General features: G+C 43.7%; 2 protein-coding genes across 4 annotated transcripts; both read left to right on the top strand.

Annotated features, from left to right (window-relative positions):
* The first annotated feature begins 14,688 nt into the window (after positions 1-14,688).
* LOC147452258 (S-adenosyl-L-methionine-dependent methyltransferases superfamily protein) lies at positions 14,689-58,619 on the top strand. 3 transcript variants are annotated; one of them, XR_015188885.1, is made up of 13 exons: positions 14,689-14,830; positions 14,956-15,049; positions 48,991-49,040; positions 49,116-49,165; positions 49,467-49,572; positions 54,944-55,004; positions 55,265-55,317; positions 55,433-55,525; positions 56,590-56,653; positions 56,878-56,979; positions 57,063-57,289; positions 57,935-57,977; positions 58,190-58,619. XR_015188885.1 is itself a non-coding variant. In XM_086518021.1 (12 exons), exons 1-11 carry the CDS (start codon positions 14,804-14,806, stop codon positions 57,269-57,271), a joined length of 909 nt encoding a protein of 302 aa, XP_086374147.1. In that variant the 5' UTR covers positions 14,690-14,803; the 3' UTR covers positions 57,272-57,289; positions 58,190-58,619. The 3 variants fall into 3 exon arrangements, 1 of the variants encoding a protein (XP_086374147.1); XR_015188884.1 differs by lacking the exon at positions 57,935-57,977 and adding an exon at positions 57,565-57,653; XM_086518021.1 differs by lacking the exon at positions 57,935-57,977 and having other exon boundaries at positions 14,690-14,830.
* On the top strand, positions 38,516-48,977 carry LOC147452259 (uncharacterized). Its single transcript, XM_086518020.1, has 2 exons — positions 38,516-48,538; positions 48,604-48,977. The coding sequence occupies exon 1, from the start codon at positions 38,537-38,539 to the stop codon at positions 39,692-39,694; it is 1,158 nt and encodes a 385-aa protein (XP_086374146.1). The 5' UTR covers positions 38,516-38,536; the 3' UTR covers positions 39,695-48,538; positions 48,604-48,977.
* Positions 58,620-71,936: the final 13,317 nt, after the last annotated feature.

Below are 71,936 nucleotides of genomic sequence, written 5' to 3'. Positions count from 1 at the left end.
ACATGTAAGACAAACTTTTACACTTAAAATCTTCTATGTTATGATAGGGCTATCCGCATCAAATCTTCTAGATAAAGTTTTAATCCTAGTTGAAATTTGCATTATGTTCATTGAGTTATAATCCCTTAATTCCCATTTCTTTTGAGTGTCTACTCAAACAAGACCTTAAGAAAACAACGAATCTCTTGGGAGTTTAAGGTTTTGTCTCGACGTAAGTTTTAAGTTAGCCCCATCTTAGACGAATCCCCCTTGTTTCATTGGATCATTTTTTATCCATGGGGCATCTCCATGGAAGCCATGGGAGTTTTATGGTAAAGCAACACGATCCTCACTTATGTGAAGCTATCCCCTTACTCCCCCCTTCTTCATAATTGCAAAACAAACTTAAAAGTAGACAAACTTGAAATGAAAAATGCATATGCTTGCTTTGGTGTTATGAGTTGTGCGAACAATACTTTAGAATGCATAAACTTGTAATCTTAAGAAAAATAACCTTAAAACTTCCTTTGATTGATTATGCAAGATTAGATGATTGTTTATGCAAGTGTAGAATCCTTCGATCAATGGTAGTGTAAGAGTAAAATGGGAAATTCCTAAGAGTGGACATACTAGTGTCCTGTAAAATGCTCATGCAATGGATTATGAATGATTAAAATTTTTTCTTTAAGATGGGATTAGGCTTAGCACTATTTTCGTGGAGAAGATTTATCTTATAGCTAGGTCACATATCTTGATACCTTATCTTTCTTATTGATAAGTTCGTTTTACTAATTTTGATAAATTATCCTCCTTTTCAAAACTTCTTGAACAAGTTACTTATTCAACAAGTGGTTTATTCAACAAGCTACTTATTCAACAATTGGCCTATTTAACAAGCTACTTATTCAACAAATGGTGTATTCGACAAGCTACTTAGTCATCAAGTGGCTTGTTCAATAAGCTACTTATTCACCTTATCCTTATCTTATCTTTAGTTTTTTCTTATGTTAATTTTTCTTGAGATAAAACTAATTTCTCATGCATTGGTTATGTCCATGTTTCCATGGTGTAAACTGAAAGTGTCTCGTGAGTAAATTTTGGTGCTTGGATCTAGCTCGAATTTACGCAATTTTTATAAAAAAAATGTCGATGGCTTAGATGCATTGGTCAAGAGTAAGGGCTAGAAGAAGGCCCTTACAAACTCCCGAACAAAAAGAAACTCAGCTCGGAACAATAAAGGAAGGGGATAAATCTGCAACCAAAAGTTACATCGTTAAGTTCTACGTTATGCTAATTTAATCTTCTTAGTTTTGCTCATCTATATAAGACACAATCTATCCTCATCTTTCACAGTAATCTTAGAGCCATCTTTCTCTTTCCTTTCCATCATCTTACCAAGAGATTCTTAGGATTACGTCTTTTAATCCTTTGGGGTGTCTCTCTGCTGATTACCTTACTTTATGGACAAGTGACAGGAGCTGGGTTTATCAGTGGCCATTCTGCATCTTCAACAAGCAAGTGAATCAGTAAAAATAAATTTTGTGGAGTGTTATGAGCGTCTACTCTTCCCTCACTTTGGAACTTCAGTTACACAAACCAAATGAAGGACGTTTTGATGCATAACAAGAGTGACACTTTGGGGTCGGGATCACTTTGGCAACAATGTTCTTTTGGCTATGGTTATCAAGGCTGTGGGTTTGGGTCCTCGACATTACTTTGTGCTAAGGTCAATGCATCATGGGTTCTCTGAGCGAGTCTTTTTGCTTGCATAATTCCTTGTTTCTTTGATTTCTCTCGACATATACGATTAAATTTTTTCTTGTTTTCTATATTTGATATTTTGTAGAAGAATTACAGACATCACTAGATTTATTTATTGATTTTGTAATTTCATAACAACCCGAGTTATAAGTTTTAAAGGATAACATAATCTTGCTCATTTTTTGAAAGGTCACTCATGAGATGGTTAAAGGTGGTAGGGGTGTTGCCCGTGTGCCAAAAGGCATGACTATGAATTCATAATACCAAAACCTTGTATTGGAAGCTATTTTAGGGGTATCTTCTTTTGATCCCAACTTGGTAGTAGCCTAATATGAGATTGATTTTACAGAAATATCTGACATTCTCTTCTTCTAGTTGAGTAGACACACTATTGCCAATGCGTAAAAATGGACGTGGTTGCACATATTTGAGTAGGATCTTAAGATTCTTGTCACATCCAAAATCCTCCATGAGTGCTGCAACAAGAAAAATCTAATTTGATACAGGGACAACTTGAGGTGTTGGTATTGGTGGTGCTCGTGCATCAAGAAACACTTGATTTGAAGTGTTAGCTATGGACGAGTCCCGAGTAGCTCTATCTCTTGGGAGTTTACGTGGCACATTTTATGTATGTGGCAAGAAAAACCACTTTCTCTTAGAGATAAGTTTGTAAATCTTACAAATAAGTAAGGATAGACTTAAACTCTTTAAAAGATAGACATTTCAAAAGATGGATTCTCTTATCTTGTCCAAAATTTACATTTGGGAAATAATTAGCAATCAAGGGAAGCATTCTTTAGCATTTTGTAAATACTAAGTTCTTCAATTTCACGTTTTCGAGAGGATTTCCCTTAAATCCCTAGGGCTAAAGGGCTAATAAGTATGCAAAATACAATATTATAGGCTTGGATAAAAATTGACTTGAAAGCCCAATTACAATGCCACCTTTTTCCAAAGGATATTTCAACAAGCGTCGAACAAGCATGTCCATTTGCGGCTAGATAAACAATTTCTCCTAAGAAAGATTGGTAATTAATAATTGAAGCTTTCTTCTATAGGTTGGGTCATAAGACTTGACAATACAATAGTACTTTGGAGCTTACTTCCAGTATTTCTATCACCATTTTTAGACGAAATTTATCCAACTCATAGTCATGGCCCCTAAGGCGATATTCAAGATATATTGTACTAGGTCTCCCATATTTATAGATTCCCAATTCTCCCTTTGGTAGAAAAGATAAGGTAGACAAAGTTCTTCATCATCTCCTATTTCTTTTCTTCTTTCTTTCTACAGTTTCTATCTCCATTTGTTCTTGCACAAACCGGAGAACTTCTTCTTCTTAATAGTCCCATGCCATCTTTTGTCAATACCTCACTCTCTTCTTGCAAAAGTTCATACTAAAAATCGTTATATGACCACTTGTGAGGGCCATGCCAGGGACCACCAGCTACACCATACCTAAATAGGTACACCACGATTCCTGACATCCCTCCCACGATACCGACACCAAGACAAGACTCCTCGTGCTCTTCGGTGCCAACTCAAGGGGGTCATAACATTCACTTTTTTCCTTCACGGATCCGTTAACCCCGAAACATATTTCCTTATTGCTTCAACTAAAAACCACTTGTATGGGCCATGCCAGGGACCACCAGCTGCACCATACCTAAATAGATACACCATGATTCCTGACATCCCTCCCATGAGACCGACACCAAGACAAGACTCCTCATGCTCGGTGCCAACTCAAGGGGGTGATAACATTCACCTTTTTCCTTCATGGATCCGTTAACCCCGAAACATATTTTCTTATTGCTTCAACTTCCAAGGTCACACAACCTTCCAAAGTCAACTGTGGAAGTTCCTTGGTTCAAGATAATTGAAGCTTTTTTCTCGGTTATGAATGAGCACATCCGTCAGCGCGTTCCCCTAAGATAAGTGTATCTACTAACTACACGAATCCCTCGTTTCCAAGTTACATCCCCGCTCCATAGATCGGAGTCCCTTTCCCGTTTAATGACTTGACTTACTGGAGAAATAAAATTGGGTTCAACTTTTCGACCAACAAATTTACCCTCCGGAATCCACTCTCCCAACGAACCGTTTGGCAAATGCACATTCCCAAGGTAGTACTATGATACTAGGAAAACAAGATTCCAATCAAGTCAACCAGAGAATACATTTCAAGCATTTGAAAGCAGCATGAAAATTGCTGCATACCATTGTAAGTGTGCATTTATGAGGCCATTACCACCTTTTTTACCTTTTTAGAATACTTTAATTCCTCTTTCTTTTAGTATTAATAAATTTATCTATTTATCTTTCAAGCAATCATATATACTTCTCTAGGAATATCCCTATCCTCATCCCAAGACTAGGGTATCATGTCTCTTCTGCCAAGTGTGGAGGCGACACCTTTACACAATTTTCAATTCTTATTTTTCTTTATCTTATTTGGGAAAGGCTTACAAAAATAATCTACCTTAAGTTTATTTTAGATAAATATTCCAAGAAACAGAGCAAAGGTCTAGCTGATGAGGACAATTTTGGGATAGCCCATTTAAATTCCTAACCTTTCCAAGGATCTTTTTTACCAAACAATTAGAAGATTTCCTTGATTAAATCACATCTTCCTCCCTTATCCAGTCTCTTCTTGGATCCATTTTCCTTCTTTCTTTTTTCATCGGCATTAGATCTACCCAGACTAGGGCGATTTCTAGATGTATCCGCGGGTCCTTCCACCCAGCTGGGACACACTCCCATCCAATCCCAATTCCAGAGCATGGAATGAACCTTAGCTCAAAATATATAGACCAACGGTCATTAGTCCTAGCCAAAAAGGACCATCCCCCATTGCATCTCACAGGTAAACACCTACGTCGGCCTTTTTCCAAACATGTAAGACAAATTTTTACACTTAAATTTTCTATTTTATGCTAGGGATATCCACATCAAATCTTCTTGGTAAAGTTTTAATCCTAGTTGAAATTTGCATTAGGTTCATTGAGTTATAGTCCCTTAATTCTTATTTCCTTTTAATGTCTACTCAAACAAGACCTTAAGAAAACAACGAGTCTCTTTGGAGTTTAAGGTTTTGTCTTGACGTAAGTTTCAAGTTAGCTCCATCTTAGGCGAATCCCCTTTGTTTCATTTGCATCATTTTCTATCCATGGGGTATCTACATGGAAGCCATGGGAGTTTTATGTTCAAGTAACACGGTCCTCACTTCTGTGAAGCTATCCCCTTACTCCCCCCTTATTCATAATTGCAAAACAAACTTGAAAGTAAACAAACTTAAAATGAACAATGCATATGCTTGCTTTGGTGTTAACTATGAGTTGTGAGAGAACAATACCTTAAAATGCATCAACTTGTAATCTTAAGGCAAATAATCTTAAAACATCCTTTGATTGATTATGCAAGGTTAGATAATTGTTTAAGTGTAGAATCCTTTAATGAATGGTAGTGTAAGAGTAAAATGCAAAATTCCTAAGAGTGAACATACTAGTGTCCTGCAAAATGCTCATGCAATGGATTATAAATGATTAACAATTTCTTCTTTAAGGTGGGATTTAGGCTGACCACTATTTTAATGGAGAAGATTTATCTCATAACTAGGAGAGGTTTAAAAAATTGGGAATTTTTGATTGATAAAAGTGGAGATAACCTTACTTGGAGTAGAAATCCTCCTGGTGTATGTATGGTAGAATCTTCTCCTCGCTTTGGGAGATTATTGAAGAAGCGTGTTGACATAGTCGGCTCTCTCCCTCTTCACTTTCACTTGGAGACCACCAATTGTGCTACTTGGAATGCGAGAATGGGAGGGAGATAATGGAGAGTCAAGCTATGGAAAGCTTGAGGGTTAGGAGGGGAGAGGGAGAGTATAAAGAGAACAAGAAGATCAAGTTATGGCAAGCTTGAATATGGTTTTGGCCATGGATTCTCCGGGAGAGGGAGTGTGCGTAGGAGGTGTGTGTGAAAGAGGCTTAGCTATGGCTTTCTAAGATTTCTCTACAATTTACTCTCTAATTTGCATCTTAAAAATGAAGGAGAGAAGTGTAAAATGAGAAGAGATTCCCTCTTTTTATGCTTATTTTTCATAATTTCCTTCACTTATCTTGATAGCTTATCTTTCTTATTGATAAGTCATTTTTACTTATCTTGATAACTTATCCTCCTTTTCAAAACTTATTCAACAAGCTACTTAGTGAACAAACTGCTTATTTAATAAGCTACTAATTCAACAAACTACTTATTCACCTTATCCTTATCCTTATCCTTATCTTTTTTTTTTCTTTGCTAATTTTTATTGAGATAAAACTAATTTCTCATGCGGTGGTTATGTCTATGTTCCCAAGGTGTAAACTTACAGTGTTTCGTGAGTAAAATTTATGCTTGGGTTTAGCCCAAATTTATGCGTTCTTTTTTTGAAATAAGATTGATGGCTTAGATGCATTGGTCAAGAGTAAGGGCTGCGAGGAGGCCCTTACATTTTCCCTATGTGTACCATTTGGTGATGCACATATTATATGGTGTATGTTCTTTGTTTTATGTTGTTTGCATGCTACATAGTAGCACTTTGTGCTATATAACAAGTAGCTAAGGCATTGTGGTGTTGATTTTCTATGTGCATGTCTTTCCTAGAAGTGTTATATAGTAAGTGTTCTAGCTATATAGCTTAGTCATTGTTTTACGTAGTTCATAGTATATACTATAAGTGTCAAGTTGCAACACACTAACTCGTGTCTTTTTTATAGACTGTGTATTTTTAAGGCTTAGAAATAATTATCAAGAGGTGCAGATTAGCCAAAGATCCCTTCAGAAGCTGAAACCACGTTTGTGAGAAAGCTTAAAGATCAAAACACCTATTGTGTGTGCATTGTGTACCACATTCACTTTTGTTTTTCAAGGATTCTTTCAAAAAAAAGCGCTTTGATGATGATGGATTGCATGGAATCGAGGACAAATCAACTTTTTAACCAATGCAAATTTCTTATGGGCCAATGCAAAAATGCAATGCCAAAAAGATCAAGTTTTGTCACCTTGAACGTCCAAAGACAACAAAGACGATCTCAGCTCAAGCATTTTAAGATATCACTATGCATAATATACATGGCTCGATAGGCAACAGAAAGTGTTGTTCCTCATAAAAGAGGATGTTGGTGAGTTCACAAAGATGCTGGAAGAGCACACCAATATCTTCATCAAGCACAACCTTACCTTTAGGTGTTAGGTTGATCGATATTGAGAGTGCTTAAAGGCATTTCCCTGGGATACCATCATATCAATTGTTAATTTTGTAGAGAATTAATCATTTCAAGAGTGAAATAAGATACAATCAATGCATTATTGCTGTAAAAATTAGTGTATGATTGTGGGTCACATCTCTTAGCATCAAAATAGCAAGGATGAGAACATAAACAAAGAGATGTCTATTGTTCAAATGATAAGTAGCATGATACCCTTTTGTCCAGCATTGTGTTCTCTTCCCCATAATTAGTGGCTCAAAGATCGAGGTTTGAAATATGAAAAGCACTGGATATGGTATGATGGAGGAGTAACACATCTCAAACTTGCCAATCCATTCTATTTTGTTAGCAGATTTTATAAAATAGCAAGCTTGGAGATCATATGGAACTGTTTTGGGTTAGGCCATGGAAAGGGTGAACACGACAACACTTGTGTTGGGGTGAAGAGCACACTAAAACATGAGCAACTAAAGAGTGATGGTGTGATTCTCTTATGCACTATAGATTTGTGGAGTTCTTAAGAAGCACAATGTTACAGGGTACATCTTTTATGGAAAGCCAACATAAGAAACAACATACATAAAAAGGAAAATTTGGATGGTAAATATTGTGCATGTGGATAGGTCAAAGACATGGGGTTGGCAAAGGGGTCTCCATCATTGCATAGTATATGTGGGTGTTTTGGTTAGGCCTCTACTTATCTGAAGACTAGGATGCTATCATGCTTTTGTAGTGCTTGCATTGGAGGTCACTTGAGAGCTTGTTGTAAAGTCATGTGTATGGTAGTGGGAACATAAGGTGCCTTATCAGACTACTGATGATGAGATACTTGTGGAAGAGATTGATGATGAAATTGTTATACTTGAGGGTCTAAGAACATGCTAATTGACTTACTTGTTGAGGTTGAAAACTATGGTGTGAACACAAACAATGCTGAAGGTGTGGACTTTTATGTTTTGAAACGTATGACGACAAGGTGGTTGACAAGCAAAGCTCTCAAAGATGCATAGAAATAATTGTTCTATAGGATGCACTAGTATAGAGAAGAAAGAGAGACCCCCAATGCTACGCTCTGCTCCATAGCATGGGTGTTAACTACATGTACTCTCACCTCGTTAGGACAATCAATCTCAACATGCCTTTTTATGATGTTGCAATCAATACAAACTACTTTCCCCTAGAGATCTAAGAGTTCAAATGCCATGATATGCCCTATTAGGAAGCTTGATGGCCTCTATTTCTTACTTGAGTCACATTTTGCCTATGTAATTATGCTCTCACCATTTCTAGCTTTTCTGTGGTCTATTTAGCAACATAATTTATTTCCCTTTTCTGATGGCTTCAATATTTGACTTTTTGTAGCTTACAATTGACTACAATAGTGCTCGTTTGTTTCGCATCATGGCTAATCGAGTTGGTCTCTTTCCCTTGTTATTTGAAATAAAAAGTAACACTACACTTCAAAAAATTGTAGCAGATAAAGTTTGAGTCTAATTAGTAATAACGTGTGTGTGTGTGTGTGTGTGAGAGAGAGAGAGAGAGAGAGAGAGAGAGAGAGAGAGAGAGAGAGAGAGAGAGAGAGAGAGAGAGAGAGAGAGAGAGAGAGAGAGAGAGAGAGAGAGAGAGAGAGAGAGATGTATCAATGTTTCGAAAGGGGGGGAGGGGGGTTACATCAAAGGGAACATTGTTAGGTGAGCACCCAATACAATACTTTAGTCACCTAACAAACACTCATGAAGCTCCTAGTAAATATACTCACATAAGTATTTTATTTGTTGTGCAAGAGGGTTAGTCTCCTCGCTCTCTTCCTTGGCTAGCTAGTTGCCCATTGGAGGTCAAGATCAATTCCATAATCCGTTCCATCTTTAAGACATAGTTCCTTTGTGAAGTACTCATGCATGTTATTTGGTTGGGCTTTAAGATACGACAAGATCACCAACTTGGCTCCTTGGCCTTCCCGGTTGGGTCCTCGTTGTCTTTGCCTTCAATGGTGGTACCCTCTCCAACCCCGTCTTTCTTTCGTCCTCCTCTCTCTCACTGACCCCTTCCTTTGTTACATCGCTCTTACTAGGGGTGAACTAGGGGTGGGCAAACTACGTTGAATTGACATGGTTACTGGTGCGAGCTAGCGTGGTGGTAGGGCTTTTGTGTGGCAACCAAGAGGTATCAGGTTCAACCCGCGCCCTACGAGGTCAATGAACTAAGGGGTGAACTCGGGGTGGGTGAACTAGGGGCATCATTTTTGCCCCTAGTCACCTTGGCAATCAGACGACAGAGATCAAAGCTGCATGTTCCCCCTCAATGTTGGCCCTAGATGTAACCCCTCGTGAGATGGCGACATACACTAACGTGCAGACGGCGGCACTGCTTGCTATTAGAGAGAGAGAGAGAGAGAGAGAGAGAGAGAGAGAGAGAGAGAGAGAGAGAGAGAGAGAGAGAGAGAGAGAGAGAGAGAGAGAGAGAGAGAGAGAGAGAGAGAGAGAGAGAGAGGGAGCTCTTGACTCCTTGGTAGAGCAAATGTGTGTGAGAGAGAGAGAGAGCTTTGAACGACAACGCAAATGAGAGAGAGAGAAAGATCGACAAAGCCTCTTTTATGCAAGCTATTTTAATTACGAAGCAGCCTAGAAAATAACATAAAAGAAAGCCTAAAGAATGTGTGCAAGATTTGATAGGCATCACGCCTACATCACTAGCCAAATAGAATTGGCACTCTCAGTCTCTCACATGCTTGTTCTAGGGTAGAGGAGCCAGTAGGGGGATGGGTAACTTGGGAGGGAATTTTATTCAATGAATCAGTTGAATTTTTGAGTGGGGAGGTACTGGCCAGCTCAGCAAGGTCTGCTGGAGCACGTGGCAGTGGAATGATACCATTTGAAGTAGCTCAGGTCAGATTTTAAAGAGATATACTATTTTGTGTGTATCAAAAAGAGCATCCAATGAGAAAACCTATCTACCCCAAAACGTGTCATCAACAACAGGTTTGCTGGTGAGGTACTGGGTATCCAATGATTGGACGACCACTCACCTAAAGTTAATGCTAAGGTAACCCATGCGATGCCATACGCAGTCCATCACGTGGACTCCCAAGCCTCCACATTTTAACTGCACCAGGCAGGGCAAGCGACCTCGCATCAGCTTCAACACTCGCATCATGAAGCCTCCACCCACAGTCGCGAGCTGCTCTGCAGGGCGCATTCTCCCAACCCCTTTCTGCTCTACACGGGTTCATGCTCCCAACCCCATTCTGCTCAAGGGCTGAGCCACTGCATCCGACCATCTTGTTGCTGAAAAACGCTATCACATGCCCTTGAACAACAAGACAGTCCCGCTTATTGAGCAGGAGATTTGCATGCCCGGTGGATAGCAGAAGGCACTGTGTTTCGAGAGGAGGGCAGCTCCACCTCCATCTCCCTATGCAGCTATGATCCTTGCGGAGCGTACAAACACTTCTGCTCCTTCTTGACTGCACCAATTCTTTGCCCTGCACTCAGCCCCCGTCTGGCTCTGGATTGTGGCAATGCCCTCGTCAGAGAACAAGCTAGGAGATAGGCATGATATCGAAGGAGGTCACACACCTAGCTGCGGCAAGAGGGAGAACTCAGAATGAGTTGAACACCAGCGATGGAGCTTTTGGCTTCGAGGATGTTCTTGAAGAGAGGCCCGCAACGAAGGGAGGAGTTGGTGTATCACCTATTCAGGTGCGAAATGGAAGGGTTTTTAAGTATGCAAACTTCTGGCCTTGTTTACTGCATGCTGATGAGTTTGTTTGGTGTGAATTTGGTAGCAGGCAGCAGTCAGAGATCAAGGTCTCCTGCGACATGTAGATATGCCATGGACATTGGTGAGCTTCCAAGCTCACTCAGTAGTCATGATAGGGGCAAATAGAGGTGTCTTCGTGATGCATATTGCATATTGGAAGGGTTGTCGACATTCTACGATAGTGCTTGTGTTGAATTTATATGTCAATTGATAAAAACATAGGATTAATTTCAGTGCAGTTTGTATAATTCAATGGTTGCTTACCTTCTATGTTAGGGGTTGTGTGGACTTCTATGTTACTTGTGAATAATGTACTTGATCGATTGTGTCGTTAATAACAGGCAGTAAAGAATAATTGAAATGCACAAAGACAAAAATCCTGAGTGTCCAAAATAGATTAAAGGCTTATGGATTAAGACATAAAAGGTAAGATTGGTGTAGATTGGGGAGTATAGTTGGTAAGTTTGGGGAGACTGTCGACAAAACCTTAGTACAACGCCGCCTAAACGATAAATATGAGGAAAGAAATGCTTGTCGAAATGAGGGATGTACAAGGGACAAAACATTTACCAAACATGATAAATTGCTATGAATGGAAGTGACCCACAAAGCTACGCTATCAAGAAAGAAGAGCTTGTCATGTTCTTCGTAACTTATCCATCCGCTGCCTTCGTGCATAGGCATGATATGGTGTATCTAGATGCAATGGCATGAGAATTAACCCTTGTGTAGAACCTTGCTCCCAAATAATTGAGTGTAGATTGTTCTCAAAGAGTTGTTGTTGTTGTGCCTCCCAATTCTTCCTTGAAGCCTTTGCTTGTTGCGTATGATGTTTTTGTTGTCTGGCCGCCTCTTTCTCAGCTTGTATTTGTAACCGCCTGTTGTCTTTAGCCACCTTCTTCTCCTCTCTTGCCTTTGCTATTTCATCCTTTTTTGCTGTTTTGGCTTTCATGCTCTCAATATACTGATTGGAAGTAAGAATTAAACTGTTGGTATAATCTACAAAGGGCTCTCTATTTACTTGCCGTATAGAAACTTCCATCATTGGCACACGTAGAATGTTGACCAGGCTGGCAGGCTGAACTGAATTGCTTTGCTGGTTGATGTTGAGATTTGTGTGCTCATTTCCAAATATGTCTCGTTGCAAGTTGAGGGTAGAGTTGCCAATCTGATTTGTGTTCTCATTGTTGTTGTTTCTCACAATGGGTTGCAAGAGAGATATGTTTGCTTCTCTTCTTGGCAAAGTGTGGCAGTGGTTGGTTGTTGAAAGGGATGGAGGAAGAGAGTCACATGCTGGGTTAAAAGATGTTCCTTGCTGTTCAGGATTGTCAAAAAATTTGCATGTGTCATCATCTTCTTCCATCAGCCGCGTGTATGTGACCCCATTGACTATAGGTGTATTTTCAAGAAGTGTATCTTCGTTTAAGAGTTGCTTGCCCATCATGCTGCGTGTATGAATGGCTTCATCCTCTCCACTTGGTGGTAAAGGTGTGCTTGGTACCTGTGACAATTCTTCTTCTTCGGCTGCTGCATCCTCCACAACGCTGATATGATTACATGGCATGTTGTGAGATTTTACTGCATCAGGGTTAAATGGCCAAATTCCGGCTGCTTGGAAACCCGCTTTAATATTGTCCTCTGTTAAAGCGGAGTGAATGGCTTTTGCTGCAATTGTGGCCAGCTCTAACTTGCTTGCCTGCCTTGAAAGAGTCCGCAGATGCCAAGTGTCCCGCTCTTTGTGAAAGTGAGTCTTCAAGGATTTGAATACGGATACATCCAAAGGTTGAAGCTTGTGTGATGTGTGTGCTGGTAGGGTAATAATATCTATACTTGAATCACGAGCCTTTTCAACAACCTCGAGGGACACATGACTACCATGGCCATCCAAAATTAGAAGATGCCGATTTTCCTTACCAACAAGCTCCGTGATAGCTTTGTCGAACTGCTCGATCCATGCTTGAAACAACTCACTCGTCATCCATGCCTTCTTTTGCATTGCCATTGCTGCTCCCTGTTCACAATTTTGAATGTAGTTTCCCAAAATTCGGCTACCTTTGAATATGTAATATGATGGAATAGCATGCCCAGCGGCGTTCACACAACATAAAACCGTCATCCACTCACGTGAATCACATGTAACATTATACACAGATTTAGTCCCCTTTCTTGCTAGAATCTTCATACCTTTGTCTCTTGATCCTTGGAATCCGGTTTCATCTGCATTCCATATGTTAGAAGGTGGATACTTGTGCTTTTGATATGATGAGCGAAGGTTGTCATGAAAAGACTTTACAATGTCGGGTCGAAAGCGGGTTGCCCTTGACTGATCCAAGCTCTGTCCAACACAGAAAACTAGACATGGATGCCGCTTTCGAAAGCCGGCCCACCAACTTTTGCCAGGGATTCCATTGGAAAAGAGTGTATACCTTGTTTGAAATTTTTTTGCCACTTTCAACTTAACATCCAACACTGAGACGCCATGACCTTAATCGCACTTCGCAAATATCCACTGAAGTAAAGCAGCCTCCTCTTCCACCGTCAAAATTGTTTGTGGTCCTTTTCTCTTCTTGAGAGTTCTTCCTTCTTCCCAATTTGCAATTGCCGTTTTGCTTATCCCAAATTGCATGGAGCACTTGACTAAGGAGAGGCCATTCTCCCGTGCTTGAAGGGCTTTAGCCATGTCTTCTTCTGTCCACGTACGCTAAAAGAGAGATTTTGTTGTTGCTGGTGGAAACTCTTCACAAGTGTTGTGATCTGGAGGGTCCATAACAATTGGTGAAGTCCTAGGTTTAGGGAATGTTGGTTTGGCTACCACTGCAAGTGGAGGACTTCTGGTTGTAGACTTGTTGTTCGCTTCATTTTGTTGATGGGATGAGATGGTGTCTTCGTGCATATACCTTGTGGAGTGGACCTTGATGGCTTGTCTGCTGCACCTCTATTAGCTTGTGCTCTACCTCTTCTCTTTGCCATGCTGTTCTTGAAATGAAAAAGCCATTAGATGTATGGTATTTGTAGCAAACAGTCACAGAATATGCTAATGCATTGAAAGAAAGTGGTGCAGCAAGTGATTTGATGCAAAGAACTCTTACAATTGAAGATTTTAGTCCTTGAAGCTTTCGAGGAGATGGGAATATTCTTTGACTGAAAACTTCTTCTTGTGTGCGGGTTGAATGGACTTCTCCGGGCTAGGCAATCGCTTTTGTAATAATGTGGAAGTTTGGGGAGTGAATATGGAAGGAGCTTTGGGATTTATGAAGGAAGCTTTCTTTTTGGGTATTTTGCAAGTGAAAACAGGCAGGACGTGTACCTTGCCACAACAGCAAACCCTTCCACCATTTTTATGAAGAAGGAGACTTGTGCATAGCAACCCTCTAGTTGTGGGTGTCTTTCGATTAGGCAGGCCTTGCACTCGCAAGGGGCATTGCTCGCCATTTCTGAGAAATAACATCTGGTTGTCCTGTTTTGACACGTCAGGTTGTTTTTGGTTTACTGCAGCATGGTGTTTCTCTTGCACCTTTAAGGAGGCTTTCTGTTGTTGAAGTAAAGCGTGGGCATTGGCTTGTTGTGCTGCATCAGTTGTGGATTGGTGTGGAAAGAGGCTTGTTGTGTGAAGAGATGAGTGGGTGTATTTCAGGGAAACCTTTCTGTTTTTGCTGGTTATGCATGTTGTTATAATGGGTTGTTCATAGCCAGGGCCGCATGCTAGTTAATTTTCACGCTTCTGTTTGCCTAGTCATGAGTGCTGAGGTTTATGGTGTGTTATCATGTGCAGGTCACGCTCGCAATGAAGGAAGATTGTGTACCAGAAGAGGAACAATAAACATGCCGGAGTGCTCTGGGATTTCGCAAGTGGAGGTGTAGCTGGGGTCCAGTTAGGGTCCAGGCAAGCGTGTGTTGAATTCATCATGCCACGTCGTAAACTGCACCTTTAATAATGCAAGCTATTACCTTTGAATGGTCCTAACTTTTGTCCATCTTCTGGACCCCGTTCCCCTACTGGCTCCTCTACCCTATTAATTACCTTCTCTCTCGATTCTGGGTGGCAAGGGCGAGCATGGGCAAGGCCTCCAAAGACAAGCGGGTGGGTGCGCGCGCGCGCGCGCGCGAGAGAGAGAGAGAGAGAGAGAGAGAGAGAGAGAGAGAGAGAGAGGACTGCCAGAGTTGTTTTAAATTGTGTGCGTGCACGCATTCGATCATTGTGAGCAGGATATTTACTATCGCAAGGCAAAGGAGGAGGGTTGGAGAGCTCGTAGTGCATTCAAGCTTCTACAGATTGATGAGGAATTCAACATCTTTGAAGGCCAGCTTCTTTCCCCTTCTATTATTCATGTCATTTATGATTGTGCAAATTGTCCAGCCTGCCAGGTCTGCCTTCCAGTTCAAGGCTACTTTTTGTAGGATGATGTGCGTATTTTTGCTTAGCTTGTTACTACTGCCTAGCTTTAGGCCATAATTACTTGAAAGCTATAACAAGCTCAAGGACAGCGAAAGGATCAAGCCTCTTGCATTTATCGAGCTGTCACAGGTATGAATGCATACTTGTAAAATCAGGTGCATGGCCTCGATGTTCATGTCCCATGATGGAAACTTGCAGCTTTTTCATGTCTAAGATGCAATGGCATGATTTTCAAGGTCAAAGGGAAACGGCTAGATGCTGTGAGATGACCACATATAGCCTAGGATAAAAATATGTTTAGATGGTATTGGAATGCGAAAGAGGCAATGGAAAGAGAGCAGGGTTAGATGAAACATAATCATCAGATCTAAGTGCATCCCTCGTTCTCAACTGGTTACTGTAGATTCTTCGGATCCGCTTTAGTGACATGTAGGGATCGACAATACAGTGTAATGTGCTGTCAATACTTCATTTGGTCCAGAATCATGAAGCAATCAGCCCATTTTCCACATCCCTAACCAAGAGGGTCCGAGCCATGAGTAACAACAACAATACTCCCCCCGTAAATAACCACGAGGGTCCGGACCATGAGTAACAACAACAATATTCCCCCCTTAAATAACCACAAGGGTCCAGGCCATGAGTATGAACAAGCATTCTCAAACATAATTTCTCAATACTCCACCCGGGAGTAAAATCACTAATCGTTGAAATCAATATTAAAACCAGAGTCGAACAATGCAAATTGGCACCAAGGCAGGTTGAAAACAGATACCATCCATTTCAAACAAATTCCAAACAGGATCACGAAACAAGTTCTCAAACAGAACTCAAACTTAAAAAGAAATCTCGACATCAGTCAAGCTCGAAAAGTAGATTGACTTTCCATCCAGAAACTTGTACCAAAATTAGAGTTAGGTTCCTTCCATAAGATTGTAGCCGACCACAACATGGCCCATCAGCTCTTGGACGGACAATGTTCCTCTAGCGGCGATGGTAGTCCCAAGACATAACAATCTCACTGGACCTCAAGGTTATCAGCTCGAGAAGAGACCTATTGAGAGATGTCGATAAATTTTAAGTTTTAATGTGCTAGGGTTTCCATGGCAAGCATTTCAGGATACCCCACTCTGCCAGAAGGTGCAATCCGAAGGAAGATGTCTGAAAGCATGTAACTTTGGGCAAAGTTTTTCTTGAAAGCTTGCCAAGTCCTTGGAGTACCGGCATTGTACCGAGTTCATGTAATATAAAGAAATACCGAAAGGGGTGCCAAGGTTTGCGGCCAGTACTCTCTGGGGTGGAATTCTACGACTCCGTGTCGTGCGTGCTCTCTTTCAGTTCAGTTGTTATTGAAGTGCTAACAGTGTGTTCAATCTGTTCTTTTCTGAACATCCACCTCTGCATGGCTGTGCCATTGAGAAAAACAACGGCTTCAAGATTCTTCTTTGCAAGTGATCTTTATGGCTTATGCCGTGTAAGACAGAGCGATGAAGACGCGAGCACCAGAGTTACCAGGGAACGGGTAAAACCATGCCTGGAACGCCGGAACGGTGTTCCGGCCGGTCGGCAATGCTTGGAGCGTCTCGGATCGGCAGTCCGTTCCGACAGGCGGACTCAAACCGGAATGGTCGACCGGAACGGGCTCGGAACGGATTCGGAACGCCCGAACGGAAAAAACGGGTAGATTTTTCAAACGTTCAAAAACGGGCAGTAAGCCCTCAAAAACTATATAATGTGCCAAGCTCTCACCCTTTTCCTTCACAAGCTCTCAAGCTCTCTTGCTCTCAAGCTCTCAAGCTCTATTGCTCTCAAGCTCTCAAGGCTCAAGCTTCAATCTCTCAAGCTCTCAAGCTACCAACTTTCAAGCTCTCAAGCTACCAAGCTCTCAAGCTCTCAACTTCTATCTTGCTCTCAAGCTCTCAAGCATCAAGCTTTCAAAGTTCAAGGCTCTCAACTTTCAAGCTCTCTCTTGCTCTTGAGTCTCAAGGCTTTAAGCCTCAAACTCTCTCGAGTCTCATTCCAATTTCCATCATCTAGATTCCATGGCCTCTTCTTCTCGTACAACCCCCTCCGTTCATGCAGGCAACACTCAAAAGGCGAAGGAACGGTCGTGGTGGGATGAAGTGACCTCGGAGGGCACCTTGTCGGCGGCGGGAGGTTCTCGTGCATGGGCATGCAAGCTATGCTCTTACACGCGGAAAGGGGGGCATGACAAAGTGAGAGCACACTTTCTTCGAGTGCCGGGACATGAGGGGAGATTTTGCACTACCTAACCATCGAGAAGAGAAAGGAGCTCGAGGAAAGGGATCGGCAATTCAACCACAAAGCCAAGCCCGCACACAAAGGTATTGATCTAAAGACCCTCATTTTCCCTTCTTCCTCTCTACCTGGTGTAGGTGTTGGTGCATCTTCACAAGGTCCAAAACGTCGCCAAAGGACCCTTGCCACCTCTTGGGACCCAAAGAAGAAGGAAGAGGTGTATGCGGCCGTGGCTCAATTCTTCTATCACGACCATATCCCATTTGTCGCGGCGAGGTATGTTCATTGTTTTATGATTTATCAATCTTCTCTCTCATTTCTTCCATTATCGTCGGTTCCACCTTTTTGATACTAACCTCTTCTATGTTTAATCGAAATAGGTCGGAGTATTGGAAAGTCATGGTACAACGGATAGGAGAGTATGGCACCGGCTATGTGCCGCCATCTTCAAAGGCTCTCCGAACCACTTTGCTCGATCTAGAGAAGGCTATCGTGGAGCAAGCAACCCTCAATATTCAGTGTCTTTAGGCAAAACATGGCGTTTCCCTCATTGCTGACGGGTGGAGCGATACAAGGAAGAGATCTATCCATGGTCTCGTTGCACATTCGAGTGGAGAGATGTACTTTGTGCACTCTCATGATGCCACCGAGAGTGGCAAGTCCGCCGAGGTCCTCTTTGCAGAGTGGACATCGGCCATAGAAACCATCGGTGAGCAACACGTGGTGGCCTTTGTCACAAATGGGGAGGCATCAAATAGGGCAGCAACAACTATTATTGAGGGCCACTATCCGCATGTGACAGTGTGCTTTTGCATGGCACACTGCTTGAACAACCTTCTAAAAGACATCGGCAAGCTAGACTAGATCGCTCCAGTCATTGCTGATGCAGTGAAGATTGTTACTTTCATCAACAATCACAACTTGGTTCGGAGTGAGTACCTCAAGAGGTCGGGCGGCAAAGTGCTTCTAAAGTATTCAGACACCCGCTTCGCATTCAACTTTCTTCTTGTGCGCAGGCTGTCTGAATGTCAAAATGCGGTCCGACAAGTCTTTATCAGTGATGAGTTCACCACCTCCCCTTATGCAAAGACAGTTGCAGGGATTTTGTGCAAGGATAAGGCAGAGGATCTTGAGTTCTGGAAGGAGCTTAAGAGTCTAGACGCACAGGTAAAACCGGTGGTTCATTTGCTTCGAGTTCTAGATGGCATGGATCCTTGCATTGGCAAGATTTATGAGGCAATGGACCGCATGATTGAGCAGCTTGTACAGCTTGAGCTGAACGCAGAGTGATATGAGGAGATCCATGCGCTTTGCAGCTCAAGGTGGAATTCATATGTCTCTCCTTTACACGGGGCAGCGTACATGGTAAATCTAGATGTTTCAAGGTGCAGGGCAAGAGACAGATAGGGAAGTCATGAACCAATTTACAGAGATCTTAAACAAGATGGTTCTAGACAGAGATGGGCGACGCATTGTCAGAGATCAGTTGAGACAGTACAGAGAGATGCGGGGGTCATTTGGCAGTCCAGATGCTTAGATTGATCGCAAAGAAGATAGGTTCAGTGCTATGGTGGGAGGATGTCACAAAGTGATGACGTGGCGGACAGCAGAAACCCTAATTTCTGCCAGAAACCCTAAAATTCCTGCAAACCCTAATTTTTGCCAAAAACCCTAAATTCCGGAAATCGCGGAGGCGGATTATTATTATTATTATTATTATTATTTTTGGAAAATGATGAGCGACGCGAATTTTGCTTTTGCTTTTTTTTTATAAAAAAAAGAGAAAAGACTCTCTAAGAGAGAGAGAGAACTGATGCTTTTGATTTTAAAAGCTTTTGGGGCTTTGCTTTTGGGCATTCCTTGTAACCTTTAAATTAGTGGTGAGGGCCTCACTTCTCAGAGCATCTGGACGCAGAGTCTGAGAGTGAAACCCTAACCGCTCTCTTGTACTTTGATGATTGATTAATACAAAAAGAAATACCGAAAGGGGCGCCAGTCTTTGGGGCCAATATCTCTAGGCACGGAACTCCGCCGGGCCAGTGCAAATCTATTGTGATCTGTGAATTGTTTTGAAGTGGTTATTTGGTGCTGTCGCGGTTGATTCTTGACTTGGAGTGTCCAAGTTTGTTACAGTGGTATCAGAGCACGGCCGATTTCTCTTCTACGGGAAATCCGATCCCCGATTTTTTTTTTTTTCGCGGCACCTATGGCTTCAGGCAATGATCAGTCGACTCCCTCTGCATCTGGAGATGCGGGCTGGGATCACAACGAAGATTCAGACAGAGTATGGCCCGCCTCGGCCTACTCAAGCGGAGCAAACAGAGATGGAGTGTCGTCAATTGATTGGCAATGCAACAAAGATGATGCTCAATTTTGCCAAGGACCCGAAGATGGCAAAATATATGAACCAGACCTCTTTGGAAGAGGTACAGATGGAGTGGCAGAGAACCACAACACCACTCCCGAAACCCGCTCTCAAGAAACCTTCTGCCTCCAAGAAAATATACGGAGCAGGAACTGGAGAACATGGTTGATGCACGGATTGCTCAGCTTTTCGACGTGCAAAAGAAAGACAAAAAGCACGGCAAAAAGCAGAAGAAAGGCACTGACTTCCCAGGATATTTGGGTCGTCGGTTGACATTTGACAAGGCAAAGAAACGGAAGAAGCGTGTTCGATTTGAAGGAGTACCCAGTTCTTCTTCTTCTTCTTCTGACAGTTCTTCTAGCTCCTCGGATTAGAGCGAAGAAGACAGAAAAAGCAAAAAGCGAAGCAAGACACAAAGCTTCGGAAAGGGCAAGAAAAAGGCAAAGAAGGCTACATCTCGCCCAGAGACTGACAGTTCTACTGAGGACTCGTCTACAGACAGCTCAGATTCTGATGACGGAAAGTTTTATGCGAACAAGAAGAATTTTTACAAAGCCAACCAGTATGACTTTCTCGAAGATAAAAGCAAGAAAGTCCGAGAGTTTAAGGAAGGTGGCCACTCGATCAAGTTTGATACTTTTCAGGATACTCAGATGCTTCGAAGGCTTTGTCTTTTATACAGTAGTTTGACATCGCTTTCGCGGGAGGACGCTATTCAGAGCACTCCAAGATTCGGAGAGCTGCCTCTTACTTTAAGGGGAATGCTCGTACTTGGTGGTCCACGCTTCTATTAAGCAAGACTGTGCCAGTTACATGGCTGAAATTCAAGAGGCTTTTTATTTCTTCTTGGTTGACTCAAGAGTTTGAGCGAGATATACGAGCTGCTTGGAACCATTTCCGGATGACCAAGAGCGATACAGTGAATTCTTATTGTGAAAGATTCTGGAGCTCTTTTCTACCCACCTCTTCATTCAAGAAGATCTCGTTCAGAGAGCAGATTGAGCGGTTTACCTTGGGTCTACCTACAGAGATCCGAGATCACTGCTTGGAACAGAAGTCAGCTTCTATTCAGGAGTTGATGAGTCATGCGAAGCGGGGCTTTGCCATTCACTTTGGCAGTCTGACCTACCCCACAGATGAGGCCATGACACAACGAGCCGAACAGACTTTTGGGAATGAAAGTAGAATGAAAAAGAGCAACCCAGAGAAAAAAAAAAGGATGCACGACCCAAGCTTACTCCTGAGGAGAGAGCTCGCTTCATCAGAGAGGGGAAGTGCTTTGGATGCGGGGAACATGGACATATTTCCGCGAAGTGCCCTGATAAGGCACAGAAAGAACAGAATGATAAAGACGACGACAGGTCTGAGAGTTCGAGAGCAGCTGAGGAATGTGGCAGAAAAGGCAGATAGAAAAGCAGAACTGGTACCACATGGCGTGGGACCTGCACCGAATCTAATGAATGAAAGTACAAACTTTGCCGCTTTCGGGGCAAAGTGAAGGATCAGGAAGCTCTTTTGAAGGAGCCAAGGCCAACTTCTTTTCACTTGGAATTGGCGGCTCGATTTGGAACTACGCCCGACAGACTGACGCCACAGGCGGAGGTAGTTCGACTGGCACCCGGATGGGATGTTTCCATTACACCGAGCATTGGCAAACTTCGTTTGCAATGACAGGGGTGTTCAGGGCACGCGAGTGACGTTCTACTCGGGATCCCTTGGTACCACAAGAACTACGCCGTGGTTGACTACCGGGCCGAGAAAGCGACTTTGATAAATGAAGGGCTTAGAGATTGTACTTGATGAACTTCAGTTTTCTTACTCATTCTTTTGGGAGAACTGAACGATGGATAAATGTTGAATATGTTTTGACCTGAAGAAAAGAACGCCAAGATTTTTTTTTCTCCACGCTCATGCCGATTGCTTTTGAGAGGGCCTGAAGATCATACCATTGATCTGATATTTGGAAGCACGCCACCGAATCGGCCACCTTATCGTGTGAGCCGAGTACAGAATGAAGAGATTATGAACCAAGTGAAAGACCTCTTGGAAAAGGGTCTTGTCCAGCCTAGTACTTCACCGTATTGCTCTCCAGTGTTGTTGGTTTTGAAGAAAGAGGGATCTTGGAGAATGTGCATCGATTATAGCACTCTCAACGAAATCACCATCAAGAACAGATTTCCGATTCCTAGGATCGATGATATACTCAACAGGTTACAGGGATCCTCGTGCTTTAGCAGGATTGACTTGAAGAGTGGATATCATCAGATCAGGATAGCGCCAGGAGATGTCTACAAGACAGCTTTTCGGACGACTTTTGGGTTATTTGAGTTTTTGGTGATGCCTTTTGGCTTAACCAATGCTCCTGCGACATTTAACCGGATGATGAACAGGATTTTTCGAGAGTACAGGCTATTTGTTGGCACTTTCTTTGACGACATCATTGTTTTCTCCAAGAATGAGGCAGAACACAGAGATCATCTGCTTCAAGTCTTTCAGGCATTACGAGATCACACATCAGTGATTAATGCTAAGAAAAGTGAATTTTTCCTACCAGAGATACACTTTTTGGGACACATTGTGTCAGCAGCACAGCAGGAGTGCAAATGGACCCGGCCAAGATAGAGACTATCCGTGATTGGCCCGATTTGAGGAATGTCCATGAAGTTAGAAGCTTCTTGGGACTGTGTTCGTACTACAGGCGGTTCATACGAAAGTTTGCAGAGGTTGCTTTCCCTTTGCATACCTTGACACAGAAAGGAGTACCTTTTTCGTGGGGACCCACAGAGGTGACTGCCTTTCAGACATTGAAAGAGAAATTGACTACAGGACCATATTTGACTTTACCGGACTTGCAAAAGTCATTTGAAGTATTTTTGTGATGCTTGTGGTCGTAGTCTGGGTGCGGTCTTGATGCAAGAAGGCCATGTCATAGCTTACGAGAGCCGTTTGTTCTCTAGGCCGGAGATGACAGCACAGATCTATGGGAAAGAGCTTTTGGCGGTTATCCACGCTCTTACTCAGTGGCGGCATTACCTACTCGGAGCGGATTTTACTGTCTTTACAGACCATCAGAGTTTTGCGCTACTTCTTGTCACAGAAGCAGCTTTCGGAAAAGCAGATGCGGTGGGTGAACATCTTGTCAGAGTTCCACTTCCAGATTGTCCATGTGCAGGGACAGAAGAATGTGGTGGCAGATGCTTTGTCTCGGAAACCGTTGGTTCTGGCTATTTCCGCGATACATCATAGGAGCTTCGAGGATATGGTCGATCAGTGTGCCACAGATACAGATTTTGCAGATATTTTCACACGGATACGGGATGGGGAGACAGTAGCTGGATACTCCCTTCGGGAAGGCTACTTGATGAAAAAGACTATGTTGTGCGTTACACAGCCGTTGAGGGAAAAGGTTATGACTGATTGCCACTGTCCACCTTTTACGGGTCACCGCGGCATTGCTACCACCATGAAAGGGGTAGAGAGAGATTTCTTTTGGCGGAGACTGAGGAAGGATGTGGAAGAGTTTGTGCGCAGTTGCTTGGTATGCCAGAAGGTCAAGTTTGACAGGCATAAGGCACAGGGATTGTCACAGCCTTTACCCATACCCACCCGCCCCTGGGAAAATATTGAAATGGATTTCATTTTTTTTAATCTCCCGAGAATACAGAATGATCACGATGATTTTTCGATTACATGGCATGTCTGAGACGAGTCTCTTCGACAGAGACCCCAGATTTATGAGTTTGTTTTGGAAGGCAATTCGGGAGAACATTGGCACGCGGTTGCAGTTCTCGTCATCGTTCCACTTGCAGACTGACGGGCAATTTGAGATTGCCAATTCAGTGATTTTAGATTTATTGAAGTCTTGTATCTCGCATCAGAAGACTCAATGGAAAAAGAACTTACCTTTGGTGGAATTTGCCTACAATAACACGATACACTCTTCGACGGGGAAGATGCCATGTGAGATTGTTGAAACTGCTGCGAAGGTTCCATCCTGAGCACGAAAGATTAGAAATTTGAAGCGGATGTATATTCGCGAGATTTGGATACAGCTTTTGCCAAGGTTGGCGAGACTTTGCAGGAGTCTCAAGAACGACAGAAAAAGGCAGCGGATCGCCATCGTCGCGACTGGAAACTGAAGGAGGATGATTGGGTGCTCTTACTTTTGAGAAGGCACGCCTAAGAAAGAAAAAGGGAAAGGAGAGGCTTTTTCCAAAGCTTAGTATGTGATACTACGGACCTTTCCAGATTACTGACAAGATAAATGAGGTCTCCTTCCGATTGAAACTGCTAGATACTTGGAGGATTCACAATGCATTGCATGTGAGTCTCTTGAACCCTGTTAAGGGTGATGTGCCTGATGATGGGGAGCCTGATGAGCAACCCAAAGTGGAAGAAAACGAGGAGATCCTTGTTCCTGAACAGATTTTGGCACATAATGATACGAAGAAAGGTAAAGTCTGAAGGCGGTTCTTGGTTAAGTTCAAGAACTTTCCTGCATTTGATGCGAAGTGGATGGAGGAGGAGGACCTAGCAGATACTCCTTGGATTGTGAAACTTTACCTCGATGTTTTGGTTTAGCATAGTCTACTCCAAACGGAACCCAGAACTCAGCTTGGCCGAAGATCTGGTGCAGTGGGATGCACAAGAGGGGAGTTACTCCACTCCTTTGTCAACAGATGCCTCGATTTTGATACTAAAGTCACTGATGTCTCTTTGAGCTTCAGGGATACTGAGAGCTGACAGTATTCTGTTGGATGACTTTATGAAATGGAATTCCTGATTATGATACTGATTTGTTCTTGACTTCTTGTGAGTGCTTGACTTCTTGTGAGTGCAGGAACTGGTAGACGAAATGACTGCAGCATTTTGGTCTACTTGATCTCGAATAGACATGGTTGCAATAGGGGTTAGTCAATCGGACATCGATGAGGTCCCGATTGGACCTAGATGTGATTGCTAGCTACATTGCCGATAAATCATGGTCTAAGATCCGAATGAATGTTGAATGTCATGTGATGTCCTGTGATGTCTGGTGATGTCCTGTGATGTCGTTTGATGTGACTGTCGATTTTGTACATGTGCTAGATGTGCGTTCCTAGTACGTAGGTACTAACAGTCAATGTCTGCTAAGACGGTTTATGGCTTTTGTCGGTTTTGTAGGCGTAATCGCGGTCGATTACAATGCTTTCAAGAGGGGGGTATGTCACAAAGTGATGACGTGGCGGACAGTAGAAACCCTAATTTCTGCCAGAAACCCTAAAATTCCTGCAAACCCTAATTTTTGCCAAAAACCCTAAATTCCGGAAATCGCGGAGGCAGATTATTATTATTATTATTATTTTTTTTTGGAAAATGATGAGCGACGCGAATTTTGCTTTTGCTTTTTTTTATAAAAAAAAGAGAAAAGACTCTCTAAGAGAGAGAGAGAACTGATGCTTTTGATTTTAAAAGCTTTTGGGGCTTTGCTTTTGGGCATCCCTTGTAACCTTTAAATTAGTGGTGAGGGCCTCACTTCTCAGAGCATCTGGACGCAGAGTCCGAGAGTGAAACCCTAACCGCTCTCTTGTACTTTGATGATTGATTAATACAAAAAGAAATACCGAAAGGGGCGCCAGTCTTTGGGGCCAATATCTCTAGGCACGGAACTCCGCCGGGCCAGTGCAAATCTATTGTGATCTGTGAATTGTTTTGAAGTGGTTATTTGGTGCTGTCGCGGTTGATTCTTGACTTGGAGTGTCCAAGTTTGTTACAGAGGACTATGGCTATGATAGCCTTGAGCTTCAGAGATTGGCGATCCGTATTCTCAGCCAGTCAGTTAGTACCTCATGCTTGGAGCAATTGTGGAGTACCTTTAGCCACATTGCTTCCAAGAAGAGGAATCGGCTTGGAGTGGAGAAGGCTAATGATCTTGTCTTCGTCAGCACAAATTTGAAAATGCTTTGCAAGAGTACAGACAAACAGATAGATCCTTTTACACAGTGGGAGATGGAGTAAGAGGCTCCTCAGGTAGGTGGAGATGCACATCCACCAACACCAGGTACTTCATCCGTGGCTGAGATCGAGCCGGGCCTAGAGCTCGATGATGAGGAATGGGAGGATGTGCATGATTTACAGCCGGCTACTACGGATTGAGAGGCCTCTTAGGCTAGTGGCTCTTGAGTCTTGAGTCTTTGCCATTTATCCTTACCTTTTTGTATGGTTGCTTGAGCCTTGCCCTCTTTGCCATTTGTAGCTACTAGCATCTTTATCGTATTTGTCACCTTCAGTCTTTTGGTATTGTGGTCACTGGTTTATCCCCCTTTGTTTTTTTTGTAGCACCTTGACGGCCCTTGAGGCTTGTTAGCCATAATTAATTCCAAAGTGTTATCTCTGACTACCACTCTTGCAATTATTTGAGAGCATTGTGTATGGGCATTGTGTTTGCTCAATGTTGTATATGTGTTATGTACTCTGGGCGCCGCACATCCCAATCAAGTCATAATAAGGGTGAATGGTCTTCGAATCGTGTTTTTTGTGGGTATTAGAAGGACTCTAGTACTACTTGTATTCAAACACATAACGCTAAAAAAAACAATATTTGGGTGTTTTTTTAGCCTCCCGTTCCGCGCCGTTCCCGTTCCGGGCCCATTCCCGTTCCCTCGTTCCGCAGGTAGGCCCGTCGCCGTTCCCGTTCTGCGTTTCGGGTAACTCTGGCGAGCGCGCCTGATGCGGTAGTGGCTAAGAAGTCCGGTGTTGAGACACGAAGATCCTTTGAAAAATTTCTCTGTGAAACTTGGAATCGCCATCTTTCTCCGTCTGCTCTTTGGTAGGACCGGTATGCTTTTAGAAAAGCACACGCCTGAAGCTCTGATACCACTATCACAAGACGGGCACCACGTGCCAATAGAAAAGAACAGATTGAAGAGACTTTTAGCACTTCAATAACAATTGAACGAAGCGCGACACAGAGTGGCGGAATTCCACCCCAGAGAGTACTGGCCCCAAACCTTACCTTGGCACCCCTTTCGTTATTTCTTTATATCATTGAATGCCGGTACTCACGCTCTGCATCTTCTCCAGGAAGCATGCTAGAAAATGAGCTCTTGGCTCATATTTAAAGGCCCTTGGACTATGAAAAGCAGTTTACATGAAAAGCTATAAACTCAAAAGCATATGGTCCAAAAGTTGCCAGCGCAAAAGCAGGAAAATCCGTATAGCAGCCATGTCATCATGCCAAATCCGAAATCCGTACAATTTGTCAGCGCAAAATCCGGGACTGTCCGTATAGTCTGGCACGTCATCATGTCAGCGCGAAATCTGAAAATCCGTACTGTTGGCACGTCATCACAGCCCTCCGCGTGCGCGCGTGTGTGTGGACTTGCTTTATTTTTAATGCCTTTATGTCACTTGGGCCCCATCAGACGGGGTCCCATAAGTTGGTGGGAACTCTTCTTTAAAAATCCGCCACAACAAGACTTTGTAAGCCGGTAAAACTTCTTTTTCTTTTTCTGTTGCTTCTTCTTAGGGTTTAGGCTTCTCTGCAGTGAGTTGCAGGTTGGCTCTGTTCTTCAGTGGCTTGACACGTTAGCAATTTGTGACATTAGATGCTTTTAGACTACTACTTTTCATGTATTTCTTTTGGCCAAGGGCCTTTATAAGGATTGTGAGGGCCTCTCTTCCGACGGATTTTCTAGGGAGCACTCGGAGAGAGAAGACCCTCGGACATTGTACTTGTTGTAGCATAATAATAAAGAAATACCGAGAAGGGGCGCCAATCTTTGGGGCTAGTGCTTCTTGGTGTGGAATTCCATTGTGCCATGTTGTCTCTTTCTCTGTCACATGCGCACTGCACTTGCGCCATGTGGACAAGCTTTTGCTACCGTCTCTAGCATCAGTCATAGTTTAGCTTAGGATCTAGCTTGGCACATTGTGAGCCTCTAGCTGGATCTGCATACCCCGGCAGGTCATAGTTGCATACCCTCTCTTGCACAACACAACATTTCAGCATATAGGCATTTTATTGCTTGTGAAGCGCTTCTTAAGCCATTTATTAATAGGTGACACTTTTGTCAAGGTCGTGGGGGACTGATCTATGCCTGCTTGACCAGCATGGGAATCCCTATATATGCAGTTCTTGGGGCGCTAGAGGAGAGGGAGAAGAAGGGCAAGTGCCTGCAGTACCCCATAGCACCAAGGATCATAAGCACTCGGCCTTGCATCTCCAGCCAGCCATCGTAGCAACAGGACCAGATCAGCGTTTTTCAGCCCTATTGAGCCAGCGTTTGCTAAACTCAGAACCAACATTTGCGGCACACGTGACACAATACCAACGTTTTCAGCATCAGCATCATCAGATTCAGCATTCAGCCCTTAGCGTTTTCACTTTTCAGCACTTAGCCTCGCTGTATCAAGCACCTCCAGCAAGTACCCTTCGGTACCTTACCAGTACCCAACATCAGTAGCATCAAGTATCCATTAGCATCTTGCATTTAGCATCATTGTATCAGCATTTTGTGCAAGAAATGAAGCAAGTACTTGCTCTGGCAACAGAGCAAGGGGGCCCTTGAGGGTGGTTGGGACCCGACATGCCGTGTCGTCTCTCTCTCTCTCTCTCTCTCTGTGCGTCTCTCTCGTTCATTGTGTTCAGTTCAGTTTCTCTTTTCAAGTGAAGTAAAGTAACCTTGTGTTTGTGCGGAGTACTAGATCCGAGATAAATCCTTAAACACTTTCATTGCACGTGACACTCTCTCAGTCGTGTTTAGTTCTTTCAGTTTCTCTCACCTGTGTTGCACTAGATCTTTGCCGAAGGGATGCGGCTAAATTGACTATTTTCTTATTTTTGGGTAATCTGTATATAATGAAATCAAGACTATTAAAATTTGTGCACTTGAGAACTATTAAGTTAGGAGCTGTAGATCTACAAGATTGAGAGAGCCATCAGGAATGTACATCTGTTATGCGTCATATGATGTCACGTGCGCACTTCACTTGCGCCACGTGGACACGCTTCTGCCATAGTCTAGCATGAGTCTTAGCTTAGGACTGAGCGTGGCACCTTTGTGAGTCTCTAGCAGAACGTGCATGTCCAAGCCAGTCACACTTGCATACCCTCTCTTGCACAAGAACAATCATTTCATCATGCAAGCATTTTACCGCGTGAACCACCCCTTATAAGTCATTTTATTAAAAGTGACTTTTGGAATTCTTTTTGTAAGTTAGTTGGAAAAGTAGGTAGGGCAAATTGCTAAAGATCTATAAAAGAAACCCATTGAACACTCAGTAGAAGCAGAAGAAGTAGGGACACAAGGAGGCAGGCACCCAGCAGGCAGGCAGTACCTCAGCAGGAGCACTAACGTTTTCTCAAGAAGAAGAAGACCCAGATCAGCCTGGAGTTTTCAGATTTCAGCAGACAGCCCAGCATTTTCAGTTTTCAGCCTTGACATCGTCGTCGTCAACACCATCGTCATTGTTGTCGCCATCGTCATTGGCGTCGAAGTCCCTATCTTGACGACGACATGATCGCCATTGTCATCGCAGATCCCTATCTTGACGACGACACCTTCGTCATCGTCATCGCAATCCCGGACTTGACGATGACACCATCGTCGTCATCGTCATAGTCACCGTCGTCGACATAGTAGCATCAGAACCCATTAGCATCAACATCTCAGCATTTAGTCATTGTATCAACATTGTGCAAGAATAAAGAAAGTCTTGCTCTGGCAAAAGAGCAAGGGGGCCCATGAGGGTTGGGACCCGACATCCTTTCGTCTCTTTTCTCTCTCTCGTCCCACTTTCTTTCAATTCAGTTCAGTTCTTTCAAGTGAAGTAAAGTGTCCCTTGTGTTTGTGTGCGGAGTACTAGATCCGAGCAAATCCTTATTCTCCTCCGTTGCACTTGACATTGGTATCAGAGCTTTGTGTGTGCTTCAGCTTCGCGAACCCAAGGGAAGAATCATAAGTACAAAGAAGAATCAAGAACCTCAAGAACCATCAAGAATCCAAGGAACCTCTCCTAGTTTTTTTTCCTGAAGAATCTTTGAGTCCCGACCATGGACTTACCACATCCCATCTTCATTGCCATGTCTTTGAAGGAAGATCCACATTGGATACACGAGGATCCAGATCTTGAGTACTAAGATCTCCTAGCCTTGTATGTGGATATGGAAGGAGTTGGAGACAGGATCCCTAACCTCTTCTGCATTCGCATTTGCATGTAGCGTGCATCCATTTTCCTCGTCATTGCACCTTGGAAAGGACTCTGGAACCAAACCTCAATCCATCAGCACTGGTAACGTTTTCACCACAGTCAGTATTTTGGGAACAGCTCTTGCTACAGCAGGCAGAGTCAGCACTATCTGGTATAGAGCCCAGGCTGATATTCGGCAATCGTAGTAAGGTTAGACAGTGACCCTTACATGGTGTTTGCATCGCCACCAGTACCCACAGCACCCGCAGTACCATTAGTTCCTGGTTTCGGAGGAATCTGCATTGGTTTGTGCATCCACAACATCAAAAGCATTCATCAGTCAACATAAGAAGTACAGATAGAAGTTCGATAGCTGTGGCTCACTTTTAACAGGGGGGGATGTCACGTGCGCACTTCATTTGCGCCACGTGGACACGCTTCTGCCATAGTCTAGCATGAGTCTTAGCTTAGGACTGAGCCTGGTACCTTTGTGAGCCTCTAGCAAGACATGCATGTCCAAGCCAATCACACTTGCATACCCTCTCTTGCACAAGAACAATCATTTCATCATGCAAGCATTTTACCGCGTGAACCACCTCTTATAAGTCATTCTATTAAAAGCGACTTTTGGAATTCTTTTTGTAAGTTTGTTGGAAAAGTAGGTAGGGCAAATTGCTAAAGATCTATAAAAGAAACCCATTGGGCACTCAATAGAAGCAAAAGAAGCAGGGACACAAGGAGGCAGGCACCTAGCGTTTTCTCAAGAAGAAGAAGACCCAGATCAGCTTGGAGTTTTCAGACTTCAGCAGACAACCCAACATTTTCAGTTTTCAGCCTTGACACCGTCGTCGTCGACACTATTGTCGTCATCGCCATCGTCATTGTCGTCGAAGTCCCTATCTTGACGACGACACGATTGCCATTGTTATCGCAGATCCCTATCTTGACGACGACACCTTCGTCATCTTCATCGCAGTCCCGGACTTGATGATGACACCATCGTCAAGACCAGTGTTCGCAACTTCCATGAGCTGGGTGAGGGTAGCCACTCTGTTCTTGGTACAGTAGTCCCGAACCCCTTTAGGCAGCCCACAACAATACTTCTCTATCTGCTCTGTCAATGGCACAAATCTCTAGGAGGTTACTTAGAGTAATGCTTTACAAAACCTCCGATTGTACTCCAGCAAGCTCTTGCATGTAGCGGAAGTAAGCTGGTGCCAATCTGTCATGATGTCGGCTTCAAATTCATTTGACAGCCAAGCAGATGCAAACATTTGTTTGAAGTAGACCCAAGTGGCAGGTGACTGTCCTTCCATTAACAATGTCGTCCACCATGTAAGCGCATTGTCTTTTAAGAAAGTGACAGCTTTCTTGACCTTAGAGGCCTCTGTAAAATTCCCTCCTGCATAAGCTGTATCAAACTGCTGGAGGAAAGTAAGAGCCTTTGCCTTATCTTTGAAGCCACTGAAAGTGCTAAACTTTACAAATGCACCACCTTCTTTGTAAGCTTTCGGCTTTTCCAGTGCCCCCAAATTGTCATAAGGAATAGTCTGCAACATGGGCACTGTAGTAAGCATCATTGGCACATCTTGACCATTAACAGTTTGTGTCAGAGGGGCCATATTTGGTTGTTGTCCAAAAAAACCAGCTATGCCAAAATGAGCCTGTGGCACCCCAAACTGCCCTGGTTGCTCTGAAAACCTTGCTGCATGCCGACGGTACCGTACATGGGGTTTGGCATCATGCCTTGCATACCCCAAACACTGTTCCTGCATGTACGATTGACCTCCAGGCGCATAAGCAACCATGCTCTGGAACACAGATCCACTCCTGAAATACCCAGGATGTACCGTGGGTGGTGGAAAAACTGGATGCATTGCCTGGTAACCGGTTCCCTGTCCATTCAAGACATCATGCGGGCTCTGAAAGGTGGCGGGCTGAACTCGCATAGCCTGTGGAATAGGCGTCCTAACCACCTGTTCAAGGAAGGGAGAAACCTGTTTTGAAGCCCTTGACTCCACAACATGCGAGTGTTCCCTATCCTGCTGAGATGCATAAAGTACTTGGGCTTGAGCCTCAACAAGCTCTGTTCGCGGTGTAGGTTGCCTATTTTGCTGTGGCACTGGTGGCGCTTGCAAGAACTCCATAAACCTTGGGTTCTGCACCAGCTGCAAAAACACATTCACCGCGGCAACTAACTGAGTCCTGAACGCATCATCCTCGAGTTGCCTAGTCATAAAGCCCTGTACTTGAGGGATATTCACATCAATAGAAGGTACAGACGGGGGTGGCCGTGAGCTCTCGCCAATCTCGAACATCATAGGAACTTCCTGTCTGTCCTTCGAAGAGGAACCCTCTTCCATAATGCCCTTCCCTTTGTCGGCTATAGTGTAATCCCGCGTTCCTCTACTCTGTGTCTTTACCCAAAACAACCGAGGCTCACTTCTTGAGGGAAAAGTGATTAATGTCCCGGCAACGAAATTTTGAAACCGGCCCGTGGGGCGGTAGGCTTTGGCTTTCACCTGAAACTTTACTTTAAACTTTAGGACACAGAGAAACTTTGCAAAAGAAAACCTGTAACGGGAATTGATACTTCAAACACACACGGCTTGGAAGCTAGAGCGCTACCAAGCAGACGCCGACACCTGTTGGCCCCAAAGACTGGCGCCCCTTTCGGTATTTCTTTATTGTATTAACAGAGGGAATAAAAATTGTGATTTCCTACGAGCTGTCCCGCATAATCCGGGTTGAAAACCACATGTTCTGGCCCGATTTCGGCAGCATAACTGTACTAGGATGCTTCACAGATAGTATCCCCATGCAATAGATGACTTTCCCGACGCATACGGACACTTTGCAAAACCTGGCAAGAAGCGAATTCTCTGTTTTCTGCCCTGAAAATGCGTCAAATCACCTCTACAGCTATCCCCTCGCGTCCCCTGACCTCCTGGGGGTATTAGGGACTGTTTAGGGCCGAAACCCTAAACCTGAAAAAATACACAACAGGCTGTATTTCCCTGTTTTGGGCTCCGTTTTGCAAGCCGGTCGCATCCGTAGCAAGTCCTCGAGCTCCCGCACCTGTAGGGCTACTTGCCCTTTGAATCGGACGAGATTCTCACGCGAAACCTCTCCGAATTCACCTATACCTGCGGGGGATTAGCAACTAGCTAATCCAGTACCTGTGCAAGAAGCTCTTGCCTCGGCAATCGCGCATGAACCCACACAACTGTACATAGGTCAAATGAATAGCCCTCTTGTGGGGCATCACATAACTGCACGGAAGGGAGAGAGAGAGAGAGCAGTGAATGATGTGCAACGCTTTTGTTCTTGCACTTCACTGTATATAGAGGGTAGGCAAGCACACAGTAGCTTTTTTGGTACCTGCAACAATCCACCATACGGTTGAAAAATGCAGCTCAGTTTTGTTTTAATGCTTCTCTCTCTCTTAAGTTGGAAAAATGCCCAAAAATGTGCCAAGTGGCACTCATGTATTAATTCCCCGCTTTGGACCTTCTGGACTAAAAATATCTCAACCGGTTGCTCAGTTTAGTGGTAGAGTAATGAAATGTTCCTCTTGTCATTCCGAAGCTAATGACGCGAACAGATTTCATGGCCCAAAATAGCAGTTCCCTAAATTTTAGGAGATGCTTCCATTGGACTCTCATTGGTCATCTGACAATCTTTCACCACTGGGACCACATCCAAAAAGGCAATGTAGCCCAGTTCTCGGTTGGTTTTCTCTAGGTGACCCCACCTTGTCACTGTGCCTCTATGGAGTTAATTTCCTAGTATCCACGAACTTATTAAGTGCGGCGAGGGACCTAGATGACTTTGAACTGAGCCTAGACATCCTTTTACTATACGAGTTCCTGTCACGATTGTGACTTGCTACACTCTTCTTGAGTCATTACAGATGCAGATGCGAAGTGTGACCAACCCGGGAGGACTCTTGTTCTTGAATGGTCACAACCCTTCGCCCAGAAGTCATACCTCTTCACCAACAGCCACACTCCTTCGACGACCAGTCATGTCCCTTCGACCAATGGTTGCGGGTCTTCATCGAATGGATGTGTCCATTCGCCTAAAGACATGTCTATTCGCCTAAAGGATGTGTCTCTTCGTGAAGGGTCATACCTTTTCATATGTACCTGTTCGTCTCCTATATAAGGAGCCCTTGCATCACACTTTCAATCAATCAAACACAGAGTCTTCTGTGTCTTGTTTCTGAGTTATTTCAAGTTTCTTAAGTCTTAATCATGAGTTTAAGTACTTAATTAAGGATTAGTAACTAGAATCCTTACAGTGATATCAGAGCAAATTTTTTCCCGGGACCCAAAGGTTGTGAGCCTCTCACCCTCGCCGCTACCCTCTCCCCCCCTTCCTGGAGTTGCATGGAAGCAGAAGAAAGATGAAAAATACACAACCCAGCATGAGGTAACCTGAAACCTTCTCTTCTAAATAAATAAAGTAAAGTAGAAGACGAAGATGGGTGTTGCAGCATACCGGCTGCAATCCTGAAGTATGCCTCTCCTTCAGGTGGTGCCTCTTCGCGTGGACGAGTTGCCTCATTTACCATGAAGAGTCGCACCCCCCCCCGGCCCTGGTATGTGCACCTGGCATGTCTCTTCACCCGGCACCCCTCACGCTACAGCCCACGCTCGCAGGCAAATTTTTTCTATGCAAGGCAACACAACAGCGTTACATATTTATTAAAATCAGCCAGCGCTGGAGTTTTTAAGTGGCCACCCATTAAATTTTTAAAGGATTTGGCCGGCTGCCCAATAATTGCAAGTGGGCACCCTCTTTGTACCAAACATTTAAAAAACTCCACAAAGGCCAGCGAAATGAGGAACCAGCTTGAGAATTTGCTGCCGAATGCTCTTCTGCCAACTTCCAGTGTTGCAAATTCTGGCCGGCACCTGATGTGCACACGAGACTGCTCGCCACCATGGCCGACGATGCCTTCGATGTTCCAATCCACTTTCTCTCGTGCATAGACGAGGTTCCCGAAGAAATCTTGCCGGAAAATCCTCCTGTTCACGAAGTGATCGTCATTCCAGATACCCCGGAACTGGAATCCGAACACGAACCGGAAGTGATTATCATTCCGGATTCCCCGTCTCCAAAACCCGCACCTGTTCCAAAAGAGATACCGGTTCCTAAACCCGTTCTAGTGCCCGCATCTGCTCCTATTCCTGCACTACAGCCAACAATTTTGCCGCAGAATTATCTGGTGTATGTTACCCATCGCCACGTCTCTTGATTCCAGGTCAGGGTGGTGTGGCACATATTTGTTACGTGCGAACCTCTTCATTTGCCACATTTCGAGCACATTCTGGGACGGTATCCTTTCTTGGCCTATTCTCTGACGAAGTGTCGAGTGGATACAATGAACGGTATCATCTCACAGCAGCCTCTAGTTCGGGTTCAGAGCGAGTTGCAGCTTCTGGATTATACACCTTTAACCCCAGACGACACACCTCCTATCAACGAGGTGGAAGATATAGAGGATTTGGACCTTGGAGCAGATTTCTTGGAGGAGTTCGACGCAGCATCAGTAGCAGCTTCGCCTTTTTATGGCAACCACATCTCTCCAACCTCTCCGAGATATTCCCTCTGAGCTGTCAGAATGTCAGAGACTGACAGTGCTCCTGTTCCACCCGACGATCCGATAGCCATCGTCAGACAGCAGATGCCCGTTCTCCAGGAGGCCCTTTCCACCGGTCTTGCATCGATGGCATCCCGTTTGGATGTCTTACAGGCATTTTCTTCTTCGAGGATGCAGCCAGCTACACATTCGGTTTCCTCTGTAGCAGAGTCAGTTCCTGAGCAAGTCGAGTCTCCAAAACGAGAGGTAGACAATCCAGAATTAAAGTACCTTTTTAAAATAATAAACACAACACAGAAAAATAAAATTGATGCAAAGCATTACAACGGTCGCCGCGATAAGCGCGTGCTGGACCATTGCCTTTTCAAGATGGATGTTTATTTCGCAAACACCGATCTCATTGAAAGTAAGAAGGTTGCTTTGGCAAGTCCCTTGCTAAAGGATACTGCATTCCTTTGGTGGCATCAACGAGTTGAAGATGGAAAGATCACCGTTACTTGGGACAAATTCCGGCGCGTCCTTTGCAAGGCTTTTGAGCCTGCCTCTTTGAGATGGAGACTCTCAGTCCTTCCGCTAAACTCTACAGTTTTGTTGACGGACTTGAGCCTTCCCTGCGAGATGATGTCCATAAGTTTAACCTTGCCACATTGGATGCTGCAATCGCTTATGTTGAGCATCTCGGCGATAATCGGCGCCCATTCAGAAGTTTCCTTCCTGGCGATCGAGCTTCCAATTTTGCAGGCTCCTCACAGCGTAATCATCAAGGACAAGGTGCTCAGAATCAACGTTCTTTCTCAGGACCTTAATCTACGAGACAATATGTGCTGGACAAAATTCTTTTCGACCCCAATCTTCTAGACAAGCAGCCACTTCCAGAGCCTCATCTTCTGCAAATAATCAAAATCGACAACACAATCGTCCCAATCATAGAAGGAATGGTCGTTGTGATTTTCGGCAGGATACTTCTTCTGGACAACAAGCCTCTTCATCGGCTCCTTCAACCTCCCACTCCAACAGTCTAGAATTATGCACAATTTGCAATGGACAGCACAGGTGGTATGAGTGCCCTAAGAAGCCAAACCCTTCAAATCCTTGCCATAATTCTTACATGGAGACCACAATTTCAGAACCTATCCACAACCAACCTCCTGTCCCAGACAAAGGTAAGCAAGCAGCACGTTGTGTTCGAGTTTCTAAGGTGGTGAGTACCTTAATGTTAAATGCTTGAAATCATGTCGTTGCTCCAGTGGATCTTTCGAATCAGGTTCTTAGCCTCCTTGGCTTTGTTGGCAAGCAGCCAATCAATGTTTTTGTGGATAGTGGGTGTTCTTCTAATTTCGTCAGTACATCCTTGATTATTAAACTTCGCCTTCAAACACAACCTAGCGAGGCGGCTTACCAAGTAGAACTTGGTTCCTTTCTCGAGTGCAACAAAGAATTGAAAAGCTGGATTTTCAGATTCAGGATTACCAGGATCAACTTGGTTTTTCAGTTATGCCCTTGTCATATTACGATTTGATCCTTGGTCAGTCTTGGTTATTTTAGTATGATCCAATAATCAGTTTCAGAGATCATTCAATTTGGCTCTTTCACAAGCATCAGGAAATAGAGCTTTGTGGTCTTTTCAGTACCAAACCCATTATATTGGTCTCTGCTTTACAAGTCAAACGGCTGGTTTGAAAACATGATTGTGCTACTGCCTTAATCATGTTGCGAGATGTCAAACCCGATGCAGAAGACACAAGTTTGTGATCGTATATTTGGATGACATTCTGATTTTTAGTCGAACGATGGCTGATCACAAGGAACATTTGCAGCTTGTCTTCCAAATTCTGCGAACCAATGTGCTATACATCAACAAGAAGAAAAGTGATTTCTTCGAGAATCAGGTGGAATACCTTGGTCATATTATTTCTGCTAATGGCGTTGCAATAGATCCCAAGAAAATACAGGTCATTGTGGATTTGCCTTTACCGCTCACCATTTCAGATGTGCGCTCTTTTTTGGGACTTGCAAATTTCTATCATACCAAGGTGCACAAGTTCTCGGATATTGCAGCTCCTTTGACCGAGCTTACCAAGTAGGATAAACTTCAATGGACTGAAGAAGCAGAACAATCGTTCAAAGCCCTTAAACATGCCTTGACGACAACTCCAGTCTTGGCTGTCACAAAGTGATGACGTGGCGGACAGTAGAAACCCTAATTTCTGTCAGAAACCCTAAAATTCTTGCAAACCCTAATTTATGCCAGAAACCCTAATTTTCGGAAATCACGGAGACTGAAAAAAAAGTTTTTTTTTTTTTTGAAAATGATGAGCGACGCAAATTTTGCTTTTTCTCTACAATATGAGAAAGAGAGAGAGAATGCTTTTGCTTTCAAGTTTTGACTCTCTGTGAGAGATAGAGAGCAATTGCTTTTGATTTGAAGCTTTTGGGGCTCTACTTTTGGGCATCCCTTGTAACCTTTAAATTAGTGGTGAGGGCCTCACTTCTCAAAGCATCTGGACGCAGAGTCTGAGAGTGAAACCCTAACCACTCTCTTGTACTTTGATCTGATTAATATAAAAAGAAATACCGAAAGGGGCGCCAGTCTTTGGGGCCAATATCTCTAGGCACGAAACTCCGCCGGGCCAGTGCAAATCTATTGTGATCTTTAAATTGTTTTGAAGTGGTTATTTGGTGCTGTCGCGGTTGATTCTTGACTTGGAGTGTCCAAGTCTGTTACAGTGGTATCAGAGCACAGTCGATTTTCGGATTTCCCCAAAATTTTTTTTTTCCGTGGCACCTATCGCTTCAGGCAATGATTAGTCGACTCCCTCTGCATCTGGAGATGCGGGCTGGGATCACAACAAAGATTCAGACAGAGAGTATGGCCAGAGAGATGGAGGGTCGTCAATTGATTGGTGATGCAACAAAGATGATGCTCAATTTTGCCAAGGACGTGAAGTTGGCAAAATATATGAACCAGACCTCTTTGGAAGAGGTATAGATGGAGTGGCAAAGAACCACAACACCACTCCCGAAACCCGCTCTCAAGAAACCTTCTGCCTCCAAGAAATATACGGAGAAGGAACTGGAGAACGTGGTTGATGCACGGATTGCTCAGCTTTTCGACGTGCAAAAGAAAGGCAAAAAGCACGGCAAAAAGCAGAAGAAAGGCATTGACTTCCCGGGATATTTGGGTCGTCGGTCGACATTTGATAAGGCAAAGAAATTGAAGAAGCGCGTCAAGTTTGAAGACCTACCAAGTTCTTCTTCTTCTTCTTCTTCTGACAGTTCTTCTAGCTCTTCAGACTCGAGTGAAGAAGAAAGGAAAAGCAAAAAGCGAAGCAAGAAACAACGCTCCGGAAAGGGCAAAAAAAAGGCAAGGAAGTCTAAGTCTCGCTCAGTGAGTGACACTTCTATAGAGGACTCGTCTACGAACAGTTCAGACTCTGACAACGGAAACTTTTATGCGAACAAGAAGAATTTTTACAAAGCCAACCAGTATGACTTTCTCGAAGATAAAAGCAAGAAAGTCCGAGAGTTTAAGGAAGGTGGCCACTCGATCAAGTTTGATACTTTTTCAGGATACTCAGATGCTTCGAAGGCTTTGTCTTTTATACAGCAGTTTGACATCGCTTTCACGGGAGGACGCTATTCAGAGCACTCCAAGATTTGGAGAGCTGTTTCTTACTTTAAGAGGAATGCTCGTACTTGGTGGTCCACGCTTCTTTTAAACAAGAATGCGCCAGTTAAATGGCTGAAATTTAAGAAGCTTTTTATTTCTTCTTGGTTGACGCAAGAATATGAACGAGATATACGAGCTGCTTGGAACCATCTTCGGATGACCAAGAAAGATACAATCAATGCTTATGGTGAAAGATTTTGGAGCTCTTTTCTACCCGCCTCTTCATTCAAGAAGATCTCATTCAGAGAACAGATTGAGCGGTTTACCTTGGGTCTACCTACAGAGATTCGAGATCACTGCTTGGAACAGAAGTCAACTTCTATTCAGGAGTTGATGAGTCATGTGAAGCGGGGCTTTGCCATTCACTCTAGCAGTCTGACCTACCCCACAGATGAGGCCATGACACAACGAGCCGAACAGACTTCTGGGAATGAAAGTAGAAAGAAAAAGAGCAACCCAGAGAAAAAGGATGCATGACCCAAGCTTACTCTTGAGGAGAGAGCTCGCTTCATCAGAGAAGGGAAGTGCTTTGGATGCGGGGAACATGGACATATCTCCGCGAAGTGCCCTAAAAAGGCACAGAAAGAACAGAATGATAAAGACGACGACAGGCCTGAGAGTTCGAGAGCAATTGAGGAACGTGGCAGAAAAGGCAGATAGAAAAGCAAAAATGTACCACATGGCGTGGGACCTGCACCGAATCTAATGAATGAAAGTACAAACTTTGCCGCTTTTTGGGGCGAAGTGAAGGATCAGGAAGCTCTTTTGAAGGAGCCAAGGCCAACTTCTTTTCACTTGGAATTGGCGGCTCGATTTGGAATTACGCCCGACAGACTGATGCCACAGGCGGACGTAGTTCGATTGGCACCCGGATGGGATGTTGCCATTACACCGAGCATTGGCAAACTTTGTTTGCAATGACAGGGGTGTTCAGGGCACGCGAGTGACGTTCTACTCAAGATCCCTTGGTACCACAAGAACTACGTCGTGGTTGACTACCGGGCCGAGAAAGCGACTTTGATAAATGAAGGGCTTAGAGATTGTACTTGATGAACTTCAGTGTCTTACTCATTCTTTTGGGAGAGAACTGAACGATGGATAAAGGTTGAATAAGTTTTGACCTGATCAAAAGAACGCCAAGATTTTTCTCCACACTCATGTCGATTGCTTTTCAGAGGGCCTGAAGATCAGACCATTGATCTGATACCTGGAAGCACGCCACCGAATCGGCCACCTTACCGTGTGAGCCGAGTACATAATGAAAAGATTATGAACCCAATGAAAGACCTCTTGGAAAAGGGTCTTGTCCAGCTTAGTACTTCACCGTATTGCTCTTCAGTGTTGTTGGTTTTGAAGAAAGACGGATCTTGGAGAATGTGCATCGATTATAGCACTCTCAACGAAATCACCAACGGATCGATGATATACTCGACAGGTTACAGGGATCCTCGTGCTTTAGCAGGATTGACTTGAAGAGTGGATATCATCAGATCAGGATAGCGCCAGGAGATGTCTACAAGATAGCTTTTTGGACGATTTTTGGGTTATTTGAGTTTTTGGTGATGCCTTTTGGCTTAACCAATGCTCCTGCGACATTTAACCGGATGATGGACATGATTTTTTGAGAGTACAGGCTATTTGTTGGCACTTTCTTTGACGACATCATTGTTTTCTCCAAGAATGAGGCAGAACACAGAGATCATCTGCTTCAAGTCTTTCAGGCATTACGAGATCACAAGTTAGTGATTAATGCAAAGAAAAGTGAATTTTTCTTACCAGAGATACACTTTTTGGGACACAGTGTGTCAGCAGCAGGAGTGCAAATGGACCCAGCGAAGATAGAGAGTATCGGTGATTGGCTCGATTTGAGGAATGCCCATGAAGTTAGAAGCTTCTTTGGATCGTGTTCGTACTACAGGCGGTCCATACGAAAGTTTGCAGAGGTTGCTTCCCCTTTGCATATCTTGACACAGAAAGGAGTACCTTTTTCGTGGGGACCCACAGAGGTGACTGCCTTTCAGACATTGAAAGAGAAATTGACTACAGGACCATATTTGACTTTACCGGACTTGCAGAAGTCATGTGAAGTATTTTTGTGATGCTTGTGGTCGTAGTCTGGGTGCGGTCTTGATGCAAGAAGGCCATGTCATAGCTTACGAGAGGCGTTTGTTCTCTAGGCCGGAGATGACAGCACAGATTTATGAGAAAGAGCTATTGGCGGTTATCCATGCTCTTACTCAGTGGTGGCATTACCTACTCGGAGCGGATTTTACTGTCTTTACAGACCATCAGAGTTTGCGCTACTTCTTGTCACAGAAGCAGCTTTCGGAAAAGGAGATGCGGTGGGCGAACATCTTGTCACAGTTCCACTTCCAGATTGTCCATGTGCAGGGACAGAAGAATGTGGTGGCAGATGCTTTGTCTCAGAAACTGTTGGTTCTGGCTATTTCCGCGATACATCATAGGAGCTTCGAGGATATGGTCGATCCGTATGCCACAGATACAGATTTTGCAGATATTTTCACATAGATACGGGATGGGGAGACAGTAGCTGGATACTCCCTTCGAGAAGGCTACATGATGAAAAAGACTGTTGTGCGTTACACAGCCGTTGAGGGAAAAGGTTATGACTGAATGCCACTGTCCAGCTTTTACGGGTCACCGCGGCATTGCTACCACCATGAAAGGGGTAGAGAGATACTTCTTTTGGCCGTGACTCAAAAAGGACGTGGAAGAGTTGTGCGCAGTATGCTAGAAGGTCAAGTTTGACAGGCATAAGGCACAGGGATTGTTACACCCTTTACCCATACCCACCTGTCCCTAGGAAAGTATTGAAATGGATTTCATTTTTGATCTCCCGAGAACACAGAATGATCACGATGATTTTCCGATTACATGGCACGTCTGAGACGATTGTCTCCGACAGAGACCCCAGATTTATGAGTTTGTTTTGGAAGGCAGAACATTGGCACGCAGTTGCAGTTCTCGTCATCGTTCCACTTGCAGACTGACGGGCAATCTGAGATTGCCAATTCAGTGGTTTTAGATTTATTGAAGTCTTGTATCTCGGATCAGAAGACTCAATGGGAAAAGAACTTACCTTTGGTGGAATTTGCCTACAATAACACGATACACTCTTCGACGGGGAAGACGCCATGTGAGATTGTTGAAAGTGCTGCGAAGGTTCCATCCTTCCCGAGCACGAAAGATTAGATATTTGAAGCGGATGAATATTCGCGAGATCTGGATACGGCTTTTGCCAAGGTTCGCGAGACTTTGCAGGAGTCTCAAGAACGACAGAAAAAGGTAGCGGATCGCCATATTCGCGATTTGAAATTGAAGGAGGATGATTGGGTGCTCTTACGTTTTGAGAAGGCATGCCTACGAAAGAAAAAGGGAAAGAAGAGGCTTTTTCCAAAGCTTAGTATGCGATACTACGGACCTTTCCAGATTACTGAAAAGATAAATGATGTCTCCTTCCAATTGAAACTGCCAGATACTTGGAGGATTCACAATGCATTGCATGTGAGTCTCTTGAAACCTGTTAAGGGTGATGTGCCTGATGATGGGGAGCCTAATGAGCAACCTGAAGTGGAAGAAAACGAGGAGATTGTAACCGGCCCGTAGGGCGGTAGGCGTTGGCTTTCACCCGAAATTCTTTACTTTATACACACACACAGAGCACTTTGCAAAGAGAACCTGTAATGGGAATTAACACTTCAACTCACACACGGCTCGGAAGCTAGAATGCTCCGAGCAGACGCCGACAACCTGTAGGCCCCAAAATTGGCGCCCCTTTCGGTATTTCTTTATTCTTTAGGAGGGTAAATTACAAGGTAAGGTCCTGGGAATCCTTCACGTGTATCCACCTAGATACCATTTGATTTGGCCAAATTTCGGCAGCATAACAGCCCCAAAACTTGCGCGAAACCAATTCCCCTGCTGGAACTCGCTTGCACTGGCGTATACCCTCTGATTCCTGTCCAAAAACAGTAAATTCAGCACGCTGTATTTACTGGTTTTTGCCCTGTTTTCAGCCCCAAACAATCCCCTAACTGTCCTTTGCCAGTGGGGCACGATTCCCAATGATCCTGGCGTCCGTATGGCTGAAAAACAGTGAATTTACAGCGCATACACAGCGCTGATTTTGCACCTGTACGGTGAGGTTATGACCCTCACCAGTGCCTGCTTTGGAGCAGCAGTTAGCTACCCCTGTTCCTGCTCAAGGAGGCTCTTGCCTCAGCACAAAAGCATGAACCCACACAATTGTACATCAGTCAAATGAGTAGCCCTCTTGTGGGGCATCACATAACTGCACGTAGGGGAGAGAGAGAGCAGTGTGTAGTGTGCAGGGCATCACTCCTAGCACCACACTGTACATGAGAGGGAAAGAAAGCACTCCATAGCTCTTAACCTGTGACAGGTTGCAAATGAGGCTTCTCCCAGCTTAAAAATCAGCGCCCATTTTTCTGGAAGAGGCAAGTCCCTGAAAATGTGACACTTGGCGCATTTACAAGCATTTTCCCGTTTCGGGTTCGCCGCTTAAAAATATCCCAACCGACGCGTCAGTTGACTTCGCGGCAGAGTTATAAAGTGTTCCCCTAGTCATACCGAAGGTAATGACGCGAACACATTTCACGGCCCAAAATAGCAGTTCCCTAAATTTTAGGAGATGCTTCCGTTGGGCTCCCACTGGTCTTCTGACCATCTATCCTCATTGGGACCGCATCCAAAAATGCAATGTGGCCCAACTGTCGCATACTTTTTGTTGGAAGTCCCACCTTGACTTTACGCCTTAATTGAGTTCACTTCCTAGCATCCACCAACTTGCTAAGTGCGACGGGGGGACCTATATGATCTTGCTCTGAGCCTAGACATCCTCTTACCATACGAATTCCAGTGCCGACCACTTCCCGTCTGCGGGTGAATCTACCGTTCACATTGGCCATACAATGTCCGACCGTTTGCTACTTCAAAAAGAGGGTCTTAAACAAATAAAATAAACCCCATTGGAAAGAAACCAACAACCAAGGTTAGCAGTTGCCACATCTCTGTGACATGGTTAATAACTGCCACGTCCTCGTGACAGAGATCCTTGTTCCTGAACAGATTTTGACACATAACGATACGAAGAAAGGTAAAGTCCGAAGGCGGGTTCTTGGTTAAGTTCAAGAACTTTCCTGCATTTGATGCGAAGTGGATGGAGGAGGAGGACCTAGCAGATACTCCTCGGATTGTGAAACTTTACCTCGATGTTTTGGTTTAGCATAGTCTACTCCAAACGGAACCCAGAATTCAGCTTGGCCGGAGATCTGGTGCAGTGGGATGCACAAGAGGGGAGTCACTCCGCTCCTTTGTCAACAGATGCCTCGATTTTGATACTAAAGTCACTGGTGTCTCTTTGAGCTTCAGGGATACTGAGAGCTGACAGTATTCTGCTGGATGACTTTATGAAATGGAATTCCTGATAATGATATTGATTTGTTCTTGACTTCTTTTGAGTGCAGGAACTGATAGACGAAATGACTGCAGCATTTTGGTTTGATTGATCTCGAATAGACATGGTTGCAATAGCGGTTAGTCAATCGGACATCTTCGAGGTCCCGATTGGACCTAGATGTGATTGCTAGCTACATTGCTGATAAATCATGGTCTAAGATCCGAATGAATGTTGAATGTCATGTGATGTCCTGTGATGTGACTGTCGATTTTGTACATGTGCTAGATGTGTGTTCTTAGTACGTAGGTACTAACAGCCAGTGTCTGCTAAGACGGTTTATGGCTTTTGTCGGTTTTGCAGGCGTAGTCGCGGTCGATTACAATGCTTTCAAGAGGGGGATATGTCACAAAGTGATGACGTGGCGGACAACAGAAACCTTAATTTCTGGAAATCGCGGAGGTTGAAAAAAAAAGTTTTTTTTTTTTTTGAAAATGATGAGCGACGCAAATTTTTCTTTTTCTCTACAATATGAGAAAGAGAGAGAGAATGCTTTTGCTTTCAAGTTTGGACTCTCTGTGAGAGAGAGAGCAATTGCTTTTGATTTGAAGTTTTTGGGGCTCTGCTTTTGGGCATCCCTTGTAACCTTTAAATTAGTGGTGAGGGTCTCACTTCTGAGAGCATCTGGACGCAGAGTCTGAGAGTGAAAACCTAACCACTCTCTTGTACTTTGATCTGATTAATATAAAAAGAAATACCGAAAGGGGCGCCGGTCTTTGGGGCCAATATCTCTAGGCACGGAACTCCGTCGGGCCAGTGCAAATCTATTGTGATCTGTGAATTGTTTGGAAGTGGTTATTTGGTGCTGTCGCGGTTGATTCTTGACTTGGAGTGTTCAAGTCTGTTACATTGGCTATTGCAGATCCCACTCAACCTTTTCAGGTAATGACAGATGCGTTAGATTGTGCTTCTGGAGGTGTTCTTATGCAGAATGAGCATGTCATTGCTTTTGACAGCCGCAAATTTTCAGCCGTTCAAATGAGATACCTAGTTTATGACAAATAATTTTTTGCCATTGGTCATGCTTACCGCACTTGGAAACACTATCTTCTTGGCGCAGATTCCGTGGTGCAGACAGATCATCAGTCATTAACATACATTTTTACTCAACCAGTGATGAATCCTCATCAAGGACGATGGGTTGAGTTCTTGGCAAATTTTCATATGATTATTTAATATGTGCTAGGCCTTGCAGATGCCTTAAGCCGCATGCCTCCCGCTATCAACTTTGCCATTTCGGTGTGCAAATAGAAATACCTGCTTGCTTCAAGCATGAGGATTTGACAGATAGAGATTTTGGAGATGCATTTCAAGCTCTTAAATCCTCTATTCCGACTCTTGCAGAGATGAATATGTTTGCAGCTTACACCATTGTTGATGACTTGCTATATTACATTGATCGTATTTGTGTTCCACACAATGCGCCATTGAGGAAAATTTTGATCCAAGAACATCATGAAGTCCCTTTTGCTGCTCATCCAGGCATCAACAAGACATACAGATTGTTATCCGCAACATATTTTTGGCCACAAATGCAACAAGATGTTATCAAGTTTGTCAAAGCTTGTCATTCCTGTCAAACAATGAAGGCTTCTCGACAACTTCCTCAAGGGTTACTTCATCCTTTACCAATACCTCAAGAAAGATGGAAAAGTGTCAGCATGGATTTTATCACTACTTTGTCTCGTTCCCAAAAAGGCAATGCACAGATTCTCGTAGTGGTTGATCGGTTTTCCAAGATGGCGTTTGTGCAACACATTTTCACATTACATGGATTACCAAAGTCTATTGTTTCAGACAGGGATCCAAAATTCACAGGACATTTTTGGACACTCTCTCTTCAAATCTCTTAATACAAATTTGCTATTCAGCTCAACATACCATCCTCAAACTGATGGTCAGACAGAAAGAGTGAATCAAATTTTAAAAGAAATGCTTTGACATTACATACAAACTCGATTGGATCATGGGAAGAGTATTTGCCACTTGTAGAGTTCGCATACAATAACTCTATCCATTCAGTTAACTGGCATGACTCCATTCCAAGCAGCTTATGGGCACACTCCTCTTGTACCGACAAACTTTGTTCTTCAACACAAAGTAGCTCTAGCAGATCAGTTGATTCAAGAAATGCAAGATGTACTTATTCAAGTACGTGACAAGTTGGTTCATGTCCAACAAAAGTACCAAAAACAAGCCAATAAGCCATAGTCACAAGGGACGCATTCCGGGACGGGGGAACGGGGGACGGGGGACGGGGCTGAAATGGATTTTTAGTGTAAAAAAGAGAGCGGGACGGCAAGTGGGGACGGAAAAGTGGGGACGGGAAGCCCGAAAAAGGGTGTCCCCTGTTACTATGCAATAAGCATCGACGACATGCAGATTTCCAAGAAGGAGATTTGGTCCTTTAGTACGTAGCACCTCATCGCTACAAAACTGTGAAATCGGTCTTTCCAAAGTTGCACCCTTGGACCTTTCAAAATAATCAAGAAGTATTCAGTTGTCAGTTACAAGTTGGAGCTTCCACTCTCATGAGGAAAACTTCATCCAACCTTCCACATTTCTAGGCTCAAACAGTACATACAAGGAGATTCGCCAATTCTTGACTTATCTTCTTATGTGCCAGAAATTGAGGATGAACACATAATTCTTGTTCTAGAAAAGATTCTTGATGTTCGACAGAAAGAGACAAGACGAAAGATCACAAAAGAATTTCTTGTTAAGTGGATGGATCTTGATGAATCAGATTCAACTTGGCAGACGGATGAAGACATGCAGCAGTACCCAAACCTTCTTCAAGAGTTCTTTGATAAGCGGACGACTTTCATTTGAACATGGGGTTTTAATTTAAATGGGAGGGAATGTCACGATTGTGACTTGCTACACTCTTCTTGATTCATTACAGATGCAGATGCGAAGTGTGACCAACCTGGGAGGACTCCTGTTCTCGAATGGTCACAACCTTTCATCCAAAAGTCATACCTCTTTACCAACAGCCACACTCCTTCGACGACCAGCCATGTCCCTTAGACCAATGGTTGCGGCTCTTCATCGAATGGATGTGTCCATTCGCCTAAACATGTCTATTCGCCTAAAGGATGTGTCTCTTCATGAAGGGTTATACCTTTTTCATGTATACCTGTTTGTCTTCTATATAAGGAGCCCTGAGTCTTGTTTCTGAGTTCATTTCAAGTTTCTTAAGTCTTAATCATGCATGAGTTTAAGTACTTAATTAAGGATTAGTAACTAGAATCCTTATAGTTCCAGTGCCGACCAACTTCCCGTTTGCGGGTGAAACTACCGTTCACATTGGCCATACAATGTCCGACCATTTGAAACTTCAAAAAGAGGGTCTCAAAAATTAAACAAAAATCATTGGAAAACAATCAACAACTAAGGTTAGCAGTTGCCACGTCCTCGTGACATAGTTAACAGTTGCCACGTCCTCGTGACAATTTTAATGTCGGAGGAAGAGAGAGAGAGAGAGAGAGAGAGAGAGAGAGAGAGAGAGAGAGAGAGGCAAGCCCGATAACTCTAGATTGCAAACTCTGCAAATGATACAAGACAAAGGACAAAGATCCCCCTAGGCCACATATATAGTGAGCAAGTGTAAGGTCAAGTAAATATCTATGTCTGATATCCTGACCAGAAATAAACTATCACCCTAAAAATAATGAAACAGGTCTGAGACGGGTAAAGTGCTGGTGCTAACCCTATATGTGCCTGAGATTGCTGTCAAGCAGGTGTAGGGATGGCCAACCCACAACCAAGGGCCATAGTGCATGTAATGGACGCCTATAAGCAGGAGGCAAAGCATCTGGAAGGTGAACATAGTGCTCTAATAATCCCCCTCAACAGCAAATGCTAAAAGCTTTTGAGGAAAATGCAGGAATCCTAACAAATTTGGAGAAGAAGAAAATCCTGATGAAATGAGTGCCAAACTTGGATTTTACCTTTTTTGCTAGTTACATGTGGCGGCTGGAGGTAAAAACTGTGTGTCTTGATTACAGATTGAAAACAAAAAAGCAAGCATGATCGCTGTACTCTGATTTAGCCTTAGCTCAAGTTTGTTTGGCTGGTAGAGATTATGTTTTGATAGGCTGGAAGCAACGACTGTGTGCTGGCTCATCCATTAAAGGGCTAATGAAACAAACTTCATGCATGCTTTTGTACAACTAGGTTGATATGTATTTCACGGTATCCATGCACAAAAGTCAAGCTACACAGATGCATGTTTGCTGACTATACTAAATATTCATTGTCTTACGTGGTGCAGGTGTAAAGCATGTTGTGGATCTTTGTGCTGCTCCTGGTAGCTGGAGCCAGGTAGAGTCATTGGGCTCAATTTCATTTGAAGTTCTTGGTTTGAAACTGATCAGCTTTGCTGTTTATACTTTGAAGGTGTTGAGTAGAAAGCTTTATGTGCCGGCAAAGGCAGCACAAGACTCCAGGTAAATTCTAAATCCAAAAAACTGTGAAAATTGGATCTATATGCCCATATGAAAGCAACTTCACATTTTCCTTAAATTAAGGCCTGGCCAGCCATTTGGACTCTGCAAATAAGAGCACCTGTTTCTCCATCACCAGTTATGCAATTCACTAAGTTTATTCAAGAAAACATTGTGAGTGAGCATGCCGTTTTCTTAGCCTTTGTTGTTGAGGTAGAAGAAGTGTCTGTATTGCTGATCAATATATTCATTGAGCTAAAAGTGCAGCTTGATAACATTTGTTCACTTCATTGGAACATGTTAGGGAGTCTTTACCTTTGATTGTTGCCATTGACCTTCAACCAATGACTCCAATTGAGGGGGTGATTCAAGTTCAAGGAGACATCACAAGTGCGCGGACTGCAGAGTTGGTATTTTTTCTTTTTACCTGTTTTTTTTCGTGCAACTAAGATTTCTTGAAGGCTCAAAAATGTTTTGCTCCCCAGGCATTGAAGAGTATCTACAGGGGGAATTTAACCCTGATTAGCACTGTAGGCTGGCTTGTTGGATACTCACAGATTTACACGCAATGGGCTCACCTCACCATATAAGCCATGCACTAGGGGATGAAGAAGCCAAATTATTTTATTTCCATAGGAGACGGGGGGATTTTAACTCTAATAACCTAGCTACACTCTAGGCTATACTAAAAAATATCAAGTGCAGTGGGTGGACCATAAGCCATGCTATCATGCACTGAAATTTGATACACACATGCTCACACATAGAAAGTTGGGAGTGTAAAGATTGACGGAACCCACGTGCATCCGCCTATCCTCTGTAAAGTGCAACTTGGTGCCACCACCTTGTGGTCTTTGAATATCTGACTCTCCTGTTTGAATAAGTGAAACTGTGTACTTTCAAAATGCATTGTCTTATAAAGCTGTAGTTTAGAGAGTTGAAATGAGGAGAAGGCTCTTTGTCTAGACTTTAAAGCAGAGTTACCGGGGAACGCCCCCTAGCCCCCGTTCCGGCGTTCCAGGGGGCAGTTCCCTTCCCGAACGTTCTGAAACGTCCCGAAACGTTTGACGTCCCGGGTGGCCAGTGCAAACCGGAACGGCCGTTCCGGAACGTTCCGGAACGCCCCCGGAACGGCCAACGGCTACAAACAAATTTGGCAAAAATTGAAAAAATTGAAGTAAATGTTTGGGCTTCTTTTTGAAGTGTGCAAGGCCTCAAGGACTCATAAAATGCACCCCCCTCCCCCTTTCTCTACACAAGCTAATCCTCAAGGCTCAAGCTCTCTCCCTCTCACTCTCAAGATCTCTCCCTCTCAAGACTCACTCTCTCAAGGCTCAAGGCTTCACGCCTTCAAGCTCTCTTCCTCTCCCTCCCACTCTCTCAAATCTCTCCCTCTCCCTCTCTCTCTCTCTCTCTCTCTCTCTCTCTCTCTCTCATCGAGCCATACTCTCTCGACATCCAGAGTGCAGATGAGGATGGATCCTCACCATTTCTTCCATCTTTGTTTCACACACTGTTACATCCAGTTTACCGGGTACCTATTGTATCAGCTGCTACACCCACGTAGTTTTAGATTGTAGTAGTAGTAGTAGTATTTTGTTCCACTTCTAGTTCTTTTGTACCCAGACATGGTATTAGATTCACTATTTTGTAACTGATTGGTCTCATAGGTCATTTTGGCCTTTTGAAGACGTTAATATAACATTTCATTTCATTTCATTTCTCATCATCATCATCATCTAGTCATAGCAAGGTTGAATGGTCTTCAAAACAAGTTTTTTGTGAGTATTACAATCAAAGCACTCTAATACTCCTTGTATTTAAACACAAGGAGCTAAAAAATGCACTATTTGGGTGTTTTTTATACCTCCCGTTCCGCGCTGTTCCCGTTCCGGACCCCTAGCCGTTCCCCTGTTCCGCAGGGATCCCGTCACCGTTCCCGTTCCGCGTTCCGGGTAACTATGCTTTAAAGGCCTTGGAGGTGAATTGTGTATGTCCAGGACAACTCATCATTTTACCTTGTACTTCATCTAGATTTTACACTGTTGTTGAAGCCTTAGAAATTGCTGCACACCCTTCAGATTCTATTACCAAGTGGGTCATGCCTGTGACCTACTGGCCTTGGCCAACTTCACATAGGCCATGCATTCTCCTAGGATCTTTAGGCTCGTGCTCTTGCCCATTCCAAGAGCTTCAAGGTAACAAATAAACATTCAAAGAAAACTAATAGAGAGCCAAATATTGGAGCCGGGCTTTTCAGAGGTGCCCTCTTTGGAACCTATAAACGAGTGCCTTTGGGGGGGCCTTTGAGACCAAGCAGAGTTGGAGGTCAGAATTGAAGTATGAGGCAAGGGGGTACAGCAAGAGTTGAGCACAGGAGAGTCACATCTAATAGAGCTTTTGAAGCATTGCACAAGGACTCAAGTAATGAAAACATACCCAAGCAGGGGTGCTGATAGTGACACTTCAAGGCCACCAATATTTGTTATGCAGGGCATCATGACCGCTGCCACACCCACCCTTTTTGGCATCCACATAGATGAGGACTTGGACCATGGAGATAGTATGGGAGGCTCAGGGGTGAGCATAGCTAGAGTGTTGTTATGCATATGACATTGTGCTTATTTCAGAATCTCAAGAGGGATTATAACAACATTTGGATGCAAAAAAATTCTTATGCTTGGATAGGGACCTCACAGTGAACCCTGGTAAAACGGAAGGTATGATCATACTATGATGTTCAACAGCGCACAAGCATGCGCAGCTAAATTACAACCACATTTCACATTTGGCAGCAAAGGCCAGACGTGCACATGGTTTTGCTGCATTGGGAGCACCTGCCAGACATTGTGCAGGTATACAATTCCAAGAACCACATCAAAGCTACGGTTTTTTGACATGCTGCTTAAATCGACTCTTCTTTATGGTACGACTATTTAGAGACTAATCTCTACCGCAAAAGGAGGGAGCCATCGGCGGATCTAATGGACCAGAAGAAACCAGAAGAAAATATTATGATGGATGGCAGCGTAAAGGACTGCTTGTGTTGATGATTGCACTTATGATTCGATGTATGTTACTAGTACTGCATGAGATTGAGGGCAGAGATAGGGCTGCTCTAGTGGTCACCAAGGTACTACTATGAGGAGTTACTTTTCTTCATAGGATATGGAGCTATCCTTGGAGAGATATCCCTGCTCAGCAATTGCATCCTCGCTGAGCCTCTTGTTGTAGCATCATCTCCATCATAGACTTTATCAAAGCCTCCATAGAATTTGGTGCAATCTGTGGCGTAGATGGGGACGGAGGAGGATCCGGATATGGTCCTCCTAGGGTAGGGACTCCTTCTCCAACTCCACTCTCATCAACTTCATGCAAAGTATCCATCCCACTTCTAGTGATGACCATGCATTGAGTACTTGGGGCTCTTGGGTACTTGGGGTGCTTGAGCACTGGGGTACTTGGGTACTTGGGTACTTGGGGTTCTTGGTGCTTGGGGTACTTGGGGTGCTTGAGCACTGGGGTACTTGGGTACTTGGGTACTTGGGGTTCTTGGTGCTTGGGGTTCTTGGTGCTTGGGGTACTTGGGTCCTTGTGGTTCTTGGTACTTGGTACCGCTTGCAAGCTGCATTGAAGAAGGCTTTTCTCTTACCCAAGCTAAACTTCTTCCTGTGGGTGCAACCCTTCGCGACATTGCGATCACACCAAGGTTCCTTTTTCCCACCTCATGTCGATTGGCCTGCCGCAATGTGCAAGGTTTGCTCTCAATGAGTGGAAAAAAGGAACAAGGGGAGGACGGATGTTATAGTCTTGGACACTCCAAATGAGAAATCAATAGCAACACACGTACAAATCTTCAAATAACTGGACAAAACTTCAATAGAGAGAGGGTGAGAAGAGGAGAGTCGACACGATGCAAGGAAGCTCCGCCCAGATGCATTGGCCCCAAAGACTGGTGCCTCTTTTGGTATTTCTGTATTATAGCTTCTCAACGTTACAACTCCCGAGGGTCCTCTGCTGTGAGACGCTGCGTCCAGTTCCTCTGAGAGAATTAGGCCCCAGGGGCTCTTTTAAACTTACAAGGGATGCTTAAAAGCAGAGCCCCAAAAGCATCAGTTCAAAAGCAAGTACACCCAAAGCTACTACTCTCAAAAGCCCATGCACAGATTGCAACGTCAGCAGCCACCGCAAAACGCGAAAATCAGTACAATTACCACGTGGCACAACCAGCGCTACTACGGACAGCAACCCAGATGTCAGGTACAATGGAAGTGTTAAAAGGATTTAGCTTGGATCTAGTACTCTACACAAACACAAGGTTATTTTACTTCACTTGAAAGAGAAACTTAAGTGAACACTTTGAACGAGAGTGTTGCTTTCTTATTTTTTGAGTAATTTCTTTTTATTGAAATTAGGATATTTAAATGTGTGCACTTGAACCATAAGGTTAGGAATTGTAGATCTACGGGAATTATTAAAAGCCATCAGGAACGGACAACTCCGATGTGTCATATGATGGGTGACATTAAGCATTGCGAAGGGGTTGTACCGTCAGTTCGGTAGGAGAGACTGGGTAACGGATATTGTTGATGCGTCACGTGATGGGTGACGGGAGCATCAAAAAGGGAATATTCCGTTGGTCTGGCAGGAAACCCGAACTTGAAAAAGGAATACGCGTAAGGATGCAAGCACAAGAATAAAGATGGCTGGATAAAGTGCGAAATTGGCTCATTCTAAAGCATGTACGCCAAGTATAGTCCTTCCTAGGCTTTACTGGATTTTTTTGCAAATTTATCAAGGATTACTCTAAAGTTGTTGCTCTGCTTACGCAGCTTTTGGAAGGAGGGGTGAAAGGACCGAAGATTTCGGGGCCTCACCGTAAAGGTAATCCTCCTGTTGTTTGGAATGAGTGTCTAGATGAGAGCTTTAAGACATTAAAGCACTTGGTGACTACTGCACCAATATTACATATTGTGGATACTAGCAAGCCATTTGTCTCACAAGCAATCTAACGGGGAATGGTACCTTCCACAATTAGAGTTTGCATATAATAGTAGCAAGCATTATGCTATCGAATTTAACCCATTCATGTTGATGTATGGATTTGAGCCTTAATCCCCTATTGCTATTGGCTTAGAGAAAAGTCAACGATTTCCAAGCTCGAGATTTCTTGTATGATATGCAAGAGATGCTCGAATTGATAAAGACAGCTTGTGATTGAGTTACTATAGCGGCTTTCTGCCTTATGTTGCTGCATGTGCACGTTTGGCTTGTATTATGTCACGTGTGCAAGACGGATCCTAAACGCAAGTAGAGAAGATCAAAAGAATCTAGAAAGGAAACAACCAAAGCCCCAAAAAATAAAAAAGCCAAGAGAGAAAAGAAGCGTGTGTGTGTGTTTGTTTTTGGGGGGTGGGGGGGGGTTGGGTGTGCAGAAAAAATGTAAGAAAGGACGAATAAGAGAGAAAAGAAACAGATGCAAATGGTAGGAGTGAGTTGGAAGAGGCGGAGAAGGGTGATGGCAAGTGGATCAGAGAGTGAGCTAAAGATACAAGTAGGTGAGAGAGTTGTGCAAAGAGGGAGGTGCCAACTAGTATCTCGTGGAAGAGCGCATAGCTGCTGCATTGATTCGCTTTCTCTTCAAGACTGGTAGGTTTCCCACTTTGATGGATGGAAAGTGTGTCAAAATTTATCCAGATTGTAATTAATTGAGGTTCTTTTTGTCTTGCAGAGCTTTCGTGGCTTGTATATCTCATGTCATGGCCTTGACCTTGCTGACAGGTTATCAAGCATTTTGACGGGTGTAAAGCAGATTTGGTGGTGTGTGATGGAGCTCCTGATGGTTTGCCCTAAATTGTATCTGGCAGTCTGAAGGCTTTTTTCTATTCAGTAGTCTAGCTTGAGTGTTTCATGGCTTGCACTGTTTCACTTTCATGCTCGTGAATTGGCATCTATCTTGGAAACATATTGCTCTTTACTTATCTCCTGGATTGGCATCTATCTTGGAAACATATCGCTCTTTACTTGCATGCTCGTGGTTGGTATCTATCTTGGAAACATATTGTAAAAAAAACATTTTCCTATGATTTTCTTGTTCAACAGTTACTGGACTACATGACATGGATGAATTCGTCCAGTCACAGCTCATCTTGGCTGTATGTTTTTTACAACCTTGTTTTGAAGTACTTCAGCTAAGGTTTAGTCATTAGTTGATGAAATTCAGAAAGAGTATCTCGTCATTGTTTGGATGTCCATTGTAAAATGGCCCAGGCATTGACAATTGTCACACATGTGCTGAAACCTGGTGGAAAATTTATTGCCAAAATATTCCGAGGAAAGGATACCAGCCTGCTTTATGCTCAGGTAAATGGCAGTTATTACAGCACATACAAAATTATGCTTTATTTGTGATGTCAATGCCAACCTTGGATAAAGAGTTGCTTTGATGTTTTGGCACTTCACGGATCTTTCCCCTTACACATTCATTTGTATGGTTCTTGGTCTTTGTTTCCGCCAAAGATGCTGCCAACAAACATGCACCAATGGTTGGCCCTGGTCTGTCTTTTATGTGTTAAGTGGCCTGAAGTTGAAGAGGGTTATGAATAGTGCGCAAATATCTAATTGAACCATCCGCACATCTGGTTGCAGACATTGGGTCCTGTGAATGTGCCCAGAAAGGTACTGTGCTGAGATCCCATAGGTAGCATGTCCACATGGCCAGAGGGCCGACAATTTTTTCCTACTATGCTCCAGGGCAAATCCCATAGGCAGTGTCTCTGTCTTCCCAGTGAATGGCCTCACCTGGGAGTGACTGTTGTATACCAACCTTGGCAAGAAACACGGTGCCTTGTCGGGGTTGTCTGCTGTACTATAGACTGGCTCAAAAATCAGAAAGGAAGTAGGCTCTAGAGTCCTGATGTCACCAATGCTCTCCTGCAGCTGCTGCCACATCCCCTTGAGCTGGAGGAGGGGGAGAGAGAGAAAGGTTCCCTCCAAACCCACTTCCAATGATCCCACTGCAGACCTGGGAATTCGAAGCATTTCTGAAGCCTGGGCCTGCGGGCATTCTGAAACCCAAAACCAGTTTTATGGGCAGTCAATTTGATTATAATACAATTGGCGAGGTTTCTTTGCACATTAAAGCTTCAGCTGGAATTTTATTCATCAGATACCCGATTCTCACAAGTCTGTCTGATGAGGGGGATTGATATTGAGTCTGATGCAAACCCAAGGGATCAATCTCAATATTCTTGAGTCACTCATGACAAATGGGAATGGTTAGAGAGAGACAGCAGAATTTCAACTATGTGGAAACAATGCCAAGGCTATTAGGCATTTATGCAAAATGCATCTAGTTTGATTTCTCTTTCTGGAGGTTATGGTAAGCATTTAACAGAAGACTAAAGTAGGTTTTCAATTGGTTGCAGCTGAAGTTGTTTTTCCCTACTGTAACATTTGCTAAGCCAAAGAGCAGCCGGAATTCAAGCATCGGTAAGAGCTTGTAATAGCTTTTCTTTTGTGTACATGCTACTTCCAAGCCATCAACAAGAGAGTAGAGTAAGTCACCTTCATGGAGGACCATTTAGTTAGGGGTAAAACCCTGAAATATGGGGACTGATGGGTGATTATGATGAAGTGAAATTATGGGGAGGGGGGCAGATGATTTTCTATGTAGTAATCAACAAATGGCAAGATTGTTTGACTTTTTGATGCAGAGGCATTCGCCGTTTGTGAGGATTACAACCCTCCTGAAGGATTTAACCCCCAGGACCTGCACAAACTGTTGGAAAAAGCAAGCGATCCAAATGATAATCATGGTAACACTTTAGTGCAGGGGATTTTCAAAGGATTGCTGTGTGTGCTACTTGGGATGTGACATTTTGCTTCTATTCCATTATAGACTGCTGCAGTGCATGGTTTGAAGGACCGAACAAACTGTATATTCCTTTCCTCGCTTGTGGTGATCTGAGTGGTTATGATGCTGATCAAACTTACCCTCTTCCAAAGGAGGGTAGCATTCCATATGAACCTCTGGAACCTATACAGCCTCCTATTGCCCCCCCTTACAAGACTGCCATGGAACTTAAAAAGTTAAGTTTAAAGAATTGAGAACTGAACTCAATGCTGGTAAGATTCTCTCTCACTCTCCCTCTGTCTCTTTGAGAAACTCTTGATGGAGATTCTTGCCAATGGAAGCCTAAAGCTTTAAAGTCTTTCAACACATTTCCCCCCCCCCCCCATTCTAGTTAGGGATTTAGTAAAAATCGTGCTTCATTTTTGGCTTTCTAGAAAGAGGAAAGAGAGACTTAGGCATACATTTACATGGAGCTGACACCCAACTTATTCTAAGATTATTTGATGTACTGTACGCAACTCATTATTGTATGTACTTCTTTTTATAGAAGCAGTCAAATACTACGAAGTTTGTGCGTCTTCAAGGAATATTCTTTATACTTTTGAGTCCGCTTTCATGGCTCTAGCCTCCACACAGGTGCTGCTCCTATGTTTCGCCTTCCTGGGCTGTGACACAAGCGCCGCTGCTATGTTTTGCCTTCCTGGGTTGTTTCTTTTCTAAATATCTGAATGCCAAACAGCTCCATCGCGCGCGTGCACACTTTTTTGTAAAGTCTCTCTCTCACACACACACACACACACACACACACACACACACAGAGAGAGAGAGAGAGAGAGAGAGAGAGAGAGAGAGAGAGAGAGAGAGAGAGAGAGAGAGAGAGAGAGAGAGAGAGAGAGAGAGAGAGAGAACTGTCGCAGGTGCTCTACTTGGCCGCCTTCACCTGCTCCCCTCTTATGTCACGTATGCTGCCTATGATGGTTTCTTTCCTTTCGTTTTGTTTGCTGTTCTCACGGTGTTTATGTTTTCTTGTTTGCCTGTTTACTGCTTGTCCGTTTTTTTGTTTTTTCTCCTGTTTGATGGGTGATTTATGTTTGGAATTGGTTTGGTGGGTATGCACTGGTGGGTGTGTTGGGCGGTTCTTGATTTGCACCATATGCTGCTTTTGCTTGTAGGTTGAAGAATGTCATAGTCTTGTTGATCATTGCCAGGAATGGCTAGAGGCTCTCTCTCCCCCGGATTTTTGGTGCAGCGGTGATGTCTCTTCTGTTGGGATGTGCCGTTGTTTACGGCCTTGGAGATCTGGAGTCGGCTATCGGAGATTCTTTGGTGGAGTTTTTGGCCTCCTCTCGACATCAGGTGGCCTGCTTTTGCTTCAACTCTCTCTGCTACTTTCTTCCCTCACTCCCTCACTCCCTTGCTTGTTGTATCACTTATCTTTTGTAACTTTGCATCACTGGTAGCTTTTCCCCTATGGTTCGTAGTCACTTAATATCTTACGTTTTTTTTCACTATCAGATCCATTATGTGTGTATGCCTACAGGCTGATGTAATGCCTTCGAGCTTGTATTTTTGATTTCGTAATACAAAAGGATACCAAGCCCACTCTCTCTCTCTCTCTCTCTCTCTCTCTCTATATATATATATATATATATATATATATATATATATATATATATATATATATATATATAGAGAGAGAGAGAGAGAGAGAGAGAGAGAGAGAGAGATGATGAAATGAAATGTTATATTAAACGCCTTCAAAAGGCCAAAATGACCTATGAGACCAAATTAATACAATCTAGGTGGATCTAATACAATGTTTGGGTACAAAAAAAAAAGAAGTAAAATAAAAGCTAAAATGAGCATCAATGTCCGAGGATGTCGGGCATCGGGCGCTATTAGAGGATGTAATGTATCGAACGCTGAAGAGCATCTTCAATGTCCACCTTTGTAAATAGTCGTACTGGACGTCTTCCATGTCGTGCTAGAATAGTCTTGATGGAGCCCCCATAGATGTGGGCGTCTAGCTCTCCCAATCCCAATGGCTTTGTCAGCCAATATACCTCTAGTATAGGTGGGCTCTGAAATCTGCAATGAAGCTTTCTCATTCAACTGCCGAGTGTCTGCTCTAAAGAAGTCAGTGATCTCCCTCTATGAATGTCTCCCACTATCTAATCTTCTCAAGAGCCTCTCCCTATGTTTGCACAGCTCTAGCAAAAGCAACCCGAGGCATCTCTGATCCTCATATCTCATGACTCTAGCCAGTTGTCCAAAGTGGTCCAAAGCCCTCTCTGAATAGACAGTGAAAGCCGCCTCGTTTCTCATAGTATTACGGACTATGACATATGTGATGTAACTCTCTCTCTCTCTCTCTCTCTCTCTCTCTCTCTCTCTCTCTCTCTCTCTCTCTCTCTCTCTCTCTCTGACTTTATATGACACAACTAGCAAATCCTGGCCTTTGTTGGTACTCTCCTAAATCTGTCAGTCTCAATCTCTAGCTGATGGTAGAGAGGTAGAGCGAGAGATGAAAATAAAATGAATAGTTATATTAACTTCTTCAAAAGGCCAAGATGACCTATGAGACGGAAAGTTTACATCCATATGCGACTCTAATACAATGTCTGGGTAACATAAAAATAAAAATATATGAGGGTACCTAGATTGGGTAGGTACGTAAGCCTACCCCACATCCTCATCATCATCATCATATAATACATCATTTCAAAACATATGGGAGGGGTACAATCACATGAGAGCTAATGAGGTGTACAATGGAGAAAGTATACAAAGATTATCATCCCATGAACTCTCTCATGGGTCTCTGGAGTATGGCCTCAATGTCCTACTTAGTCTATTCACTTTGTTTGGGGGGCGGGGGTAGGAGGAGGTGGTGGTGGTGGTGCTTGATGTTGCTCAATGCTGCCCTGTAGCCTCCGATGTACACCTCGTCTACAATGTGAAGATCCTCGCATCCTCGGACCTTGTGACGGCCAGACTGGATGGCTTGATCAAGACGGATGCCCCAACGAGGATGTGACTGGGTAACTTACGGTGGGCTATCTCGAGTAGTCCTTTTGTAAAGAAGTAGTGATTTCCTCTGTATGGATCCTCTATGTGTATGTCCTCTGCTCCTAAGGGTAGTCTCTTTGAGTCTACAGATCTCTAGCAAGAAGAGACGTAGGCACCTCTAATTATAATAATCGATGATGGGGGATAAGGGGCCAGATTCCTTTCTTAATAAACAATAAGATCCCTCTCTGAATATACAATGAAACCGCCCGCTGATCTCATAGTATGCTGTGCACTTGCAGATATAATGATCCTCTGTATATGGCCCTCTCTGGCAAACCTAACATAATCTCTCCTCTGGGGGTATACCTCTGTATCAGCAAGTCTGTGTCTCCAACTGTGTCTCCAACTGGTGAGATGAGGTGCATAACTGACCAATAATACATCTAATGCCATGAGATAGGTGGGTGTCCATATATCTCGGACGTGAGGTAAACCCATATTCTGTCGTGCAGAGAAGACGGTCTTGATAAAAAGCCATCTTCGTCCCCAAACTCGTGTGATGGAGAGAGGCGAGTCCTCCTAGTATCTAGCTGAATGAGATCATGTCTGATAATCTTGCTAATCTTTGAATGTGTGAGAGTGAGGGATGGTGCATCTGGGGGGCGGCCTGTCCATACTAAATCTATGTACCTCATACCAAGATGGTATTGTGCAAACCAACATGAAGTATCACTCTCATTGGCCAGTCGCACGTCGCCATGACTCAAGCGCTAGTCGTGCAAATTTGTCACGCGGGAGCTCCCATGGGCTATTGAAGACACTGATCTAGCAAGAGCCTCCACTACGATCGGTGGTGCGCTCATCTTAGCTTTGGTAATCTTATGTGGCACTGAAGCTTCTGCCCAAATCAATTTTGAGATCATGGATACAAGTGGTCTTTCCATGGATCTCCATCCATCGTATGTGCACCTTCATCTACTATGATGATCTATTCGTCACCACTCAAGCTCTAGTCGTGCAAATCTGTCGCGTGGGAGCTCCCATGTGCTATTGAAGACACTGATCTAGCAAGAGCCTCCACTACAATCGGTGGTGCACTCATCTCAGCTTTGATTATCTTATGTGGCGCTGAAGCTTCTGCCCGAATCAATTTGGAGATCGTGGATACATGTGGTCTTTCCATGGATCTCTACCCATCATATGTGCACATGTCACAAAGTGATGATGTGGCTGCCTGCTGTTGGAAACCCTAATTGCAAAAACCCTAACCCTAACTGTAGAAATGACATGTGGTAGCCCGTGAAACGCGGAATTTCCGTACACTTGCTGACGTGGCAGCCCGCAAAATGCGGTGGAATTTTCGGCAGTTTTTGGTTGCTTTTTGGAACTGCTTTTTCTACGCAATTGATGGGGGGGAGAGAAAAAAAAGTCTCTTTCCTTTATTTTAGCAAGAGAGAGAGAGAAAAAGAGAAATTCTTGCTTTATTTTTACAAAGCTTTTGAGCTTTTGATTTTCAGCTTTTGGGGCTTTGCTTTTGGCATCTCTTGTAACCTTTAAATATGTGGGTTGGCCTCTCACAACTCAGAGCATCTGGATGTAGAGTCTGAGTGTGAGCGCCATACCGAAAGGGGCGCCAGTCTTTGGGGCCAATATCTCTAGGCACGGATCTCCGCCAGGCTAGTGTTGAATCAATTGTGAACTGTGAACTGTTTTGAAGTGGTTATTCGGTGTTGTCGCGATAGATTCTTGACTTGGAGTGTCCAAGTATGTTATAGTGGTATCAAAGCACGGCCGATTTCTCTTTTACGAGATATCCGATCCCAATTTTTTTTTCCGCGGCACCTATGGCTTCAGGCAAAGATCAGTCGACTCCCTCTGCATCCGGAGATGCGGGAAGCGATCACAATGAAGAATCCGACAAGGAGTATGACCCGCCTCGGCCTACTCAGGCGGAGCGTCGAGAGATGGAGCGTCGTCAATTGATCGGCGATGCAACAAAGATGATGCTCAATTTTGCAAAGGACCCAAAATTTGCAAAATATATGAGCGAGACCTCGTTTCAGGAGGTGCATGCGCAGTGGTAGAAAACCACAACACCACCCCCAAAACCCACTCTCAAGAAATCTTCTGCTCACAAGAAGTATTCAGAGAAGGAATTAGAAGAGGTGGTTGATGCACGAATTGCACAGCTTTTTGACGCGCGGAACAAGGCTAAAAAGCACGGCAAGAAGCAGAAGAAAGGCACTAACTTCTCGGGTTATTTGGGTTGTCAGTTGACATTTCAAAACGCAAAGAAACAGAAGAAGCGTGTTCGCGTACCCAGTTCTTCTTCTTCTTCTTCTTCTCACATTTATTCTAGCTCATCTGATTCGAGCGAAGAAGACCGAAAAGGCAAAAAGCGAAGCAAGAAACAATGCTTCGGAAAGGGCAAGAAAAAAACAAAGAAGTCTAAATCTCGCCCCGTGAGTGACAGTTCTATAGAGGACTCGTTTATAGACAGTTGAGACTCTGATGACAACAACTTTTATGCAAAGAAGTAGAATTTTCACAAAGCCAACCAGTATGACTTTCTGGAAGACAAAAGCAAGAAAGTCCGAGAGTTTAAAGAAGGTGGATAGTCAATTAAATTTGACATGTTTTCGGGATATAGAGATACTTCGAAGGCTTTGTCTTTTGTACAATAGTTTGACATCGCTTTAGCGGGAGGACGTTACTCAGAGCACGCTAAGATTCGGAGAGCTGCCTCTTACTTTAAGGGGAATGCTCGAACTTGGTGGTCCACGCTTCTATTAAGCAAGACTGCGCCAGTTAAATGGTTGAAATTCAAGGGGCTTTTTATTTCTTCTTGGTTGACTTGAGAGTATGAACGTGATATACGAATTGCTTGGAACCATCTTCGGATGACCAAGAAAAATACAGTGGACGCTTATTGCGAGAGATTCTGGAGCTCTTTTCTACCCGCCTCTTCATTTAAGAAGATCTCGTTCAAGGAACAAATTGAGCGGTTTACCTTGGGTCTACCTACAGAGATCCGAGATCACTGCTTGGAACAAAAGTCAGCTTCTATTGAGGAGTTGATGAGTCATGCGAAACGGGGTTTTGCCATTCATTGTGGCAGTCTGACCTACCCCACCAATGAGATCATGACACAAAGAGCTGAACAGACTTCAACAAATGAAAGTAGAAAGAGAAAGAGCAACCCAGAAAAGAAGGATGCACAACCCAAGCTTACTCCTCAGGAGAGAGCTCGCTTCATAAGGGAGGGGAAGTGCTTTGGATGCGAGGAACCTGGACATATCTCCGCGAAGTGCCCTAAAAAGGCATAGAAAGAACAGAACGACAAGGACGACGAAAGGCCTGAGAGTTCGAGAGCAGCCGAGGAACGTGGAAGAAAAGGCAAGATGAAAACAGGACTAGTTCCAGATTGCGTGGGTACTGATAGTAGCCCATTGGACGAGACTACAGAACTTTGCCGAGCTTGGGGCAAAGTGAAAGACCAAGAGGCCCTGATCTTCTTTGATGGAGGAGCCAAGGCCAACTTCATTTCATCGGAATTGGCGGCGCGGCTCGAGATCACTCCCGATTGGATGAAACCACTTGTGGAGGCAGTTCTAGCGGCACCTGGCAGGGACGTAGCGATTACACCTGTCATTGGCAAACTACGGTTGCATTGTCAGGGGTATTTGGGGCATGAGGACTTTTACATAATGCCTTTGGAAGGTTGTGATGTTCTCTTGGGAATTCCCTGGTACCACAAGATCAACGCCATGGTCGACTATCGGGCGAGGAAAGCGACATTGAATACAGAGAAGGGCAGAACCATTGTACTTGACATTAAACTGAAGGGCGAGTCTTTCCCTATTGTATCGGCTTCGGCCATTTCTAAATTAATGAAATCCAGTCTGTTTGTTTACTCGATCTTTATGAAAGAGTTGAGTGATGAGGATAGAACAAATGTCTAAACTTGATAAAGAATGCCAAGATTTTCTCCACTCTCATGCCAATTGCTTCTCAGAGGGTCTGCGAGGCGAGTTACCACCTGCTCGTCCTGAAGATCATACCATTGATCTGATACCTGGAAGCACACCATCGAACTGGCCACCTTACCGTGTAAGCTGAGCACAGAACGAAGAGATTATGAACCAAGTGAAATACCTCTTGGAAAAGGGTCTTGTCCAGCCTCGTACTTCACCGTATTGCTCTCCAGTATTGTTGGTTTTGAAGAAAGACGGATCTTGGAGAATGTGCATCGATTATAGAGCTCTCAACAAAATCACCATCAAGAACAGCTCCTCAATTCCTAGGTTCAATGATATACTCGACAGATTACAGGGATCCTCGTGTTCAAGCAGGATTGATTTGAAGAGTGGATATCATCAGATCAGAATCGTGCTGGGAGATGTCTATAAGACAGTTTTCGGATGACTTTTGAATTATTTGAGTTTTTGGTGATGCCTTTTGGCCTAACCAATGCTCCCGCGACATATAATCGGATGATGGACATGATTTTTCGAGAGTAGAGGCTATTTGTTGGCACTTTCTTTGACGATATCATTGTTTTCTCCAAGAATGAGGCAGAACACAGAGATCATCTGCTTCAGGTCTTTCAGGCATTAAGAGATCACAAGTTAGTGATTAATGCAAAGAAAAGTGAATTTTTCCTACTAGAGATACACTTTTTGGGACACATTGTCTTAGCAGCAGGAGTGCAAATGGATCCGGACAAGATAGAGACTATCCGTGATTGGCCTGATTTGAAGAATGTCCATGAAGCTAGAAGCTTCTTGGGATTGTGTTCGTACTACATGCAGTTCATTCGAAAGTTTGAGAGGTTGCTTCCCCTTTGCATATCTAGACACAGAAAGGAATCCCTTTCTCGTGGAGACCCACAGAGGTGACTGCCTTTCAGACTTTGAAAGAGAAATTGACTACCGAACCAGTTTTGACTTTGCCGGACTTGCAGAACTCATTTGAAGTATATTGTGATGCTTGTGGTCGTAGTCTGGGTGCGGTCTACATGCAAGAAGGCCATGTCATTGCTTACGAGAGCCGATTGTTCTCAAGGCCATAAATGACAGCACAGATTTATGAGAAAGAGCTTTTGGCGGTAATATATGCTCTTACTCAGTGGCAACATTACCTACTCGGAGCGGATTTTGCTATCTTTACAGACTATCAGAGTTTACGCTACTTCTTGTCACAGAAGCAGCTATCGGTCTGATTCGGAAAAGCAGATGCAGTGGGCGAACATCTTGTCACACTTTACTTCCAGGTTATCCATGTTCAGGGACAGAAGAATGTGGTGGCAGATGCTTTGTCTCGGAAGCCGTTGGTTTTGGCTATTTCCACGATACATCATAGGAGCTTCGAGGATATGGTCAACCAGTATGCCACAGATCCAGATTTTTCAGACGTTTTCACACGGATACGGGATGGGGGGACAGTAGCGGGATATTCCATTCGGGATGGCTACTTGATGAGGAAAACCATGTTGTGCGTTACACAGCCGTAGAGGAAAAAGGTTATGACTGAATGCCACTGTCCACCTTTTACAGGTCACTGCGGCATAGCTACCACCATGAAAGGGGTAGACAGATACTTCTTTTGGCCGAGACTCAAGAAGGATGTGGAAGTGTTTGTGCGCAGTTGCTTCGTATCCTAGAAGGCCAAGTTTGACATGCATAAAGCACAGGGATTGTTACAGCCTTTGCCCATGTCCACCCGCCCTTGGGAAAGTATTGCAATGGATTTCATTTTTGATCTCTCGAGAACACAGAGTGGTGGTATCTGGATTGTTATTGACAGATTTAGCAAGCAGGCTCATTTCATTCTAGTGAAGAAAACAGTCGAGCCGGATCACTTAGCGAGACTGTTTGTGGACCAGATTTTCAGATTACATGGCATGCTTGAGACAATTGTCTCCGAAAGGGACCCCATATTTATGAGTTTGTTTTGGAAGGCAATTTGGGAGAACATTGGCACGCGGTTGCAGTTCTTGTCATCGTCTCACCCGCAGACTGACGGGCAATCTGAGATTGCCAATTCAGTGTTTTATATTTATTGAAGTCTTATATCTCGGATCAGAAGACTCAATGGGAAAAGTATCTACCTTTGGTGGAATTTGCCTATAATACCACGATACACTCTTCGACGGGGAAGGCGCCATTTGAGATTGTTGAAGGTGCTATGAAGGTTCCACCTTTCCTAAGCACGGAAGATAAGATTTTTGAAGCGGATGAGTATACGCGCGACTTAGACACGGCTTTTGCCAAGGTCCGCGAGGCTTTGCAGAAATCTCAAGAACGACAGAAAAAGGCAGCGGATTGCCATCGTCGCGATTTGAAATTGAAGGAGGATGATTGGGTGCTCTTACGTTTCGAAAAGGCACGCCTGAGAAAGAAAAAGGGAAAGGAGAGGCTTTTTCCAAAGCTTAGTATGAGATACTATGGACCTTTTCAGATCTCTGAAAAGATCAATGATGTCTCCTTCCGACTGAAACTGCCTGACACTTGGAGGATTCACAATGCATTTCATGTGAGTCTCTTGAAACCTTTCAAAGGTGATGTGCCTGAAGATAGGGAGCCCGATGAGCAACCCGAAGTGGAGGAAAACGAGGAGATCCTTGTTCCTGAGTAGATTTTGGCACATAAGGACACAAAGAATAAGGATAAAGTGCGAAGGCGGTTCTTGGTTAAATTCAAGAACTGTCTTGCATTGGATGCGAAGTGGATGGAGGAGGAGGACCTAGCAGATACTCCTCAGATTGTGAAACTTTTCCTCGAAGCTTTTGGTTTAGCTTAGTCTACTCCAAATGGAACCTAGATTTCAGTTTGGGCGCAGATCTGGTGCAGTGGGATGCACAAGAGGGGAGATACTCCGCTCCTTTGTCAACAGATGCCTTGATTTCCGAGTACTAGAGTCACTGATGTCTCTTTGAGCTTCAGAGATACTAAGAGCTGACAGTATTCTGCTGTATGACTTTATGAAATGGAATTCCTGCATATGAAACTGATTTGTTCTTGACTTGTTTTTAAGTGCAGGAACTAATAGACGAAATGATTGCAGCATTTTGGTCTAATTGATCTCGAATAGACATGGTTGCAATAGGGGTTAGTCAATCGGACATCTATGAGGTCCCGACTGGATCTAGATGCGATTGCTAGCTACATTGCCGATAAATCATGCTCTATGATCCGAATGAATGTTGAATGTTATGTGATGTCCTGTGATGTCGAGTGATGTCTTGTGATGTCGTGTGATGTGACTGTCGATTGGTACATGTGCTAGATGTGTGTTCCTAGTACGTAGGTACTAATAGTCAGTGTTTGCTAAGAAGGTTTATGGTCTCTGTCTGTTTTGCAGGCGTAATCGAGGGCGATTACAATGCTTTCAAGAGGGGGATATGTCACAAAGTGACGACGTGGCTGCCCGCTGCTGGAAACTGTAACATACTTGGACACTCCAAGTCAAGAATCTACCGCAACAACACCAAATAACCACTTAAAAACAGTTCATAGTTCACAATTTATTTGACATTGGCCCGGCGGAGTTCCGTGCCTAGAGATATTGGCCCCAAAGACTAGCGCCCCTTTCGGTATTTCGTTTTGTATTAATCTGTGTTCAAAGTACAAGAGTGCGGGTAGGCGCTCACACTCAGACTCTGCGTCCATATGCTCTGAGTTATGAGGCCCTGCCCACGTATTTAAAGAGTACAAAGGGATGCTAAAAGCAGAGCCCCCAAAAGCTTCAAAGCTGTCCCAAAAGCTGAAAATTAAAAGCTTTGAAAATAAAGCAAAAGCTTTCTCTGCTTTTCACAATCTCTCTCTCTTGAGAGGGAATAAAGCAAACAAAAGAACTCTCTCTTGCGTAAATAGAAATAAAGCAAAGAGGCTTCTCTCTCTCTCTCTCTCTCTCTCTCTCTCTCTCTCTCTCTCTCTCTCTCTCTCTCTCTCTCTCTCTCTCTCTCAACTTGCATAGGAAAAGCAAGTCCAAAAGCTGAAATAAAAAACTGTCGCCCTGCTATCCGAAAATCACGCCGCAATTCACGGGGGTCCGTACAGCTGCCACGTTTCAGGCCACGTCAGCAAATTAGGGTTTTTGATTTTTAGGGTTAGGGTTTTAGCAAATTAGGGTTTTTGATTTTCTGCAGTTAGGGTTAGGGTTTCAGTAAATTGGGATATCTGATTTCCTGCAAAGCGAGCAGCCACGTCATCACTTTGTGACATACCCCCCTCTTGAAAGCATTGTATTCGCCCTCGATTACGCCTACAAAACGGACAATGGCCATAAACTGTCTTAGCAGACACTGACTGTTAGTACCTACGTACTAGGAACACACATCTAGCACATGTACCAATCGACAGTCACGTCACACGACATCATAGGACATCACTAGACATAAATGGACACCACATGACATTCAACATTCATTCGGATCTTAGACCATGATTTATCAGCAATGCAGTTAGCAATCGCATCTAGATCCAGTCGAGACCTCATAGATGCCCGATTGACTAACCCCTATTGCAACCATGTCTATTCCAGATCATTTAGACCAAAATGCTGCAGTCATTTCGTCTATCAGTTCCTGCACTTAAAAACAAGTCAAGAACAAATCAGTTTCGTATTCCGAAATTCCATTTCATAAAGTCATCCAACAGAATACCGTCAGCTGTCAGTATCCCTGAAGCTCAAAGAGACATCAATGACTCTAGTATTCAAAAATCGAGGCATCTATTGACAAATCAGCGGAGTAACTCTCCTCTTGTGCAAACCCACTGCACCATATCTTCGGCCAAGCTGAATTCTGGGTTCCATTTGGAGTAGACTATGCTAAACCAAAAGTTTCAAAGTAAAGATTCACATTCTGAGGAATATCTGCTAGGTCTTCCTCCATTCGCTTCGCATCCATTGCGAAGTAGGTCTTGAATTCAACCAAGAACCGTCAGCTCGCTTTACCTTCTTTCTTTCTTTCTGTGCCAATTTCTGTTCTTGAACGAATATCTGCTTGTGTTCGTGCAATTCGTGTTGCACATCTAGCTTCCCATCATCGAGCACATTGCCTTCAAAAGGCTTTAAGAGACTCACATAAAAAACATTGTGAATCCTGGTAGCTTCAGTCCAAAAGAGAGATCATTTATCTTTTCGAAAAACCTGGAAAGGTCCACTCTATGTCATTCTAAGCTTACAAAGAAGCCGCTCCTTTCCCTTTTGTTTTCTTTCTCGGTCGTGTCTTCCCATAATGTAAGAGCACCCAATTCTTCTCCTTCAATTTCAAATCGCGACAATGGCAATGTGTTGCCTTTTTCTGTCTTTCCTGAAGTTTTTGCAAAGCCTTTTGGACCAAGTCCCTCGCGAACTCGTCGGCTTCAAAAAAAATCTTATCTTTCGCGCTAAGGAAGGGTAGAACCTTCGTAGCAAATTCAAAAATCTCAAATGACATCCTCCCCATCAAAGAGTCAAACGTGTTTTTGTAGGCATATCCCACCAAAGGTAAAAACCTTTCCCAAGTAGTCTTTTGATCCAACCAAGAAGACTTCAACAAATTCAGTACCACTGAATTAGCAATCTCTGATTGCCTGTTAGTCTGCGGGTGGAATGAGAACTGCAATCGCGTGCCTATGTTCTCCCAAATAGCCGTCCAAAACAAACTCGTGAACCTGGGACCCTATCGAAGACAATTGTCTCAGGCATGCCATGTAATCTGAAGACCTGGGCAATAAACAATCGTGCCCACCCTCTGTTCTCGGGAGATGAAATCCATCGCAATACTTTCCGGGGGGTGGGTATGGGTAAAAAGGCTGTAACAATCCCTATGTTTTATGCCTGTCAAATTGACTTTCTGACATACTAAGCAAATGCGCACAAACTCGTCCATATCCTTCTTGAGTCTCGGCCAAAAGAAGTATCTCTCTACCCCTTTCAAGGTGGTAGCCATGCTGCAGTGACCCGTAAAAGGTGGACAGTGGCATTCTGTTAGAACCTTTTCCCTTAACGACTGTGTAACGCACAACATGGTTTTCTCATCAAGTAGCTATCCCAAATGGAATAGTCCGCTACCATCTTCCCTTTCTGTATTCAATACATCTGCAAAATCTGTATCTGTGGCGTACTGACCGACCATATCTTCAAAGTTTCTATGATGTATCGCGGAAATAGCCAGAACCAACGGCTTTTGGGACAAAGTATTTGCCACCAATTTCTTATGTCCCTGCACATGGACAATCCGGAAGTAAACCGTGACAAGATGTTTGCCCATCGCATCTGCTTTTTTCGATAGCTGCTTCCGTGACAAGAAGTAGCGTAAACTCCCATCATCTGTGGAAACCGTCAAATCGGCTTCGAGTAGATAATGTCGCCACTGAATAAGAGCATGGATAGCCGCCAAAAGCTCTTTCTCACAAATTTGTGTTGTCAATTCCGGCCTTGAGAACAATCGTGTCTCGTAAGCAATCACATTGGCCTTCTTGCATTAAGACCGCATCCAGACTACAACCACAAGTATCACAACAACTTCTGCAAGTCCGGCAAAGTCAAAACTGGTCCTGTAGTCAATTTCTCTTTCAAAGTCTAAAAGGCAGTCACCTCTGTGGGTCCCCACGAGAAAAGGACTCCTTTCTATGTCAAGATATGCAAAGGTGAAGGAGCCTCTGCAAACTTTCGAATGAACCGTATGTAGTACAAACAGTCTCAAGAAGCTTTGAAGTTTTTGGACAGTTTTCAAATCGGGCCAATCATGGATAGTCTCTATCTTGGCCGGATCCATCTGCACTTGCTGCGGACACAATGTGTCCCAAAAAGTGTATCTCTGGTAGGAAAAAATTCACTTTTCTTTGCATTAATCACTAACTTGTGATCTCGTAATGCCTGAAAGACTTGAAGCAGATGATCTCTATGTTCTGTCTCAACCTTGGAGAAAACAATGATATCGTTAAAGAAAGAGCCAACACATAGCCTGTGCTCTCGAAAAAAATCATGTGTATCATCCGGTGCGATTCGGATATGATGATATCCACTCTTCAAATCAATCCTGCTAAAACATGAGGATCCCTGTAATCTGGAGAGTATATTTGTGAATCAAGACTCAAGAACTCTTCCTTAGATTCTCCTTCAATGTCAACAAAACCCTTGACAACTTCACAAGATTTTGCAAGGCAAAAGTCATTCCTTATATTAAACGAGTGTTGGATATGTTGAAGGAAAATATAATCTTTTTCATTGAAATGGTGGAAGGGAAGAGTTGGAATGGTCAAAGAGAACTTTGTGATAGGGACATCTTTGGTGGGCTCTTCAATGATTGTCCCTGCTTTGAAGAGGGTAACGACAAACTCACTCTTTTTTTTCTGCCTATGCATCAACCTCCACTTCTTCTAAAACTTCTGCTTCTTCAATTTGAGAAAGTGTGGTCACATTTGTATTCAGTTGAGAGAGAGAAGAAACGACTGAAAAGAAAGTAGCCATGGGATCTGTCTCTATGGTTTGCATTCCATCATCCACTTTGAGATTAAGAAAAAATAGGAAATCAACAGGATGTAGAACAAGATTGTAAGGTTTGAGATGCTTGGAACACCTTAGATGAGATGAACAAAGAACTATTTTATTTATAAACTTCTTAGTCTTTTTGTGATTTTCCTGATTTCAATAGAATCCTTGGTGAAATCAGTGAGATGGACATATTGTTTGTCTTCTAGCAAAAATATTTGATTCATAATAGAGTTTTCAAACTCTATATATCCACTCTTCAAAAACCATTCCCTTGCAATGTTCAATGAAAGAAGAAATTCCGAAGGGAGTGTTCAACATCTTAACATCTACAAAGATATTAATCTCCATTCCAGCTCTCAAGATAACATCAAAGTGACTTTTCATTTGGAGATTCTTCAAAAATCTCCTCTCTACCAATTGTAG

Source organism: Adiantum capillus-veneris, chromosome 8, assembly GCF_014529385.1.
Source record: "Adiantum capillus-veneris isolate H3 chromosome 8, ASM1452938v2, whole genome shotgun sequence".
Lineage (NCBI taxonomy): Eukaryota > Viridiplantae > Streptophyta > Polypodiopsida > Polypodiales > Pteridaceae > Adiantum > Adiantum capillus-veneris.
The sequence above is the reverse complement of the archived record's forward strand: the minus strand, read 5'-3'. Positions and strand labels throughout refer to the sequence as shown.

Excerpts from the sequence above, each read along its gene's own strand:
- LOC147452258 (XM_086518021.1), top strand. The coding sequence starts at position 14,804 with ATGGGCAAGGCCTCCAAAGACAAGCGG. Across the intron at positions 15,050-48,990 it reads GGAATTCAACATCTTTGAAG|GTGTAAAGCATGTTGTGGAT; the intron begins GCCAGCTTCTTT and ends TACGTGGTGCAG. Across the intron at positions 49,166-49,466 it reads AAGGCAGCACAAGACTCCAG|GGAGTCTTTACCTTTGATTG; the intron begins GTAAATTCTAAA and ends GGAACATGTTAG.
- LOC147452259 (XM_086518020.1), top strand. The coding sequence starts at position 38,537 with ATGGAGTGGCAAAGAACCACAACACCACTCCCGAAACCCGCTCTCAAG.